A 60560-nucleotide genomic window follows, 5' to 3' on the forward strand; every position below is an offset into this window, starting at 1 on the left:
AGAGTCACAATTGTCACTGAGTCCGGTGTCTCTCAAGTAACGCAGCAGTGCCTTCAGGGCGGCTCGCGCCGTTTTTTGTGTAGGCCAGTTTCCAAGGATGTTCTTTTCTGTTTTTGGGCGTTTGTCCAGTTGATCTATTGTCGCTGAGAGAGCTGCTCTCTGCGGGTTGAAATGAGGGCACTCACAAAGAAGGTGTGCGATTGTTTTATTACACCTGCACAATTCACAAAGTGGGCTATTGGCCAATCCGATAAGAAAGGAGTACGCATTTGAAAATGCTACTCTAAGCCATAGACGGATTAGAAGTGTGCAGTCCCGTCGTGGAAGGTTGAACGGAATACGGAGCTGTAAATTAGGGTCCAGGGCATGAAGGCGTGCACTTGTGAAATCGGATGAATTCCATTGTATCAATGTTAGTTCACGCGCAAGCGCGGAAAGTTTTTTCGTTGCGTCGGCTCTCGAAAGAGGAATGGCAAGGCAGTTGACACCGTCATGGGCAGATCGGGCCGCTGCGTCCGCTCGACCATTGCCATCTATGCCACAGTGACTAGGCAACCACTGATATATTATATCGTGCCCTTCATCAACTATGCGATGGTGTACTTATCTTATCTCTGCGACGAGCTGCTCATGAGATCCATGGCGCAGTACTGAGAGTAAACTCTGGAGGGCTGCCTTGGAGTCACAGAAGATTGACCATGGATGGGGTGTTTCCTCCAGAATGAAATGAAAAGCCGCACGGAGGGCTACCAGTTCAGCAGCTGTTGTTGATGAGACATGTGACGTCTTTAGCTGTAGCTTGACGGATCTTGCTGGAATCACCACTGCGGCAGCTGAACTTGTAGGTGTGACTGAGCCGTCGACATAAACAAGTACGCGGCCACTGTGAACCTCATGTAAAAGTCCTAACGTGGCCTGTTTTAGGACAAAGGACGGCATGTTAGCTTTCTTCGTGATTTATGGGATGGTGAGGCGTATGTCAGGTTTGTGCAGGCACCATAACGGGGAGGATGGTCTTGCTGCAGGCATGTAGTTCGATGGCAACGAGGTACGATTGGCAGCAATTATACGACTGAAAGTTTTGTGTGGCCTTTCTGTGGGTAAAGATGCAAGATGGTGGGAAGGTAGTCGGGCAACGTGCCGAATATGCGCCCGGAGAACGTCGGTGGCTAAGTATGTTGATATTGGGTGATCTCGCGCTATGACAATCGTTACCGCCGTTGACGCGCACTTCGGAAGACCGAGACACGTCCTTAGGGCTTGAGCTTGTAGTCCCTGGAGTACACGCAGGTTTGTTTTGCAAGTGTTTCCTAGCACCGGGAGGCTGTATCTTGCGAAACCGAGGAACAAGGCATTATAAAGCTGCAGCATTGACCGCACCGATGTGCCCCATGATTTTCCACCGAGGAATTTGAGTAGGTGTGTTATGGTCGTTCACCTCTTCTTTAGGTATGAAACGTGCGGGCTCCATGATAGGTCGCGGTCGATAATTACCCCGAAAAAGCTGTTTCCGTGCGTCTGCAATTGTTTGCCCATTGACACTTACAGAGTAAGGCCTCATTGCCTTACGAGTTAATGCAACAAGGCAGCATTTCCCTGAAGACAGCTCTAAGTTCTGTTTTCGTAAGTACAATGACGTTAACGTAGCTGCCTTTTGTAGCCTTGCTCGTACCTGCGGTCGTGTTACAGCAGACGCCCAGATGCACTTATCGTCAGCATAGATTGACACTCCAATGGTGTTGGGCAAGCATCTGACTAGGCCAACGAGCACTAAGTTGAATAGCGTCGGGCTCAACACCCCACCTTGTGGTACTCCACGGAATGTTTGGTGGTGGGTCGTGGCGCCATCCTCGGTCATCACGAAGAAATGTCTGTCGGTGAGATAGCTGCATGGCCACTGAAAAGTGCGGCCACCAATTCCGACTTCAATCAGATCGTCTATAACGGCATAATGTGCTACGTTATCGTAGGCGCCTGTTATGTCAAGGAACAATGCCGCAGTGAGTCGTTTCAGACGTTTTTGATGTTGAACAAATGTGACCAAATCTATGACATTATCTATGGATGAGCGCCCACGTCGGAAGCCAGCCATAGCATCTGGGTACACATTGTAATTCTCCAGGTACCATTCCAGGTGCGTCAAAACCATTCTTTCCATTATTTTTCCGATGCAGCTGGCCAGAGCGATGGGGCGGTACGATGACAAATCTAACGCTGATTTACCTGGTTTGAGTAGTGGTACCAAGCGGCTGCATTTCCATTCACCTGGAACCACACCCTTGTGCCAAGACTCGTTGTAAAGGTTTAGCAGCATGAGTTGTGCCTTCTGGCCAAGATTGCCGAGCGCCGTATAGGTAACGCCGTCTGGTCCAGGTGACGAAGAGCGCCTGCAAGTCGCCAGGGCAGCTTCAAGCTCCTCAATCGAAAACATGACATCCATACGGGAGTCCCGAGACGCAGGAGTGACGCATGGTGTAAGTGCACATTGGGGCTGCAAGCGAGCAAGTCTTGAACAAAATTCTTCAGCAATCTCCATCTCTCTGCAACGTTGGTGCAAAGCGAGAGATTTGAAAGGAACACGCTGTTGCGGGGATAAGCGAAGTCCCCGCACGGTCCTCCATATCTGAGATAAGCGCTGACGTGGATCCAACGACTCACAGAATCGTTTCCATTTTTGAGATTGGAGCGCATCGATGCGCCGCTGAATCTTCTTTTGCATTCGCCTTGCCTTTCTGAGATCGTGGATGGGTTTAGTTCTCCTGTATATTCTTTCAGCCCGCCGGCGAATCGCTCGTATTAGCTGCAATTCGGCTTCAAAGTCTTCATATTTCGGGAAAGGCTGAAAATTGTGCGTAGTATCTTTCGTGGCTTTTTGAATTTCGTGTTACAGACTAGAATGTTTTCCTTCCTGACATACTTCCTCCATGTGGGACCGAAACGCTGACCAGTCAATTCCATGGAAAAAGCTTGGTTACTTTTGGGGGGGTTAGTTTTCAAAAATTCAATTACTTCCTCAGAGTTCCTTATTAGGAAAGGGTCATTAACCGGCAAGCACCTCAGTTTGGCTTGTAAAAGCAGAGCAACTGGCTTCTGCCAAGAATCATTTTCTGAAACGATAACCCTTAAGGGAACGTTAATCTTATACGTTTTCGCACTGAACAGGACCATCAGTTGTTCCCTATTACCGTTCTCTATGTTTTTATTGCGATAGCAATTATATGTACACTTCAACTGGATTTCTGCCGTCGCCGTCGCCGTGAGGTTCCGTATAGATTCCAAGGGCGATAAAACCGTCGCCGCGCGCTGTATGCGCGAGTGAAAGCGCGCGGGGGACGCGCGCTATCACGGAGAGCGAACGCACGGCGGAAAGCAAACGCGACCGTCGCGCGAAAGGCCATTGGGGTATGGGAGGGAGAGAGGGAGAGAGGGAGGCGGGGCGACGCTATGTTGCTTCACCAAATGCTTATCTTGCAACCGGGCGCAAGGGGAACTGGCCCCTCAATCTGCCACGCGAAAGAAAGAAAGCGGGAAGGCAGCGCGGGAGGGACGGGGGGGCAGCTTCTCCTCTGCCAACAACTTCTCCTCTGCACAACTCCTCGGCACTTTGCCCGGCGCTGGCGGTCGCCCGCACCATCTCTTATCTCCACACGGCTCTGACCTTTGTATGCGCTTTGCATTGGCCGCTCAGTTTCCGTTGAAGCGATTGACCGCGCGAACAATTCGTCCGATGCGGCGGCTGCGCTTAGGGCACTGCACGGGCTCGGGCTTACCCGAAAGCAAGGGCCCGGCCCGGCCCGTGGGCCGGGCCGGGCGCGGTAGAGCAGTTTTTTCACGGGCTCGGGCCGGGCTCGGGCACGGCGTGTGCTTTTTGACCCGGGACCGGGCCGGGCTCGGCTTTCTGTGAGTTATTCTCGGGCTTCTCAACTCTGAAAAACATGTATTTTTCGGTCTCGGGCCGGGTTCGGGCCGGTTTCGAGCCGGGCTCGAGCCGGGCGCCGGCCGGGCTCAGGCTTAAGGTAAAGGGGTGGTGGGCCGGGCCGGGCGTGTAACGTAGATTATTTCCCGGGACCGGGTCTCGCCATAAACGTTTTGAACAGGCCCGGGCCGGGCCGCAAAAATCGGCCTGTGCAGTGCTCTAGTTGCGCTTGCTGCCAGTGTTTTGACAGTAGTTGTCTGCGGTCATTCGGTGTGATCTATTCTTGTCTGCTTGTGCATGCTGACACCACGCTTGTTAATTCTGTTGGTCCAAACGTGTCCAAGTTTATGCAGCCGATAAAACTACTATCCCTACTCCGAATAGCTCTCTACTAATTTGCTATCGTAATTGATTCTTCGCCTTTCGGGCGAAACTGCGACATTCTTTCTTAGCTTATCGAGATTGAACTTCTTGCAAAGCTTTATAGCTGACGTTTTTACCTTGCTTAGTGACACTCCGTCGTGGTGCTTGAAGTTAGCGCTCACCCTATCACCTGTTCCTTTTTTCTCTTCATACTCAAACTGAGTTGCGCCAAAGCAAGGCAAGCTTACGATGCACCAACTTGTCCAATCTGCGGTACTTCGGAAGTCATCGGTTTTGATGACCAATTCAGCAAATTTAACTAATCGAAATTCATCATGCTAGGACAGATTCCAGTTGATCAGGCTCACGGATGCTTCTGTGTCAACCTATAGGTTGGCATCTTTATGATTGGTCATCTTTTCTGCGTGGAAAACGTTACAGACTCCAGGAGACGCAGAAAACTTTCATTTCTGCAAGATTTGCCTGTACTTGTTTTTTTTGCACTCTTCTCCACCTGTACTACCACTCACGTGAACAAAATTTTCAGCTGATGTGGCCAGGTTAATTTCGACGATAAACAAACAGAATAGCATCAACGACAACGCTATTGAGCGCTTGCAGGAAATTTCGTTTTGTCTTGGAGGACGTGGCCTAAATCTGTTACTGCTAGTTTTTTGGTTTTTCCAACTTCAGCTGTATAGCTCATTACCAATATGTTCTTCTACATATGTTCTGATACATATGTGCTGTTGGGTGGGAGGGGGAGGGGGTGTTAGACAAACTGAAATAATCCTAATATTGGAAATCGTTACTTGCTCATGCTACTGAAGCACGCCAATACGTAAAGCGTGCCATTGAGTGTCCTGTGCTATTGTGTCGCTAAACAAACACTAAAAATATATTCTCCTTAGCAGTTATTTTACCTGTGTAAATGCACTGGAGGTGTTGGCGTGTGGTTGTTAGGTGTGGTGCTGAAGTAGTGCTCATGCCTGAAATCTGTGAGTATTGCTCGCGGTTCTACTTAAGCAGTGGAATGCATTAAAAATGCCGCCGGTATTGTTGATTTACACCGTAGCATCTTATTTATTTAGCTTAAAGGGGTGTTCGTAGCAGAGTGCAGGTGATTATTCTAGAACATATTTGTTCGTTCACATCTCCGAAACATCGTGGTTTTTGATGTTGCTTAAAGCGGAAAAATTATGGGACTTTATAACATTTAAACTTGCGCCCGGCCAGGAGCGTGGACAAGAGGGATGTTGCTGGGTCAGTAAGCAGCGTCAACGACATATAGTACTAAGGCAGATTTTTTTTTTCTTTTTTTGGAAAGCCCCTCCTTAAATCATACTCGGACTCCTAATGGAAAATCATGGTGTAGTTCTCGCAAAGATGCAGTGCCTTATAACATGCGTTAGTGGCGTTCACACAATAAAAATCGCAGTGTTTGAGCTAGTAGTAGTGAACTACGAAAGCATGCTCAAAGCAGCCACGGACTTTTTGTCCCTGTATATGCGAGTACATTCAATGTGTAGGTGTAAAGCATATTCATAGAAAAAAAAAACATTGTGGAGAAACTATCGACGGTGATACTTAATGCAAGCGAATGACCGAACGCTTTTAAAAATCTGTTACCTTTATTAAAAGAATGATGCTTTTGAAGGCGTGTATGTGTAGCTATGAGGTCATTTAGGCTGATTTTTCATTTCGTTGCATAATGCCATAGAGGTCAGAACCATTAAACAGTAAATCTTTAACGTTGCATATTTAACGGAGCCGGGGCACTCTCCCGAAGCCGCCCACGCGATGACACCGACGGTAGCAGAATAGGGCGATCTTTTCCGAGCACTCCACCGTGGCCTCTACAGATTCCAAACCTTCGGACGTCCCAAAGCGCTCTCTCGTGACCCCACGTGCCGAGAGGCTCGTCCATTCGCTTAACGCACAACGATGTCACGAAGGCATTTCTTGCACGGAGCGAAGTTGTACCTTCGCATTGTTGCCCATTGTCTATATTCACAAGGGTCGGAACAGTGCTGGTTGTTTGATGAAATCAGACGGCACATTCATATTATTGTTGCAGTTACCACATTTAAAACTCTGACGTTTGTGAGAACTACGTTTCGAATAAATGATTTTTAATCTGATGCATTTACATTTGGTGATGATCGTCCGAGCCACTCAATTGCGCAAGAGGGCGTGCCCTTTGTATCAGGGGTGAAATTCCGACTGCCAACTCCCGACCTCGAAAACGGTTGAATAGTCAAATAAATCTGCTCGCTTTAAATTGTATTATAAAGAATCGTTGCGCCTTCATTCGTGAGTTCGCTGCTTTAGGTAGCAACACCCGTTGATAATTACTCTATCATACTTTTTTTTCTTGTTTTGCAATTGTTTTGTAACTCTTGTTTTCAATTTGACAAAATACGCTATGAAAAGGTTCTCTTCGAGACTCGTTACAAAATATTTTATCTTTCAGTGCATCAGTGTCGAGCAGTGAACGGTCATAACGAGTAGTCATTCATCGCACCATACATAAAATTGGTCCTTCAATGGTGGCATTGCCTACAAACAGAACATATGGCCAAGTTATTAACACTAGATTTGCTCACCTGATGACCGCACGTTGGTGTAGTTTCGATCACATTTCTGGAAAAACAAAATTTTAAGTTACGTCCGCGAACGCTTGTATTCACGCCACGCTGTAATAGTAGTAAGCTGTGCCTTGCTACAAGCACTTCTGTAATGGTGATACAAAATATAGAGCGAATTTTCATTCAGTCTCTCACAGGCTATACGCAGAACACCAGTTAGAACTTACAAGCTTTATACAGGAAACTGTTACAGGCTCCTAACAAACAATGAATTCTGCACCATTATAATCTTCATATTGCACTGAAAACGCAAAATAATAATGATGGTACATGGCTGAAAACAACTAATTTTAGAACTATATATATATATATATATATATATTTATTGTAGTGGGGAATATGCTTGTAGGCATATATATATATACAGGGTGTTTCAGCGAGCCCTTTCAAAAATTCTTAAACGTTGCCTGTGGCAGATAGCACAATTCTAGTTCGTAAGCTGGTCTACTCGAAGAGGCGGACATTACTTGCACAAGAAACTGATATGCATAATTTAATAATTCAGCAAAATTTACTAATTAAGTTTTTAACTAATTACCTGATGGCCCATACTGCAATTGGCAAATTGTAGCCGTGGAGTTCGCAAGGCGGAACCACTTGGAACGAATTCTCGCGATGACACCAGTTTCGAGATATTAATTCCCGAACTTTGCGGAGAAATGCATTGGCGTTCCAGTTAGTTTCTTAACAAAACGTCGCTTTATGCATTGAAGCAGAAAATTAACTGGAACGCCAATGCATTTTTTCGCAAAGTTCGGGAATTAATATCTCGAAACTGGTGTCATCGCGACAATTCGTTCCAAGTGGTTCCGCCTTGCGAACTCCACTGCTACAATTTGTCAATTGCAATATGGGCCATCAGGTAATTAGTTAAAAACTTAATTAGTGAATTTCGCTTAATTATTCGATTATGCATATCAGTTTCTTGTGCAAGTAACGTCCGCCTCTTCGAGTAGACCAGCTCATTAAATAGAATCGGGCTATACACCACAGGCAACCTTAAAGAAATTTTGAAAGTGTTCGCTGAAACACCCTGTATATATATATATATATATATGTATATATATATATATATATATATATATATATATAACGCATAGATTGAGCGATGCTACCAGGCAAACAGCACAAGTGTGTAATTTCACGTGTCGACCGGTGGCCCGGTCTTCCTCAGGGTTTACTAAAAAAAATGTCACTTCGGCACTGATAGTGAGGACAGCAGACAGCGCGCCTGCTCGTTCTCACACACATCAAACAGAAAGGAACAGTATTGACAGTGATTGACTCTTTCTAGGCGCTTTGACAGATGTACAGCAGCCTTATTGGCAACGCTGCAGGTATATATATATATATATTGTAAAGGGGTGTACCGAACAAGGCTTAAGCAGTATATTTTGATCGCTTCTACTTTCTGCAGTGTAATAAATTGCAGCCAATCTTACCACGAAAGCTTTAGCTGTATTGGGGAAGAGTGCAGTTCTTGCCCTCGTAGCAGAAGATCATGGCTAAGAAGGCCGCAGGCGGTCACGCTCAGACTCCTGCAAACTAACTCCTACCCAAATCCGGTGTCCCTTAACAGCATGTGTCCTGATATTTATCCGAATTGTTCTTGCACGGCCTGTGGTGAGGCTGGTACTTCGGCTCACATGCTCTGGGAGTGCGAGTCGTTGGGCCCGAAGTTCAGCAAGGAAGAGTGGGACGCGCTCCTGCGATGTCCCCTCTTTGAAGACCAAATCCTGGCCGTCCAGCGCGCCCGTGATCGGGCTGGCAGGCTAGACCTGTCGGTCCCGTCGTGGGATTAGCTGGGTACTCGTTTTATCGCGTTTTGCTGGACCCAGTAAAAGTTTATTCACTCACTCACTCACTTACTCATGGGTCACGCTACTCTTTCCGCTTGGTCACCGGGAGAGCAAGACACCAGTTGCCTTAACCAGGCGCAATCTCACTCGGGGGCAACCAAACTTGCAGGGACAGCGCAATCGAAAAAAAAATTATTGGGATGTTTAGAACTCTCTACGAATGTGAAGGCGTAAGCCTAGTCGGACAGCACTCTGTATAGCACCCTCCGAAGCTCGCTCCGTTCGCTCGGGATTGCCAGGTGCCTCCTGTTCACCCCCGTCGGTACCTTCACCTCTCAAGGGGGCTCGTCTAGCGCCTGCAGCAGCGGCCTCTCTCTCCACCAATGATGCATTCCCGGAACGCCTGCGTCGCATTACGGGTGCATGTGGCTTTCGTGGGGCCGCTGCCACAGCTTGATCCATAGCCGCTTCCTCCCGACGGCGGTTACGAGGAGCGGCATTTTGAGCTAGTCTTGCCTATTCTCCCATGGCCTACTTTCTCGGTCTTCACCGCCCACGCCTAGGGCCTGGTGCGTCGTCACCCATAGCAATGAGAAATGAAGCTCGGAGCCCACGCGGAGACGTATAGAAGGAGCGCGAGCGCGCTGCACGTGTGCTGCTGCCGTTTCCAGAAGATTCAACGGGCGCCACCACTGACATTTCTCTCCTCTTTCCCAGTGCCGCTGTTGCCCTTTCCCTCCACTCTCCTACTGCGCTGCGTCTCCCGTTCTGAGAACCCCCATCTGGCGCTGCCGCTTCCCTTTACCGGGGCGCTCCAGTTTTTCTCTACCTCATAACGCGACCATGAAACAGAGATTCGCCTTATAAAAAACACCGTCTTGGTCATTTTTTCACTACAGAACGCTGTGGCAAACATACCATGCTGACGTCTGCACAACTGATCACGCACATTGGTAGCGGTCGCCTTCTAATGCCGGCGGCTGTGGGCATTTCCTCATTCTACCGATGGAAGGGAGACAATAGTAGAACTTAAACGATAAGCTTTATTTGTTTTCTGCGCCAGAAGGAACAGTGCTTCTATGGCAACTTCGACTGGTCATTTCGAAGCGCTCTCGAGCGCTCTCGCAAGCAGCATCGTCTTTTATTGGTCGAAATATAGCGCGCACCTTGCGTTCAGCTGGTTATTTTCATCGCTGATCTCTTGCGTCGAGTGCTCTCAGGCGCTCTGAACCCTGTTGGCAGAGCAGTCGCCGATTTTAACAGGGTTTCCAGCCACGCCATAAAAACACGGTGTCGCCGCTCCTCGTGACGGCCCGCCGTAACCTAGGCCACAGCTTGCTGGCGTCTCAGTGAAAGTTCGTCCCACCGGCGCGTCCGTTATTTCTGCCGTTCGTGCTGGGAGTGTTAGCTATGCGAAATCGGTCCTTTGCTGTAGTCACGTGGTTTCGCCTCTGTCATTTTCTCCTCTGAGAGCGAGTCACACAATCGCCATGCTTTCTCGTCATCTGCCTCCGAGTTCGATGAATGCCGCATGTGCGAGACCCGGACTCGGAGGATGGAGGCCACCAGTCGCAGGTATCATTGAAAGACGCAAATGGTCAGCTTAGAGTGCTATTTCTTGCTCCATAATCAATAAGGCGCATTTCATTGGCCGAAACATAGCAATCGCTACCATTGGTCAGACAAGTGGGCCGATTTTACAGCGAAGCTGTTAATGCGGCTATAAGAGCCCAAAAACGTTATATGATTGTTTTCGTTGTGTACAAAGTGAACTGTATTACTCAAGAAACTTACATTTATACCAAACGGGGAGCACGCTAGGGATAATTTGCAGGCAAACTCTGAAGTGTGTGGCCTGATCAGGGCATGACAGAATATTGCTTACCGACATTTTTCTACCTATTTGAAGGCGTCATGTGAAACACTCACCAAGTCTTCCAATCGCCCCAGGAAACAGATATGTGATAGAAAACGGATATTTAGAGAAAAGCCACGTAATGTGTGACTTGCGCTGAAGGTTGCAAGTAGCTAGCTGGATTATGCGCTTTGCAAATAATTAATGAATAATCCTTTTGTAGATATTTTCCTACGTCGTATAGTCCGTATATTTGGTATATTTTGCCTTCTTGACGAATTGAATTAAGCACGTTGTTGATATTTCATTATTCTCGGAAGCATTTTATGGGTGACATAGGAAAAAAAAACTGTGTAATTTAAATACAGCAACATTTGAAAATTACTTCTAATATTCTTCCAGAACATAACAAGCTGGTCTTATAAAATTCATAGAATTTCTAACATCTCAAAGACCCACAGAGCAGAAATATGGAGAAAATAAAGGGTACCTAAAGGCGATTTATGAACAACAGAGACACCGAGAAACAGAAATGAGAAGGAAAAAGTTGACTGGAAGAAAGGTGGACTGGAAGAGAGGATTCGAGGGGAGAGAAATAGGGAAACAAAATACAGAAAGAATAGCGAAGAAAGAAATCAAATACGCGACATAAAGTCTACTGTTCTCAAGCAGTCACCTATATTCCTGCTGTTGGAGGCCTACAAGGAGCCTACCCATATTTGTTTCTGTTGATTGATGGGGGAGCGGTATTAGTGGTCATTTTTGCGGTAGCAACCACTGCAAAGTTTGGAAGTTTGAGCTCTTCGTAGCGGACGTCAATAATTTGTGACAAATTGCCTAAAAATAGAGTGCGTCCACTTATTCCTGAGCAGCTATTCAGTGTCTGCTTCGCGGCTTCCCCTATAGACGCAGCAAACAATTAATTTTAAATATATGATAGCTTCTTCTCCATCTCGCCGAGCAAGCACAACACGTTAAGTTTGACACATACCCTACTCAGTACTGCGCGAACAAATCAGCCAACTAACGCACATGATAAAACGCATTACGAACTGCCGCAAAGGACTCCTAGAAAAAGATGTACTCCGAATCGTGCAAGCCCTCATAATTAGCAGATTAACCTACCACTTCCTCTGACATAGCCTGACTCAGGCTGAGACGAACCAGAAGGACACCCTCCTCTGTACGGCAATAAAGGCAGCGCTGGGACTACCCCAACATACGTCGACCCAGCTCCTACTACGAGTCGGGATACACAACACCATCCAAGAACTAGGGGAAGGCCACCTTAATAGCCAGTTACAACGCATACAACGAAGAAGGCAGAGGTGTCTCATTCTATCCCGCCTAGGATATCAAACACCAAGAAAGCCACAACAGGAACACCGCACATTTCTTGCGCTTAGCATTCGAAAGAAATTCACGTGGCCCCAATTTCCCGGAATATGCACCCTGACTGTTACAAAGGCCGCAGACAGGTAAGAGCACAAGCCCTGGTTCGACTCTTTGGCGGTGACACATCGGACAGACCGGACCATTACACTGACGTGGTCTGGTACCCACAAAGACGGAGCCCGTGTTTAGTCGTAGCAGATATCACAGACACTCTGAGAGCTTCGGCCATGCTCAACACTGTAGACAGTGACACAGCGCAAGAGGCTGCTATGGCTCTAGCCATCGTACACACTTCAACCATACCGGCACCAGATGCACCCGTCACAGCGGTCACTGATTTACAAAACGCGTGCAGGACTTTGGCACAAGGGATGGTGACACCCTACACAGACCGCATACTTATATCATTGCACCCCACAGCGTTACACAGGGTGCGTATCGTCGGGACATTTGGACACGCCTCTCTCCATGGTAATGAATGTGCTAATGCGGCAGCCGCAGAGCTCACTAACCGCGTGCCATTGGAATAGCTGTCCAACCCAGACGACGTACCGACACAACCACTGAACTATACTGAAACTCTACAACCCTAAAGAGATAGCAGGAGACACCCCCACCACACCGTTCTCTTAACTGAGAAGATGTCATCGCGTGGCGACAGCTGCCAACCAATTCATTCCCCTGTCTGTTTTACCTTCACCTCTTCCACCCCACATACATCCCTCATACTGCCCCTACTATGGAGCAAAGCCCACAGTATATCATTGCACCTACGAATGCTCACACCCTCCGGCCCACTCCCACTTTCCTTCACCTTCCTCCTAATTTACTGCGCTGACCACCTTCGACCCGCATGAGCAGTGATGGCTGATCCAGCGGGCAGGCGGGGTGGCGCGAGCCAATGGGGCCCCTGAACTAAGGGCTGCACTCTACGAGGAAGTCATCCCACCTCATAAACAATAAATGCTCTCTCTCTCAGCGGCTTCTAAGCAACTGTGGCATTATAGATATGGGGCACGCGGATCAAGCTGCTCTATATGCTTCTGGAGAAGGCCTGCAAGAACCCATCCCGCTATCAAGACCAGATTCAGCTAAATGTTGGTTCGAGCTCATTGGTGATCTATAACTCTTAATTCTTTCGCTCAGAATTTTACGACAGGACTGAAAAACACAATACAACAGGAACATGGGCTAGCTTGCAACTAAAGTTTAATGCCAGACACTTTGAATAAATATACATAGGAATACAGGACAAGAAGAACTCATGGTACGGACATTGCGCTGGGTGACTGAGTTGGGGCAACAGGTTCCGGCAGACATAGATGCCATTCGCAGCCTTCATTTCTATGAAGCAGCCACGTGTTCTTATTATAGGTATCGCCTAAATCTTCTTTTTTAAACATTATTTAGCATTCGAAACATCAGTTGTGTGAACATGACCAGGACCCTTTTTCACGGTGAGAGAACGAAGAAACGCCTAAGCACTCCTTTCTTACGCATTGATGTATTGGAGCGTAATTTGCATATTCGCACTAGGCGTGGGAACCTTTCCTTCCTACTCCGCTGCGGAATTGTGTGCTCCCCAGTCTCCTTTTTCTTATTTGTCTTGTTTACATCTCTCATTCTGAATTGCTACTAATTCAAGAAAACTGCTTATCGACCAACATCAAAGTGCTAGAATTATGGTAAGAATGCTTCCAATCAAAAAGCATGACTAGTAACTAAGAGCGAATGCTGGTACGAGAGGTGAGTGTGTCGGTAATGCTGTTGTACCTGCGGTATATACAGTGTCATTCGTCAACCCCTGAAAACGCTAACGTGCACGTGGCCTTCCGTAGACTATGTGCGGCGCGCTGCGAAAAGGGCGACGGTCTTCGGTGGTACCGTTAAATGTGTGCAGTGTATACGCAATCCCGTGTACAAGCGTGAGGCACATCAGTACCAGCGGGTAACAGAGGAAGACCGGCCTTTGTAGCCCTTGAGTTATGACGGGTTCGACGGCAGTCTTGGTACGTGTTGCTAGGGATATTTTTACAGGGGCTGGTGCGGTGGTGTCACCATTTAGATTCGCATGCTGGCTGCGCTGTTGATACCGTTGTGACCAGCAGGATTGGTGTTTAGAAACGTGCCTAATGTCTTGTGTTATTCGCAGACATATGGGGTGCATATAGGCACAAAAGAAAACCTGATAAATCATATGGGAGGACCTGACCCCACGCGTGCTTCACAGAACCACTCTCGGTGACCAGAACGTAGGTGCGTGGGTGAAAAGTGCAAGGTGCGCCCACCACCGCAGTGCCTGAGGCACTGCGGTGGTGGGCGCAAGCACATCGTCATGGTCTTGATAAAGCTCGACCGCGAGCGCAGAAATCATGGAACTCTACTGAGGGCCCACTAACGTTTCGATGGTGTACCTGGTGTGGCTGTTAGGGGTGACATGTTTTGAGGGTAGTTCCTTGAGGCCAGTGGTAAGAGGCACCATTGGTATACACACACAGGAGGCGGTGGACATCGCGAGATAGGGCAGACTCGCAACCCGGATGGTGATGGAGAGGTCATGGCCTGCCGTAGAAGTTGAATAAGGCTGACTTTCGATTCCCATATGGTATGGAAGAAATGAGCAAGGATAAGAACGTGCGGATAAGAATGTAGATGGCACGATGAGCACCAGAACACCATACTTGAATGCTTGCATCGCGATGAAGTTCTGAGCTATGGTATATTCCAGCTTGCCGAACCAGCCTTGGATGTCTTGATGCTAGAACCGAAGACGCGACGGGCCAACGTGAGGCGTTGGCCTACTTATTATTATCGCGCCGTCAACAGAAAAGTTGCAGCGCGTTGGGCCACCGATATCTGGATGTCGTCGTTGCAGGGGAGAGTGGCGCATTTTTTAAAGGAGTCTGCGTGGTTCGTAACGAGATTCCTAGCCGCTGCGCAAATGGCGTTTCTTCAGCCTGCACACCAATACTCTAAAACATTGCTCTCATTTCTTTGCTTTGGAACAGGTGGGGAGAACCAATCTTTCTTTCATAATACTCGTCGATGATATGAATGGGCGGACGGTCTACCCTTATTTCTCCGGGTAAGAACAGAAGTTTCAAACTGCCCTAGGCGTGACCGATGCGTGGTGTGGCCATATATAGATGTACAAATATGAAAAGACAATTCCGCATACATGGCTGTAGCAAATAAGTATGGGCACCGCCTTCTTTCAAATCGGTACAGCTGCCCATCATTCGGTCGGAAATTTATAGAGAAAGCCTAAACTATTAACACGTAGGGCCTCTAAATTGCCCATAATGTATCGGTTTCCATATGGATCCATAGCAGCAATACCAGCACACATTGTAGGTTTAACTGCTGATAAGTCAGGTGGCGTGCGCACCACCATGACACACCAGCTTGCCAAGCCTGTATTCCAGTCATGCCTCGGCTACAGAACTCGATTCCACCAGCTCACGAAGGCAGAATGGGCAATCGTGCATCCATTAATGGGGAGGCTGCGTTAGCTCTAGGTACATGAGAACACGGCACTTCATTCCGCTACCGCAACAATTAAGCTTACATAGTTCCTACATGACATCGAATGCAACTCATGCACAACAAGACACACTAGGTCGTTTCCATCGCCAGGTATGACCGGCCACGGCAAGGGTGGCCCGCCTCAGTAGTGGTGATGACACTCTAGGCGTACGTGTGGGGTATGCCGATGAAGGTATCTATCCTGGCATAAAGTCCCTATATAAGAAAAGTACCGCCATCTACTCTTTCCTCCGCCTCCTCCTCTCCTAAAGCGCTTGCTTTTTCTTTACTTTTTGCTTGCGAAAGCCAAGTCGACGGTGGCGCACCTAGAAAGTCCACGTTGAAGCTTTCAGGCCGGGCGCGCGCTGTCGCCGCCACCGGAGACTGCGGCTGCGCAGAGGACTTTCAACATGGCTCTGAGGCGGAAAAAAAGAAAATATAAAGAAGTGAAAAGCGCGCGCTACCATCGTCCAATCGGAGATACAGGATAACACAGGAGAGAGCGAAGCGGCATTTGTCAGAGGATGGCGGTACTTTTTTTATATAGGGACTTTATGCTGGCATGGTTTCTACCGCCCTCTTGTGCCCGATACAATATGCAACAAACATCCTGCGCGTATGTAGTCGATAATGCACATATCCCTGAACTCGCCGGCACACGGAGACCAGGTGAATTTTGTGATGCGCTTCATTGAAGTAGCGCAATATTCTCAGCTTGTCATCCAGACAGGCCACGTTAGGAATTCACGCAATCAGTCGCGTAGCTCCATCTACGTCGCTCTCAGATGTCATCTGCCGTCTATAAATAAATGCGCCTATTCCAGGTTACAATCCTTGTCTAGTCGGTCCTACGTGCCGCCCTATCTCACCTGTTAGAGGTAATTCTGCCAGCCCCTCACCAGTTATGCCTCACTTACTACCACATTTTACCGAAGATGCTTGCGCACAAGTGCGCAGCCAAAACAACAGTCGCCGACGCATCACATGGTAAGTATTATCTCAGTGTGGTTCCTATGACCTTGCCAGGCTCACTCACCGAGAGGAGGTCAGCAGACAGAGACATCGAGATGTCTCTGTCTTCAGAGACATCGCGCCGGGCTGCGCATACGCCGCCGCCTACCGTCATCTGGCCCAGGAGCGTCCCACCATTGATGGGTCATCATGGCCAATTTTTGCCATATTTATTAATGCAGGGAACGTGGCACACATGCTGCGGTCGGGCACGGGGCTACATTATGTGTGTCTGCAGCACTTGAGACTAAGCTATCTTTGTCCGGCTCTCCCTCCTTCCTTCCGGTGTTGAATACAAGGGAGGTTTCACAGTTGCCTGATAGAGTTTATGCACAACACAAACCTGTTTGCATGCGTGTGGTGCTCATTTTTATAATCTTGGGTACATTTTGCATCAGGGAAACCTTTCCAATAAAAGCATTCCGGCAGAATCCATCTACGTCGAAGGTTTGAGTCATGCGAAAGTATTCCCCGTACATGCAAATGCACATATTTTATTCAAGCTCTATTACATCTTTGTTCACTTCCTATGCAGGTTGCTTGTTTTGTGTGAAACATTCTTTTAAGCCCAGAAAAATCACTCGCATTATGGCACCATAAGTGCAAAATTATCTCTTCAGGCGGTCATCATTTGCACACAAAACACATAAATTCATTCACTAATTAAACTAGACATATCAATGACTTTTTCATCGTTAACGTTACAACACATGCTCAGAATGGAAAGTTTAAAAGAATCTTCACAAAAGTTTAGTGTCGCGTTTCTACATTATAAAATGGTCATTCACGCCAAGGTAACCGGCCCCAAATAACTCTCAACTCACGGGATAAGGCACGCACCCCAACGAAACGCGGCTTGCAGAGCAACTCCCCCCCCCCCCCCCCCTGGCGTAGAAGGGTAGCTCACAATAAAGCTTTACAATACCACACAATAAAGCAGTCTGTCCCTCCTCCAGCCGCTGAAGTGGCTACGCGTCATAGGGGAGTTGCGTAAGGTAATCAGTTTGTTGGAAAACGAAAGCGTGAGGGAGCTTTATTTTACGCCATGCTAATACGTCACGCATGTGTCGAACAGACAGCCGTGGCTTGCGGTGCAGCGCGCTTTATGAGGTAAATTAAACGGAAAATTTATGCCAGTTAATTAGGTGTACAGGGCCCGTAACTAGACTTTTGTACCAATTTCATTCAAATTTTTATTATAAGCGTGTGTCGTAACTTTTGTAATTAGGAATATAAATAATGTAATTAGTTTAATTTCTCAACATATTCCTTTTGTTTTTTTAGGTGATATCATGCGAGCAACTTAAAACCGGTAGCCGGTGTTGTGCGCTTGAAAGCTTCATAGGATCCTACATAATATACAGTGAGACCATCTTTAAGTTTTATGGAATTTCCAAAATGGTCGGGGATATAATTACCAGGAAGATAAATTGAAACACATAGTCAACTAATTCACAAAACTGCACTAATTATCTTTCTAATGAATTATTTCACGGCACATAAGGCAATATACAAATTACAGCCGATGAGCTTGCAAGACGCACCACCCACTAGAAATGAATTTTCAGGATGACACCCGTCTCGGCATATTATTTCCCCAAGTGTGGAACGAAATACATGGGCATTTCACCTACTTTTGTGCTTCAAGGCATAAAAGAGCGATTTGTTTAAAAAATTAGTGAGCCAGTCCCCCCTGTAAGGGTGGATTACCAGCGAAGCTGTTTAGTGCACGACACAGAGGGGACACAGAATTTTGAACAAAGGTACGAACATAATGTTTATAATGTAGTATATAGGCACGCCATTTATTTATTCCGAATTTAGTTTACAACTACATAAAGTCATTCGCTTACTTACATGAACGTAACGGCAACCACCAGAAAAGCGAAAATTGTTGCTTTGAACGCTGCCATCGTATTGGGAAATTGCACGCCTGCGAATTGCATTCGTTGCAGCGGCACTGGGGTGGGAATATATTCTTCAAGCTTTTATACAGTCACAACACCTACCTTCGTGAATATGTTTGGAACAACACTTTCAAGGGCAGCAGGGACATTCATCAAGTACCTATTTTGCGACATGCGTAAGCAACCTAGCTATCCTACAGTGTAACACAATGATGTGACATCATTGGACAAAAGCAGAGCGGCAAAATAATATTCACAATGCACACGAGCTAAAGGTGCTGTGCGTGGCCATCTATTATGGCTGGTTAAAAATTATAGAATATTTGACTGCTTATCCCTATCAAAGAAAGTCAAGTTTATTATGAATTTATTCTCCTCGACTGCTGAAACCCGCTGCGATCCCGCTCCTATTTACGAAGCAGCTGTCTGTAGAAGGCATCGAGGTTCGCATCGTGGGTAGGCACTGCGAAGGCACAGTGGTCCAATTGAGCCGTCTTCGTGCAGACGTCTACACCTGGTGTCCTTGATGTTTTAAGTTAATTGTCTCTTTTGTTCCAAAAATACCTCGCACTATGTAGCTCTTAAGATACAATTGGTCTTGGGTTCTGCCACCACACAATGTCGAAAAAGCTCTATAGAACACCTAGCGTGCTCCGTGGCACTATCACCTACGCACACTGTGAATACTCGTCCGAGTTGTAAAGTGAGGAAATGAGTGCAACATAAAGTGCTCATGCTCGGCAAGCAGTTGGAAAATAATGAACTATCTCCTCTTCTCCTCACTCTTTCGCCATACCCTGATCCTCCGCTTTCCACCTCATGGTTCCGCTGCACCCTCCACTTCTGTTTTTCTCGCCGCGATCTCTTCGTTATCGCCGTATTTCTTTGCCCGCTGCTTTACCCGTTCGCTCTTTCATTCCTCGCTGTGCTCGTTTGGTCAGTTACGCCGAGCAACAACGAAGAATTTCCATCACCAAATATTCTGAACATTCTTGACGCAACTTCCCGGATTTCACATGTAAGATTTTGCGCGAAGGCCGCATTGTACCTACACAATTTGAAACTACGTATTTTATGCTGTAAAAACTTTTGTTGCCCTTCTTTAATTCTAAAGTTCTATGTTGACTAGGTGTGGGGTTGTAAACAAGACAGACACATCTTGCGAATTTTGTGTTTGTTTTGTCAACGTTGTCTGCAACACCTCCTACGAAAGATTCTACATATGTTGAAATATTAAATAACGTTGCCTCACAAATTTCTTGCAGCAATATTTATTGATACACCCCTTCGAACCCTCTGCTCAAACTTGGCGCGGCGAGTGGCGCTGCGAGCTGCGGCGGTTGCTAGGCAACGACTCAGCTCGCGGTGCAGCCACCGGCCACAGCGAAATGGCGAGAATGCGGCCCGTGTAGCTCTCGCTACAATATATTTCTATCGCGCTTTCCAAGCTACAAATAATATAGATAGTATGGGGACAAGGGCTATCAAAACAGCCACTAGCAAAACGTTCGCGGTAATGAAGCAATGTCTGGGGCCTGCATATTTACAATATTCGTCACGCATAATATACAAGGTACATTGGTACATTGCAAGGTACATTGGCCGAAAGCTGGTATTAATACTGGCACCGATATGGCTCAGCGCAGAAGAAAATGACGCTTTTCTTCTTGAATAAAATCACTACAACTGTAAGCACGGGGTACGGGCACCTGCGGCGCAGCGTTGCCTTACGGTGCCTTGCCTGACGCTTGTGGCGTGGCGGTTCTTTGGGAGCTATGAACCGCAGCTATGATGCGGCGGCCATGTTTTTGTTCTCAGTATGCTGGTGGCAATATTCAATATTTAACTTCCACCAGACCACTTTCAATTTCACATCTAAATGCGTCCAATCCGCATGCAATCCATTTCGCTGTGCGCATTTAAAATAGCAGCTGTGTGAGAACAGGTCCTCGGTTCCGTGATCCGCATTTAGTGAGCATTTGCCCGTAACGCTGCCCGATTAAATGAGATTTAGTCTACCGAGGTGTACTTTCGCCCGAGAACTCTGGAAGCTGCGAACATGAAAAAAAAATGTGACAACCTAGTAAAAGGTGAATCAACTACATCATTATCTTTTGCGCTTATTGCCTGAACAATAACACCTCAACAACTGTGATGATCAAGACAAGCTTACTTTTGATTTTATTCTTATATTGGCAATGGAACAGTGCATGAAGGTTGGAAGGCTGTGATTCTCAACAGTTAGCTGGCAGGCAAACCTTTGTGTGAACTATCATAACTATGCCCCATCGCAGGTATGTCTCCGTGTGTCATCAGAGCAGGGCACTATACTTATTGAGCTTATAGAGCAGCACTTGTATTTGGCTAGAGGTTTCTGGCACCTCTCGCCAAGTACATGTGCTGCTTTAGAGAAATGGTATGAATTCAACTATCTACCCGGATCAAGGCACTAGGTCCGGCCGTGAAAATGGCTCGGCACTGGCGCTTGTATCGGGCACGGCTGTGTTATAACTCTAGGAAAATTTCATCTTAAGAGGGGGCAGAGAAGAGGTGAACACGCTGCTAGAAAATTCACCGGAACGTAAGCTCATGCGGGTCATGCATTTGCAGAAAACACGGTAGGAGGAAAGCGCGACGGACTGGAGGACGTCCGCTCCAAGCCCGAGGAAGGACGGTCCCGCCTCCCCACCAGTAGTATTCCTCGAGGACGATGCCGAGGTGCATAGCATCTTTTCTTCCTGTGTGTCCCGGTTAAGGAGGCAGCTACACTATTTAGTACTGATGAATATTTTACTGCTGTGTGCTTCTGTCTCTTTTCTTGCAATTAAGCACACATGCCAGAGTACAGATAGCAGTACCCTACTCAAATTAAATCCCGCCCACAAGCTCTGAAAACTTTGGTCTCATAAGAGCCCAATGCTCTTAAGAAACGCCATGCAATTGGTCGTATGGCTCGTTGCTCCATGAAGAACAAGTGGTCACTAGAATGTTACGTGATGTAAGCATGTTCAGTAGATATTGAATAAATAATAGTGAAATAGACTTGGCAAAGAGTTGATGAAACTTAGGCAGCAACCAGAGTATTTAAAGCATATTCATTCTGCGTGACGCTCACTCGTTATACCTATCGTGCTTTATGTTGCAACAGGACAGTTCCAGTGGTGAGGAGGCTGCCGCTCATGTAAACCTGCCCGCAGAAGCAACCCATGTGTCTGTGGACACAGAACCGGGCATCACAGGCACTGCGCGTAGTAACTTCAGCCGCTATTGCAATACGAATCCTTTAAAGTAGCAAAGGAATGTCTGTTGTGACCTTTTAAAAAGAAATAATTTAATTCGCTTATTCAACTAGAAATAAAAAGTGTGTGACTAAATATCACTGTGCTCAACGAAGCTATATTCTGCATCTAGTAATAACACTGCTTATAAGGCAGCATCTGCACCATGAACGTTATCACGCCGGACATTTCTATCAGTAGTAGCATTTGCTGCTACTGATAGCTGTTTCCGTAAATACTTTATTCATTGTTTATTTTGTCAATGGACTGTGGCCGGAAGTGTTTTCCTTGGCTGCCACCTATGACACTTATTGAACAAACTTTCTGCACAGGAGAGCCCAAAATTTTATCCTGCTTATTGGTTATATTTTCAAGAATAATCAACTCATGCATCACCAACATCAGCAGGAGGAGGTTTCAGTCTGCAGGGCAGCAGAGGTATATGCACGGCAGGGGAAGCTGGCGGAGCCGACAAACACGGAAGCTGTCAAATTTCGCCAGATGCTGCACGAACAAAATAGGCAGTTGCACACGACTCGGCCAGTTTTGCATTTATAAGCGGGAATTATTCTGCACATAAATTTAAGCTACAGCCTGAGTATTCATGGGAGAACACTCTGAGGTATTTTACTGCTTTCTTAGGCCGTCATTTAGCAATACACAAAACATTTCCGTGGTTTCATGCATCAACGCAACGTGATGATCTTTAGTAGATCAGTTCAACTATTCCCTGACATGAACTAGGCAGCCGCAAAGATTTGGCGTAGAGCTACCGTGCTTAAAATTGATGCATATTTGTAATAAAAACAATATATGTTACATAGTTCAGCATGTGGTCGATCCTAGTGGTCGCAACGTGTGCTTTTGTTTTGTCGACATTGCCCTGTAGCGTAACAACACTGCGTGGACCTTAAATAGAAAAGTATTAATAATCAGTTAAGCTATATCAATAAATCACGCTTCGGCTATTTTTACTGGCAGAGGTGGCTTGGGAGCATGACGTGTTTGCAACATGAGAAATCGTACAGTTTGACTTTTTATTTCTCACGCTATATGTATATAATCTCACCACCCTCTAGAGTAACCTTGCTGAAACTATAACCCTTGTGCACACTGTGAAACAAACTTTTGCATTGAATATCCTGTATTTGCAATAGGTGAACTTGTTTTGCAGCATCATCAGCAGCTGGTGGAGGAGATCAGGGCCTTTCTCGTGGCGCAGCATCCGCTTGTAAAGGAGATGCGGGCTTGCGGGAAGCGAATGCACTCATTGAAAGCACCCAATATGGAAGTGACAGTGTTCTGGTTCAGGTTCACACCACTTTTTTACTTGCAGCATCTGAAAAACTTTTATGTGGCGCTATTACAGGTTGGTGAGCAATCAAAATAGGCGTGACATTTCATAACAGTTCAGGTTGCTTTCTGTAGCGTGATAATATGGAGATACAGTCAGGCAGAAAGCTTTGGCAGCAGACAGTATGCAATTTCTCTATTTGCTGCATATCAGGTGACGAACATGGACTGAAATGTAGCAAATTGTTCGTTGCAATTCTATCAGTTCACTCAATGCCACCTCAATTGACAATAAATTTCTTGTGAAAAAGTTGGCGTAAATAAACAATGTGCCGATGTTAGGAATTATTGTAAAGAATGCGACACTTTTTTAATAGTACTCATGTCAGCACTGCCATATGGGTTGCCAAATAAAATGCCCTGATAAAGAGCGCACCGTGGGCATCTTCTTGTGCACATAAGAAACTGCAGTGCAGATGATGTATATAGGCCAGTTTTAATTCCTGTCTTCACAATACAGCACACAGACTGAAGGCGATAAATATAAAGAGGACCGGTCCACCCCCGGCTTCATGCAGAGTGCTCAGTCATTGAAACGCGACATTCGGAGCGTGTAGTTAGTTGCAAGCGCTATCTTGCGGCCCCGGTGAGATAGAGAATTGAATAGTGAATTTCCCTATATTAGATCAAAATTTGCAGTAATGAAAGGAAAACGGAATAATATTCGTCTTTTTATGGATTCATTTAGATTGAGCGTCACTGTCTTCGTTGAATTTTTCTACGTCATATAGAAGAAGGTACCAGCTCGGTTAAAACAAAATTTTAATTGAGCATTTAAAGCGCTAAGCCTTTGTTCTAGTAGAGTGTACGCAAGGATCAGCCCTTTCTGATTTATCGCGTATACTGTGCCTGGACACAGTCACTAACAGCGCTGAACCGAAAAAGCAAAAACCTTATAAGAGCAGCGTTTAGGTTTATGCGTCATCACAGGTGTCTGGCCCACTTGCCGACTTTATTTGGAGTGGCCAACTTGTAACCAAAAGCGGAGGATTCGGCGTCAATGCTGTGAAAGTGGCTTCTTCAAGGCTCGATCTTTTTAAAATCACAATGGCCATTGTTATATTAAATGTGGTAACCTTTCAACATGAATATTTGCAACCACCACAAGCAAAAAAACTAGCCGATGTCCCATATTTATTCCTTCTTTGGAAGCAGAAACATTTTCTTGAAGCAATGTATGAAATGTACCAATAATTGAAGTGAAAATAAAATGAAATATGTTGCTGATGCCAAAAGCCTTCAAGGAAGGCTGGCGCCAAAACAAGCTCTTTATATTATTCTGAGCGCAATTCCAATAATAGAACCAGATAATTTCATGGGAGAATTTATTGTACGGTCACATATAAACTTATCCTTCATATCATGGCGATAAAAGCTCTCTATTGAACGTAGGGTAGAATAATGTCGAAAACTGAGCCGCGCTTAAGAGCAATGGTGGGTGATGTGAGTTTGAAAAAACTGCCAACATAATTTTAAACCCCGAGAATGGAGAAGTTAACTGTTGAAAATTTCTAGGTATGTTCGAATATTAGGGGTGTTGTAGAAATTGTTCACCAGGGTAATCTCTAATATAACAACGACAATACTTAACATAAACACAGAGAGCCGGCTGCCTTTAGGAAGAGATACATACAATAATGAATGGCATTCATTGGATCATCTTGCTTGTATAGAAGTCTTCGGAATGTGCCCTATTTCTAGATAAGACCTATGTTCACTTTAATAGAGATGGCTCCGGTAATGCTGGCAGTTAAGTAGCCGCTGAACGTAGCTTGAATACCTTGCAAAGTATTAACCTTGCGTGTAGCAGTATTAACCAGTATTCTTAGGCGCACATCATTATTAACATGAAAACGTACAATTCTCAAAAAGCCTAGAAAAAATATCTGCAGCACTGTTGGCGGCGTTCTTCGTACAAATATTCGAGCTTTTAAACTGGGAGAAATTCTGTACAAGAATCAACGAGAAATACCAACGCAACGTGGGTTTTTCAGATGACGTCTTGCAGCTAGGTGCTCAGCAAATATGAAGCTGACTTGCAAGAAATGCTTGATACCTGTAACGTGAAATGTCTGAAGGTGAGCTTCTCGAACAATATGCAAAACTGTAGGGTAAAGTTCATAGGTGTTCCACGCGACGCGGTGAAGAGCTGATGACTGCCACTCAGGATTATTAAGTGCTGTAAGATAAAATTTAAAATTGAAGCAGGGATGGTGCACATAAAAATAGCCTAAAGAGCACATGGAAGGCCAAGGAAAGGCCGGCCGTATATTACTATTTTGGAAGAGGAAATTATGTTCTGTTAATAATTAGTTTACAAGTAATATTGCCACACGTTTGTGCCACTTGCTCCCAGAAGAAGACGAGGACGGTCTAGTTCACGAGCTAGCACCTTGGTCTTTTGTCGGTGCTGCGCTGCCCCTTTGACAACAGGTTCCCGGAGATCGCGTCCGGCAACGGAAGTAGATAGATCAACAATTTCAGACGCCTCGGAATGGCTGCGTTTTTAAACTTCGGAATCGTAAAACAATTTCAGACGCGTCGCGCCACCTTATGGCGTCGTATGAAAACGTCAGGATAGCAGCGTTCTTAAACTTCGGGATCGTAAAAAACGTGTACACCACACCGCGCTTTTCGCAGGAACCTAAGTTTGCTTCTTCATTACGTAACGTAGCTTACCCTGGGGGTCCACGTGCATGCGAACCGTCCATGCGGCCCCGATTCCGCAAACTTGGAACGTTTCACCGGAGCAACTGGTCAATTAGCAAATACACAGCTTCGCTGGTCATCCACCTTAACAGAGTGGAATGGCATTGCATTTTTTCTTTGAGATTTTAAGTGCTTGCATTCTATTAGGGTATGTACTACAGTAATCATTTCCCCAAACCTGCTGCAGGTAGGGGTTCATTTTCGATGTGAAGTTAACAGTGCATCCCAAATGTGTGTCGTATTCTCACTCGGGTGAGTGCCACATTAGCTTGCCTTGCTTTCTTTCCACTGACCCTGTTACCTATTTGAGGCTTTACCATGTACAGTTTGAAGTGTTTTATTCTTTTTTTTTATCCAACTCATGTTACCACTATTCTTTCGGCTTCATATGTAAGAGAGGTATTAAATTGTGGACTGACACTGCTACACTGCAACCCACGGCTCCAGGAGGTACTGATGTAGCATTATGGTAATCGAGAACGTTGCCTTGAATGCATCTATGCCCAGTCCCCAACGTAATGTTATGTGGGGGTTGGATGGATATGCCTTGCGAAGCTCAGAGAAGAGTTGATTCAGTACAGGGTTTACTTCTTCGAGGATTTCACTATTCTTACCATACTTAGCAAGTTTTTGTATAATACAGCTCTCCTAAGAATGTGATTTTTTATGTATTTAACAGTCGACATTATTGCAACAGCCTCGGCAGTGAAAATAGTCGTTCGCGGAATGACAATAACGCCTAATAACTCAAAACGTGACCCAACAGTGGCACAGGACACTTTTCCAGGAGGTTTCTAGAATCAAGGTTAATTAGGAAGGAGTATGACGCAAATTAAGAGGGATGAAAGCGAATTAAGAAGGGTGACAAGTGAATTCAGTGGAATGAAAGCGAATTAAGAGGGATGACAAAGGTGAATAAAGCGGATGACTCAGCGATATAGGGTGCATTACTCAGCGAATAAAGTGGATAAATCAGCGAATTAAAGTGGCTAATTAACGTGGCGAATTAAACTGGCTGATAATTACATCGACAATTGGGCTTTTGTCTTAAGGTCGTCTTGAGGATAACATGAGACCCTATAAATTTTTTCTGTGTCTGCCAAACTGTCTATCTGAGACATTCGGACAGGATTTCAGTACATTCGTGCTACTATGAAGCAGATGACAATTTTTCGTTTGGACAGTTTTTTTTTACTTCGGTGAATATTTCAGCGGAGCGTTTTTGGTCCTTTTTTTTTTACTGCGTGCGTTCTGATCAGAATAGAAATATCCTGAATTATAAATATTGCGTAACGTCACTGGTTCGAGTGTGCGGCTTTTCACCTTCGAATGAATATAAATACTGGTAAAACTATTTCGGTTCCCTCACGCCATGTGCACGGAATGTAAGAAGTATGCAAGCAATGTAAGCTTGATTTATTGCACACCATGAGAACAAGAGAAATGAAAAAAAAATTATGCTAATAACCAGGAAGGGCAAACGTGTTTTTTTCCAGCTTTCCTTATCCAAATTATAGCTCTAATGTTTAATCTGGCATGTTTTTTTTGTATATTTGCCTACCAACTTAAAAGGATACAGAGCATGGATTAAGTAACTTTTTCGTGTGTTGAAAGAGTGAGAGAGAGGGAGAAACGAAGTGAGAAAGAAAGGAAGGTCAATCAAGGACGTTCCCGGTTGGCTGCCCTACACTTGGGGAAGGAAATGGGAAGAATAAATATCAGAGCAAAAATAATAAAGAGTCAGTCATTCGCAGATTCAGTCGCAGAGGCATGTAACAAGCATTCGTACAGTCCAGTAGCCTTCAAAAAGTGCAGAAGGGCTTTTGTGGCCTTTTGCATGCAAGAGTGCATAGGCCAGGTTCCTAGGACCTTTCTTCCGAGAGCGCTTAATTAACTAACAAGGTGAGTCTAGGTTTTAGAGCTTGTCGTTGAGCGTGAAAGGATGGGCAGTGACACAGAAGTTGCTTTAAAGTATCATCGCACCCGCAGAACGAGAAGGCCACACTGTTCCTATTCATTCCTATTAGGAATGAATAGGCATTTGTAAATGCGACGGGCGAACAAATGCGACGCAATTAACTTGTTTCGCAACGGGAGAGTCCAGAGGGCAGACGCTGTCTCAAGTTAGGATTGAGATAGTGCAAGCGTGAGTTAGTGGGCAGGAGGAAACAGAAAGATAGAAGGCCGGGAGGTTAAGTGAGTCAGTCAAACCCGGTGAATACCATCGTGGAAGTGTGATGTGGCGACCAAGTGATTGAAATTGCCGCGCCGCATCCGTTCTTGAGAACATGGTATAGGCACCGGCTAATGTTTTTGATCAGCCGAGCACAGCAGCTTCATCTGCGTAGTCGTTGGCGGCAATTCCGCAGTGGCATGGCAGCCACTGAAATACAATGTCGCGTCCTTTCTCGAGTGCGTACTGAAGACGGCGCATTTCTAAGGACGAAAGCCTTAAATCTCTATGTTTCAAGATCGCTGTGAGGTGCAGAAATAATTCATAGCCCTTCCACTATATGAAGATGGAAGACCAGGGGCGCTATAACGTAAAATGATTCCAAACTGTTTTGATTCCAATTTCTGCAATCAGCCTCCACGATTCGTCAACACATTTTCGGGCCACTCCCAACTTCGCCTGTCTGTCACGCGACGTCACGAAAATCGCGGTAGCTCCCCACCTGATATAACGTGTACTCACTGATTATGTATGATTAAACCGCACAAAAGAAACGAAATTATTCCTGATTCGACGCCTTTTCACCATTAGCCACATTAGCCCTCTGCTATGGGTCCAATGTTTTCTGGCTACGCTCACTTCGCCTGTCTGTCACACGACCTCACAAAATCGCGCAAACTTACCACGTCAAAGTGATGTGTACGCAAATAAAATGCAATATTATGCCGAACAAAACTTAAATTTTTTCTGAATAGCCACAGACTGCTTGTGAGAAAGGAAGAGAAGATGGCTGCCCGCCGAGGGCTCAGGCCCTCGCTACTCGTACCTCCCGGTGAGCATGTGTTTATTTGGGCATGATAAACCTTTTTGCTTGGTAGTAAAACGTTGTCAAGCGGTTTCGGCCTGTATACGACATCGCTCTGCCAACGCTTCCTTGCTGAGGATCCGTTTTAGCGGCATTATTATCTTTCCGTTGCACGCCGCCGCGATTTTCGACCAGCCACCGCAAGCGTAGGCGAAGCGGACCAATCGGAGAAGCCGGCAGCGCCCTCTTCATGCAGGTTATCTATTTTCACTATGCTGGCTCGGCCCCATCGAAACTCTCTCCACTAGAGCGTGCTCCTCGCCTCTTGTCAGCCAATTAAGTAAGAAAAACCGCTGAGTGTGGGCAATGTTATTGGTTTTGAAAGCGAACAAAGGTGACCTCATATAAACGAGGAGAGTGTTTGATTGGGTTGTTCAGACAACGCAGCGGGTCAACGCGCGATGCTTGCGTCGGTGGTTACGTAAACTTGACATCAGGAGTTTGGAATCAAAACTGTTGGGAATCATTTTACGTTATAGCGCACCAGCAGACCTGCTGGTTTTAATTAATTACATTTATTTTCTTTTATATGGTGGTTATGTAAATGGTTGAAAATACAAAAAAAACATATGTATGAACCACACATGGTTTCGTACTTTCTTTCTATCATTCCTTCTTTCTTTCTCTTTTTATTTCTTGTCATGGCTCATACCCGGTTATCCCTGGCTCATACTCGCATATCGAAAGCGGGTATGCGCCACAGGTGATTTTAATAAGGCGATGTTTTATCGTTCAGTCGACTTTCAACGTCCTTGAGCGAAAACCGTTTCGCCGAAGCGAAGTGTTTCGAAAAAGTCTATTTCAACAAAAGACGATACGAACACTGAGTCACAATGACGGCACAATTCCACCAGGGCGATAACATATACAAAGTGCGGAGCACTGTATACACGGCACGTTTTCGTAGAAATATCAGAGTCCACACTCAGTCAACATATAACCACTTAGACCCACGGAAACGTACAGTTATACATAAAATAATTGTCACATTATATAAAATGATGTTGAATATATACAGTGTACACAATGGTTATTTACAATGATGATATGACAGAGGCACTTTACATAAATTTGTAGTGATGCTATGACTTGTATATTTACAAAAAATGATCACGCGTACAAGATCACGCACGCACAAAAATCACGGGCACGTATACGCGCTATGTATAATCAATGAATACTTTTGATGGCCTGGCTACCAGAACCAGGCTGGTCGGAAGTTAAGCCATACGCGTCCATAAGCATCCGACAGGAAACGGCATGACCACTGTCGAAGGAATTCCTCTTCCCCAAGGAAGAACAACTCATCCGATAGAAACGACGGTACAGCCTCTCCAGAAGTGGAAACAGAGCGTGGCGGCGATGTCCCGCGGCAACTGCCTCGCAGCGGTGACGCCATAAACAAAAGCGCCCCCGCAGCAATTAAAGGTCGCCCGAAGCGGCCACCTGAGCAACGACCGGATGTAATAAATCGGTTCACTTCAAGACCATGGCAACCAGCATGCACGACCCTCCAATATACCCTAGCAACGACGCATTGCAGGAGCACGTGCTTGTTGGATTCCTGAAGGGGGCAATTGGGACACAAGGAAGATGGGACCATACATCCACCTCTCTAATCTGTCACGCGTTGGGAGCACTTCCCACCCTAGACGCCACATGAAGTCGCGTAGAGGACCAGGCAGAAAGGACGCCATTATCGCACCCCACGACATATTATTGCAACGTGCGCGGCACGCTGGGGAAACCAGAGGAAGTAGTAAGGCTAAGATTGTATCTACAACACGGTTTTCGAGGACGTCTATATCAGGACATACCTGTTGTACGTGGCGATAAAATGCCACGGCCGTAGAGTAAAATGCAGGTGCGTTTAACTCGTCTTCTTCTTTCTGGGGTTTTACGTGCCAAAACCAGTTCTGATTATGAGGCACGCCGTAGTGGAGGGCTCCGGTTTAATTTTGACCACCTGGGGTTCTTTAACGTGCACTACAACGCAAGCACACGGGCGTTTTTGCATTTCGCCTCCATCGAAATGCGGCCGCCGCGGCCGGGATTCGATCCCGCGTTTAACTCTTGTGACCCGCGATTTAACTGTACGCCCGGTAACATGTAACGAATTTTATTGCTGATAGCAATTATATGGACACTTAAACTGGATTTCTGCCGTCGGCGTCGCCGTCGCCGTGAGGTTCCGTATAGATAAAATCATCGCCGCGCGCCGTATGCTCGATCGGTAGCGTGCGGAGGACGCCGCGCTATCACGGAGAGCGAACGCACGGCGGAAAGCAAACGCGACCGCAGCGCGTGGTGGTATGGGAGGGAGGGAGGGAGGCGGGGCGACGCTGCGCTCCGGCACCAAAGGCCTATCTTGCAACCGGGCGCAAGTGCAACTTCCCACTCAATCTCCCACGCGCAAGCAAGGAAGCGGGTCGGCAGCGCCGGAAGGAGCGGGGGGGGGGGGGGGGCGTCGCACTTCTACTCTGCCACCAACCGCGCTCGTCGCTCGCCGGCCGCACTGTCGCTTATCTCCACACGGCTCTGACCTTTTCTATGCGCTGTGCATTCGCCGCTCAGTTTCCGTTGCAGCGATAGACCGCACGTACCTTCGCCCGCTGCGACGTATATGCGCTTGCTGCCAGCGTTTTGACAGTCGTTGTCTGCGGTCATTCAGTGTGATCTATTTATGTTTGCTTGTGCGCGCTCACACCACGCTTGTTCATTCAGTTAGTAATAGTCGGGCCACGTTTTCCAACGCACGCTACACATGCAATGCTGCCCGGATCGGCAGTGCAGCGCTACAGGTGTGTCCCTTCGCACGCGCTGCCGACGGGAAGCGCTTCTCATCAACACCACCGTTTCAAACGCGCCTTCTCGTGGTCATCGAGTCTCTCTTCATGTCGGTCTACTTACGCCGCAGCACACCTGCTTACTTAATAAGCTCATGTTTGCTACAATTCATATTGCTACCATAGCCGCTCACCTTACTTCGTGTCACATTGCTGTGTTGCTATCGCATTCATTGCTTCGCACTTAGGGTGAAACTGTGACATTTTTGTGCCCAGGAAATAACAGGCGAGTTCACGTGCGGGACACTGATCACCGCGTAATAGGCGAAGCATAAATCGCAGAGCAAGCAACCGGCAGCGGACAGACACGGATGGGAACGCGAACCCACCGCGACAGCTTGGTTGCCCAAGCGCAGCGCGACAGACCAGTTCTGTACTACCCGACCAGAAGAAGGAACCAAGAAGGGACTGCAATAATCTAGTAACTCGTAATGGCGGTTGTACAACGTGATAAATGTACCGCACACGGCCGCAAAATATAGACTGTGCTAAGTGCCTTCTTTCTAATAGGGGTAAATCATACCCTCGAACATCCTGAATATTTCACCTCACATCTTCAAGAATTGAAAGCCACGCAGAGTCAGATATGCCATTACAGGTGTAATCAAGGCCTAAAATACGAATAGAATCGCTCTTTTGAAGACGGGAAAAGGGAGTTAGGCGTGTCTGCGGGGAATCAATGAACAAATCACGACATTTTGAAAAATTTATCGCAGCACCTGAAAATATTTCCGTACTGCAGCTGAAAATTCGAAGGCTACGGGATAAGATACAATGTCATGTCATCGTTCCTGAGATACAATGTGATGTCATCGGTGAAGGTTGTCACAGACAGTGGGAGACCGCACGCGTAAGGGTCTCTCATTACCGATCCCAAAAATGGCTCAAGGCTGAGCACAAAGAGTACTGGGGATAGCGGTAACCCTTGACGAGCACCACGAGTAACGGGAAATGGAGCACTTTCACGACCATCAAGAGACAATGTCCTTCGGTTATTTGTATAGGCGTTCCTAATAAGTTCAACTAAATCTGACGAAAAGCCAAACCAAGTCAGTACACTAAATATGTAGCTGTGTTCAAGGCGATCGAATGCCTTTTCTTGATCTAGTGAAACCAAGAGACCTACGTGCTGACCTGGTCAGTGTCTACGTGATTATGTCACACGTAACGTACAAGAGACTATGTACCTCTCTGCCAGGGACCGAGCAAGCCTGATTGTGTCCTATTAACGGACGGCATCACGCTTCCCAAGCGTCGAGTGACAACAGCTGTGAAGGTGCTCTAGTCAACGTTGAGAAGCGCAATTGGCCTCCATTCCTCTGGACGAACTGATGATGGATCATGCTTAGGTATCAGCACAATGCGACCATCGCGAAAACTAGCCGGGAATTCAAAGTTCTCACAGCAGCGACGGATAACAGACACGAAAGTGGTGCCAATATCTTCCCAGAAGGTCAGATAAAACTCAATGGGCAACTCGTCCGGCCCGGGTGCTGAGCCACGTTTCATGGCAAATAATGCCGCCCTTACCTTATCAGCTGACAGTCTTGCTCAAAGACAGTCAGATACCTCAGGTGGAACCTGAGGCAGCCCTATAAGCGTTGTATAATATCCTGGAGTACCATGATCCATTTGCATAGACGTACGCGCCATGTTTTCAAAATGCGTTACAAAGAGTGAATAATCACGCGCGGGTGGGGACATAGCAGGAAGTGGTCTTGTGCCCGTAGAACTGAATGGATTCGGCTGTCTAAATGGGAAGTTCCTTGCAAAGCGCAGAATTTCAGGGCGTGCACACGTATTACGTCTGAATCGCCAAGCAGCCACGTTGGACTCTTACCAAGCAGCAGTCGAACGCTACAGTCAACTCCGAGCCTGAAGCTGTCTGATGATGATGATGATGATGATGATGATGATGATGATGATGATGATGATGATGTAGGTAGTGGCTGGGCTGCAGGATCGATGTCATCGCTGCCGACAACTTCGGCAGCCGAGGGCTCATTCAGACGCAACGGAGCAATGGCTTTTGAGGAGCCACAAATTGGATGCAGGGTTGAAGAGACGCAGTTGAGGTGGCTGAAGCCGCAGCAGATTTCGAGGGTGTATCGGGCAAAGAACAGAGCCAGGTGTGTTAACGATGTCTAAAACCTAGGTAGCAGCCGAAGTGGAGGCGATATTGGCCACAGCATGCGTCGCCTTGGCTTCTTGGGAGGCCAGCGAACATAGCGTGTCGCGATCGGCCACGTCATCAATAGCATGGCCTTCTTTTTCGGTCGAGGAGGCCCGCGAAAATGGCATGTTGCGATTGCCCGAGCTGCTTGCTTCGCCTTTGTTATTTGCCGACGCTGGTTGATGGGGTGTCGAGGCAATTTCTTTGGTCATGGCGTCACGCGCAGTTGCGACCGCAGCAGACGCCGGCGGTAAGGGGGGGAAAGGCTCCAGGAGCAGCGTCTGAGTATGAGCGCCGCACAGGGCACACGACTGTAGGGTAGGGTGCCTACATGCAACGCCGTTTTAACCAACGTTTATAGATACTTTTTCAAAAAAAGTATCTATAAACGTTGGTTTTAACGGCGTTGCATGTAAGCTCCCTACCGTAGGGTGACCATCCCCGCTACGCCGACAAGGAAGTTCGTATCCTTCGCTTTCATGGCGATGAATGCCACAACGGCCACAGAACGCTGCGGTGCACTGTGCACGGTAGTGGTCGCTGGAGCCGCACCAGCGACAAACGCGCTGCAAATCGTGGTAGTCAAGCGTCACACGGTGACCAGAGACACGCAGATAATTGGGGACAGTGGTTGGGGTGCGCATCTCCACCCGAACGAAACGGGTGCCCGTGAGCACGCCACGTTATCCGTTCATAAGAGCAGCGTTGACAGGCAGTACTTTGCCCTATGCTGATAGTGCCTGTACGATGACTTCGTTCGAAACAGAGCGCGGCACGAAGAAGCAGGTTACGTTGATGACCTGCGGGCCGACAGGAACGACAGGACAATGCTCGCCACCGATGACAAGACAGCCAGCATTACAGTGTATTAGAATATTGGGTAGTGTGCTCTCTGCCCTATGCGGTGCACGCTTCCAGCTGATGCCGCGCATGTCGCCGGAGCCGGAGGCCGCTAGGGGCGCTGGAGCTAGTTCCACCTGAAGACCCGTGCCAGCGTGCGCGCTCCCGTCACTGTCATTCGCTTGCTGCAGTCTGCACACGAGGACGCGAATCGACTTGATTTTGATTGTTTTATTGCGATAGCAATTATATGGACACTCAAAAGCAGATTTCTGCCGTCGGCGTCGCCGTCGCCGTAGCCGTCGCCGTCGCCGTGAGGTTCCGTATGACGTCATTTGGAGATGAAATTGTCGCCGCGCGCCGAACGCTGAATGTGCGAGTGAAAGGGCGTGAGGGGCGCGTCTTTCACGGGGAGTGAACGCACGGCGGAGAACAAACGCGCGTTCTGCGCCGTGCTCGCTTAAGCGCTGCAGAAGTAGGCGTCTCATTTCTCCTTTACAATCACCATATATGTAGGGCAAACGCGCCTTCTTCCGACGCGCGAGAGGCCGTGGGGGAGGGGGAGGAAAGGGAGGCGACGTTTAGCTGCGGCACCAAGTGCCTATTTATATCAGAGGCTCCGGCAACCAACGCCGCACGCATTTTGAGCGAACGCGGGCAAAACGCCGATGGCGTCGACAACAGTTCTGCGTGTTGCCGATGCTGCTGCATGTCCAAGTTTATACAGCTGATAAAGCTAATATCATTACTCCGTATAGCTCTCTACAAGTTTGCTATCGCAATTGATGCTTCGCCTTTCAGGTGAAACTGCGACAACTTTTTTGTAAAGTGCAACGTTCGTCGACTTGCCTCTGCAACGTCCTCGGACTTCCTTTGTGCTCGTTCTACGGTGCGCTAAGAAACTCGGGCGCAATTACTGTTTTTCACCAGCCTGCCGGACAGGCTATAGTCGAGTGAAAGACTCGCCGAAGGCGTCTCTTTTCACCGTACCACAAGACGAAGAAAGGAGACATCAGTGAGAAAGAAACTTACACCGTGAAGACAAGAAGCTTGATCAGACAAGTGCCATGTGCCAATTGCACTTTGAGCCGCGTTACATAATTAGAGACTTCGTTGACGTCGTTAACGGCAAAGAGTTTTTTTTTCGCCGTACTGTATATTCTTAGGCATGCTCTTAAAGTGCTTTGTATCTAGTGTGTGCTCTGTGAGAAAAAAAATGGTTTCTTTTATTTTGTAAACATTGTTATTGTTGTACGTACAAAGAAATATTTTCCACATGCACTAGCAGCTGGAGATTTGTAATATTTTTGGAATCTGTGCAGTACTTGGAGTATTCTTTGGTTGGGCTGATTTTGCTTATTTTTCACTGCTGCAACAATAGTGTACATCGCTTTTGTTTCGATGCTGTTCCTAATAAATTTGCACGAACTTGAAAGTGCATTCGAAAACAAAAGCAATTTTATGCGCTCAAAGAGCAGTGCCGCCTGCTCGCTGAAATCATTGCTCGAATTCAATTACAATTATACAATTAGAAATAAGCTTGTTTGATATTTTAAGGAAAATAATTTTTGCATAAATATATGCGCCGTGTTTTTCTTACCGGCGATGTGTACTCACACGTCGTGTATATGCATTTATGATGCAAGAAAACTTTCCGCAACTTGACCAAGTGCGGTCAGCTTGGGCAGCAGTCCACCGCTAATGAGAGCGGCGCTAGCTCGACATTGGCCTTAGTGGACCGCAGTGGACGACTACACGGTGATAACTAGTACTATATATATATATATATATATATATATATATATATATATATATATAATAAGCAAATCATAAGAAGCCAACAAACAATAACACCAAGGACAGCCTGTTGTCCTTGGTGTTATTGTTTGTTGGCTTCTTATGATATGCTTATTAAAATAATCGGGCCCCTCGGTTCCCTTTCTTCTCGTTCGTTTTATATATATATATATATATATATATATATATATATATATATATATATATATATTGTCACGTAGTAGTGACGCTGAAGTAAACAGTCGTAAAACTGTGTATTACGACACTGATTCTTTATTGGGCGAACCTGTGTCCACAAAAGCAAGCTACACCCGAAGCACAACGAAAGCGGCGAACACAGTCGGCGATCGTCGAAAATCTGCTCAGCGGCGAAACGCGTCGGCTTTTATACATGAGTCATCGAATGTTCCAGATTATACCCTGGTGCCCACGTGTCTTCCAGAAAGTTCTAGACTATTCGCGTCGGTCATACAATCAGATAACATAAGCGTCGGTGAAAACAGGCAACGGAAAGAAGCATTGATAACGTTCTAGAAACTTCCGATACAGGCGCGTCCTGCGCCGAGCAATAACGTTTAACATTTGTTAGCCGATGGAAAGCGGCCACCGGTGAAAGATAAACATGTATACGTGTCAATATATATAACGAATCATCGTGGTCATATATATAAAACGAATTATCGTGCTCACGTTATCGTCACAGTAACTGCTATAAACTGCCGCAAGCTGCCCACTGCGGTGGCGAACCAGCGCCCAAATTCATGCACTCGCGAGGCCATCGATAACGCCGCCCGAGCCGTCGCAATCACAATGGTAAAGTTTATATATAGCACAAAATGGCGAATTTACGCCTTTCCGGTAATACAGATAGCAAGAACTCCTTTAGATTTACGCTATGCAGTGAAATAACCCGCATAGCGTAGGCGCAAGACTGCAAAACGTTTCAGGTGAAAATGTTGGTGGCGCCATCTCTCGGAGGCGACATCAAGGACCTCAAGCGGAGCCGTCATCTGAGCCCACTACCCCTATTCTAGAACACTATAGCCAGCATCGATGATTAGAGTCATGGAAGCCATGCTCTTGACGGTGACTTGGAAGTTGAGGCCTTCCATGGGTTGAACGCAGTATACCTCTGAGAGGCCAACTATTGAAGCCGTCGCGTCGACGACGGTCTCGGGACCATTCCCCGTAGGGACAACAACGTCGAAGACTTGGGCCTTCGAGGGAGTCCACGGCACTGTAGGCGCCCTGGCGTGAGAGGTGGAGCTCTCTGACGTGAAACATACAGGGACATCAACAGAAACGGTCACTTCTTCTTCCGTACACGATGACGACTTGGTGTAGTAATTCACTTACTTACTAACTTACTTCACTACACGGACCCGACATCATGTCTAACCTATATGCAAAGCCTCACGCAACAATTCTGATGGTGTGCAGGTCACTGTCGGCATCGTCTTTATTGAGTAAGCAACGCTCACTCAACAATTCGGATGGTATGCGGGTCAAGCAAGCAACGCAAGCAAGCCAGCTCCGGAGCAAGCAAAGCAGTTTTACAGCGTAAGCTGTTATGGGGTCATTCCAATAACCGTTTCGGGTCGCGATGATGCCGCCGCCGGCGGCGTCCGCCTCGTAACTGTTATCGCCGAAAACGCGAAAAAAGTACCCGATTCCCGCCGGGATCGAGCCCGCGCCCGCTGCGTGGGAGCCGGATACTCTACCACTGAGTCACGCAAGCGCTTGCTATCGGGCCTCGGAAAATACCCTGTAAGGCAAAAGCAGGGCAATACAACTCAAGCCTCCGCCAGTATGGTGGTGCCATCTAGGTAAGATGCCTGCGAATGCAGCGTCCGCAGGCGCAGACGACGACGATATGCGATTCATACGAGGCGCGCAATCAACGCGCTCCCCGAGCTGCCGAGCCTCCGCCAGTATGATGGCGCCATCTAGTTAAAGTGCCTGCAAACGCGGCTTACCCGACATGTAAGTTGCAGTTGTAAGGCTTGATCCGGCTCAGCAGACTGCTGTGCAGAGAGTATTACAAGCCGCAGCTCGCCGTCAACGCCGAGCGGACAGTTCAGATCGTTCTCGTCAAAACGAGGCGAACAGACTGCCGCGAAGACCCTGTTGTGCGTGGAACCCAAATTGGAGCTACTCACCACCTTAAGCCCGTTTCACTTGGTGCGATTTTGCAGTCCGTTTTTCGCAGCTGCGATTTCCGCAGATTCGAAATTCGCAATCCCGTTTCACATGGATCTACGGCAGCTGCGTTTTTCGTATACTCGTTAAACATTCTGACTGGCGGATTGGTCGTCTGTTTCCACCGCTACAGTAGCTACCACCACACCTGCGTTTTTTGCAGAAAACTTCAGCACGCCGAACATCGAAGGGTCCGGCACGAAGGGTCCGGCGGCCTATTTTCCGCAGCTGCGAATTCGCACGTGCCTGCGAATTCGCAGACAAAATCGCAGCATGTGAAGCGGGCTTTACGCTGTGACTGTGCTGCGTGTGCCGCGCAGGCCTGTGACATTTCTTACGATCCCGAAGTTGAAATACGCCCCCATCCAGACGTTTTCATACAACGCCGCGAGGTGGCGTGACGCGTCTGAAATTCTTGATCTACTTACGGTTGTTACCGGACCTGATCTCCTGGAACCTAGCCTATAGCAGCTTTGCTGTAAAAAATGAGCGAGCTCGCCTCGCGCCTCGCGCTTACCTCGCGCTCCTGCCACTACTCGCGCATTCGCCGTCTTCTTCTACAGCTGGCTCTGACGTCGCTCATCAGGCCACAGTTCCCATACTGCCGCCTGCGCTCAATGAAGGGCGTTGAGGGAGCGGCGCTGGGGAGGAGTGGAGAAATGTCAACGGTTGCGCGGGAGTACGTTGACGGAAAGGGCAACGGTGGTGCTGGGGAGGAGGCGCGACATGTCAGCAGCAGCGCAGTAGGGGCGTTGTGGCGGTGCTGGTGAGGAGGAGGTAAATGTCATGGGCGGTGTTCGTAGAACGTTCCCGAAACGGCTACAGCACGCTCGCTGCTTCATTCCACATTGATATGGGTCAAACTAGGCTTTCGCCTTGACATTGTTAGAATTTCTAAGCATCTACCGTAATTTTTTTTCGTACACTAGCTGCTCATGTAGCCAATGACCTACTTGGGCAAACTGCAGAATTTGTAGGGCTGCTTTCGAGCCATAGATAATCCCAGCGCCAAAAAGTGCGCTGAAAAGCGATTTCAAGTAAAAATAAAGACGATCACTCGATGAATGAGAACACATCTCGTAGATAACCGGTTTGATATATTTGATGCATGATACGTAAAGAAAGAATATCTCGAAAGTAGCCACGATTTGTCTTGTTTCGTGTGTTGTTGTTGCTTTGTCAATATCAAAGAAAAAGCCAAAATTTTAGCTACAGGTACGTGAAAGCTACTTCAGCGAGCGTTACCCATATGCGGCCATCGGTGCAGATATTGTTCAGCCTGCAGGAATTTGGTAAATTTAGATGCGAAGATGGTTTAACTTTCACATTTCCACGCAACAGTCATTTTAAAGGCATACACGAGGCTATAACGTGTCAGTGACTGACACCTTCAGTAAATAAGACCATGAAAATGGCATTATTTTCTCGAGAATGGGCGCTAAGATCGATGGCTATACCTCTATATGCCTTCTAAGGGCGTAAAGCAGAGTCAAGTGAGCGCTGGGTGTGCATTTCAGCTTTCTCATCTGGACATACTCATAATCACCACTCGCGCCGTAATAGGGGGGGGGGGGGGGGGGGGTATCGCTCGCTGAAATAAAAGGGAGACCTGCGGCCGACCCGTTCTCTCTCAAGTGGTGGAGGTTGCTCTCCGGTACCCGCAGTCCTCTCCTCTATCGAGCTTCCCCTCGAGTACATCCCTGGAGCTCCGCTCGGGTCGCTGCTTGTATCAACTGCCGTCGGCCTTGACGCAAGATCAGCAGCCCAAACACGGTAATTTCTACTATGCCTCCTCCTACGGGGACAACTTCTTGGACCATTATTAGCACTCAGAATGATCCCCGGATGTTCGCTGGTCTCCACGGCGACGATGTTGAGGACTGGTTGTAAAATTACGACGGCCTGAGGGCATTTAATCATTGGTAGGATTCCGCGAAAGCCACTCATGTAGCCTTCTATCTAACCAACGTCGCGAAGACTTAGTTTCTTAAAAATGAACGTGACTTTATTCGTAGATTGAACCTCTCTTAAACAGCAGCTGCGGCAGATCTGTGCCATCCCCACAGTCCGCTCAGAGGTCACGAAGAAGTAGTTTGCCGAGCGTGTTCAGCACACCGGTGAATCCTACACTTCAGATATAGAAGACGTCCTCGCCCTTTGCCGCCGCGTCAACAGCTCGATGACGGAGAATGACCACGTGCGCAATTTACTCAAGCACATTGGGACCGTTGCGTTTAATGCCCTTGTCGTGAAGTACCCCACTACTGTAGCCGATATCATGGCTACGTGCCAGCGCCACGATGAACTTCATCCCATCCGCTTGAAGCCTGACGCGTCTGATCATGGAGCAACAACGACAACGAGCTGTGCGCACTCATTCGTACCATCATTCATGAGGAATTCGTATAAACTTTACCGTGGGCTTTCAACTTTTATGCAGCTTCGTCTGGGGGCAGCCTCCGTAATATCGTGAGTGAAGAATTACCTTCAGTGGCATGCGCACAAGGCCCAGGCTCTCTCCCCTACCAACGCCCGCTTACGCTCAGATTGCTGCGGTGGCATCACCCTTCCCGCATCCACCGCCTCCTGCGGCTGCACCACATGGGTCTCTCATTCCCTCTCAGCAAATGTATCGGGTCAGCCTTATGACAGCACATGATGCCCACTCCGACTGGTCTGCTATTACTGCGGCATCCGTGGCCATATTTCAAAGGTTTTGCCGACGCCATCAACAGCGACGTGGCTTGCAGGACAAGTCAATGTTAAAGTCCCCTACAACCCCAATATGATTGCAGTGCAGGCAGGAAACTCTCATAAGCGCAGACTCAAATTCCTTCAGAAATGTTTTGATAGAAAGACCGGGCGAGCAGTACACAACACAAATGGCTGGCCTTCTTTCAATCTTGATAAATAGCGTTTCTATAGTTCCATTAGTAACAGATGCATAAATGATGACATTTCGCACAATATTCTACCGTGCAATCAAGGCAACTCCACCCCTCCCGCAAGCGAGTTCCGTGGTTGCGATAACAGCCTGGATCCCTGCATACGTACTATTTCATCAGCCTTCAACCATGATTCACTCACAGCAATAATGTCGAAAACAGCATCTAGCCGCGCTATATAAGTGACCAGAGTGTTTAAATTCCTACGCAGACATCGCACATTGTAATACAAAACTAAAAATAATTCTTACATTTCTGTATTTTTAAAGAACTGAGAGATTAAGCATATGGATAAATACAGAGCTCAACTAAACACAAGCACATAGATTTTTTTGTCCCATTTGTGACGCACCACTTTTTTCGTAGAGGATACGAACAGTGAGAGATGTAACCCTAATAATCGTGTCATTGCGGGACGGAGGCAGCGATCTCCATTTACCCTTGTCTTGCGCCAGCTGACAACATGTTACGGCTGCAAATTTATTAATTTTATCAAAACAAATAATTTTATGACGTCCACAACTACGCTTAACACCACACTGGATTTCGCCTCCATTGCTTGCTATATATGAAACTGAGCATCAATGTAGTAAGTATGGTGGAAAAGAGACTAAATATGCTTTGCACTTTGGTATTGCAGTCACGACAGTATAGCACGAGGACATGCAAATTTTTTCCTCTCGCCCAGCAGCTACATGGCACTTGGTAATTACTGCTTTTTGAAGGATATCCAAAGCCCGTGGACAAACATCAGCCATGAGTTGTCCCAATGAGCTGCGATACCAGCCGTTTATTCTCCAGATCGTTTTTTTTCTACAGCCTTTCGCGGTATTTTTTTTTTCTACAGCCTTTCAGTGGTGACCGCCATGTCCATATTTCTTATTCACCTATGCAATAATGTCCGGCATCACCAAAGCAAGCTTTGTAGTTTACCGCTTTTATACTTACATAATCGAACTGACCAGATTCAGCTGAGAAACAAGTGGTAAATGTGAGAACATTTGTGAACAGAACCTAAGGATTGCCGTCAGGGGCCCACGCGCATTCCTTGCAACGAAGTAAGATAAAACTGAGAGGACAAACCATGCCTGAGACGAGCGTTATACAGCCCCACTACAGTGCAAAAAAGTTAATATAGAAATCACCATCATCAACAACATCATCATCAAGCTATTTCCGTCTACTGCAGCACGAATGCAGTCATCTCCATTTACCCCTGTCTTGCGCCAGCTGACAACATGGTACGGCTGCAAATTTCCTAATTTCATCAAAGCACCTAGGCCGGCCACCAACGTTGATGACATCGCCTTAATGTACTGGGAGCTTCTGCAACACCACCGACTCAGCAGAAGAACGTATCCATCACCACACAAGCTGAGCAAAGAGGAAGAAGTCATCCTCCACCGCCTACAGACAAACACCTATGTACACGGAATAATCATGCACAGACTCTATCCTACGCAGTACTCATACACATGCACCCACTGTGACGTCCCAGACACCCTGCAACACATGGTCCAGGATTGCCCACTGCGTGACACATCCCCAGACCCCAGCTCACAAGCTCAACAAGACGACACAAGACAAGAAGAGCACCCCAACTCAGCGCACTTCAATATCACCACTGAAACGTGGGAGGCGAAGCTTTCCTCTGACGACCTGGACGACCAACGCAGTCTTGTCGCCCGGGCCAAGGAGGCAGCCCAAGCCAGAGGGTTCCTGGAATAAGGAATCCTCCCACCTAGGGTGAACCGGGTCCTGACTCGGATTACCGTTTCAGAAAATAAAAGTTTATTTCTCTCTCTCTCTCATCAAAGCACCTAATTTTCTGACGTCCTCGACTACGCTTCAACACCACAGTGTGGATTATTATTACATCTCCATAGAAGAAGATGCAGCGCAATACTTTTTGCGCTTGCACGGCTCTTCTGCACACTCATTTATGAGTCACCTCTCCTAGTCATCCTTAATTGCACACCTCATGTTGATTGGAAGTCGTAGTTGCCTTTGCGTCACTTTGCGGAGCCAGTTGCATCGAAAATTCTAGTTAGCTGCAGTGAAGGTATCAAAGAACAGCCTTCCACATAGCTCGTGTTATTCCGACATAACGCTAGCAGACGAAGAAACCATGCCTGAATGCATAGTATTGCTGTTCATGCACTGTTGAAATTGAATTTCACAGCTGTCTCGGCTGCAGTTTTAATCGTTCAACGGTCCTTCTACTCAGATCCTACGTGCAAAACTATTGTGTGCAGCCGAGAGAAAAACTGCGCGTCTGACAGATTGTTCTGGCTGTCTTTAGGAATATCACTTTGTGAAGTAGATGACGAGGCTGACATAAAGGCTAGGTTATAAGAAACACTAAAATTTGGCCGGAAACATTTGTTCAACTGGGGAAGCGTGCGCATCAACAATGTCCGTATCTAGGACTATTATCTTTGTGGTTTCTATTGTCGCTTTCATGCTAGTGTAAGTATAATCATGCGTATTACTCTGTATGTTTAGTAATGGGGAATGAGCTGGCCTTCTAATTCTGATTCTTTGCAGATATTTCCATTATATTTTGCATTGGATAGCTTTACGTATTTTGTACTGAGAAGGAGTTGCATTCTGTTCATCAGCGTATCTGTAGAGGGTTCCAGGAGATGGTTCTGAGTTAATTTAGCTCTATATATGTGTTACTGTAGGAATAAGTTTTTTCAGATGAAAGAATAAACTTTTATGTACGCTAAAAAATACGAGAATCATGGTAGCGTAAATGCAGCGTCAGGTCTGGCAAAAGTGCAATTACTCCCTTAGAAATTTTTTTAGTGGTGGAGTAGAGGGAGTACAGAGTATTTACAGCCCATACTCTGTTGAGCGCGCAAATGGTCTCTGCATAGACGGCGAGAACTCGGCGATGGCGTCTGGGAGTAAACTAGTTTCACGGCAACGAAGCCATACACCGATACTGTGACACAAAATGTAGGCTAAAATGTCACGGGTATTCGAATGACGAAAGCTACCAAAATTTTATACGAAGAAGGTAGTGTTCCTGGAACCTTATATAGACTCTCGAAGAAAAGTGAATTTTTCGTGAGCTGCACATTGGAGGTTTTAAGACAGCCTTACCAGACAGCGATGTTTTGAAGAAACCGAGCAGCGATGGTGTTTTCGTTCAGGTAATAGTTTTCAATGTGTCATTTGACTTGCAGCTTACCATTAAGCACATCATGACCGGCTGGCCGTAGAGTAACACATGCCAGATGTTTGTGTTTATTACATGCCTGTCTTTTGTTGTGCCACTTACCATGCTCGTCCGACATAGCTACATGGACGCGTCTTCGTGAGCCTCAACGCCACTGATCACTCGCTAGGTTTTTGATTCTGCTTCGATTTATTAGGTGGCGGTGCTTCAGAACGAAGCGCTGATTCTGACAAGCTGTCAAAGTTTTGTTGCCGATGTGGCCCCTTTACGCTTTCCTAACAATACTTCCGCACAAAGAAGAAAGTACGCTGACATTCATGTTGCTGTAGGCTGTGATGCCGCCGAGCATGACTTTACCGGTTGAATGAGTTACTCTGCGCTTACGTGGCCCAGCCAGTTCCCAGCCATCAGGAGCCGTGCACTGCCACTGAACTTGTATCGCAGCTTCTGTTCGCAATAAATGTTTGACAATTGATATAATTTTCACAGATCTATAATTGAGGCACCGCTTTATTTTAGTGAAGCATACATTTTTTTCTAAAATGACGCTGTAGCTGATACTTGTATCGCCGGCGGTGGCGACGCACTAGAGCTGACCAGCCCTGCGCCAGCACGTCCCGAGTGACAACCTTCTACGGCCTGCAGGCAACTGTGACGCCACGGCAAGTTTCCGTCTAGCGTGGATGTACAGCCTACATAAGTTACTTGGAGAACACCACTTACGTGATTTGGGCGTTTCTCTTGTGGCATGTTTAAGTATTTCTATTTGCAGGAGAACTTGATACCGCTTTAGTAGCGCCTCCAAAGTCCACGCTGCACTATTGTAGCTACTCTGATGCATACATAGCAGGGAAACTTTGATCACTGCATGCGTTATTTGCAATCCATTGATTATTTTTGCGAGGCAAGGGTTGTTTATACACTCACTGTGCTTTATCTAAGACGTTCACTGTTTTTGCTATTTGTTATTGAACAAACAGAAATGTTATTCATTATTATATTTGAGGGATCAATTCCCTGAAATGTATCTGGTTTATTTTTTTTTTCTGAAATGAACATTTTATAGGAACTGCTGTTTCGATCTTTAAATGTGGGATGGGGGGGTAACGAACATTTTGCCCTGCAAACTTGGTCCGTTTTGACATTGTTCATGGTTCCTGGCGAGTAATTGACACATCCAACCGCTGCCTTCTTGTAAGAAACACAAGGAAATTGAATCAACCTTTAACTCCCTGCAAGCCTCTGTAATTGCTCGTGGTTGGATATGTTGCTCAGCTGGTATTGGGCAGTCGTTATTCAGTATATCTGTCACTAAAATATGGCCCGAGCTCACTAAAATCTGCCAGTTTTTCAATATGTACGTTTCTTCGTATTCATGTTACATTTTAATGAATTTTGAGTAATCCTTGTGCATTTCTTTGTTTTTTCGCCACCGGCAATGCTTTTTGCAGGATTTTTTAGCTTCGCGCAGCTTCGTCTCTGTATGCAGCTTCGGTCTCTGTCTGTGGTGCAACGTAAGTCAATTTAGTCCCTGCATTAAAAGAATAGTCGCTAAACGCTCCTTTAGAATCAGAGCTGGTTTAGGCACGCATAATACCAGAAAGAAGAAGAAAAATTTTGTAAAGAACTTTTGAGAAGATGACTCAGTTTCATGCTGTCTACCGGGGAGCAAGGACGTCATCCACGGTCAACAAAAGTAACAGCTTTTGCTAAATTTCCAAGAACTTTAGCAGGAATGCAAAAGAAAGCTGCAGTACTAAATGCTGATTCTCCTATTGTCAGCTCTGCGCCCACCACGCTGCACTTCGGTCGAAGTAAATGGCACCCACACAGTTTGTGTGTGCATGGCGCACCAGAACTTCAAACTCATGCTTAATGCCGCAGGCTTCGCGCAAACTACAGAAGAATTGTTATCCGCAATTTTATGCCAGGTCGAAAATGAAGGCTGCATGCGCGGCATCCGTTGTTTGTGTCCAAGCAGCGATGCCCTTCCGTGAATGCTGTAGAGCACTCAATCACTAGATACCGATAATGTTGACAGCGCTACTAGCCAGAACAATGTTTATTCTCAAAACCAGAGCGCTTATATACCACAAGCACCATAGCAGACATAGATCACATGGAAGCACTGAGAAACATGCCCGAATGAATTCTCACTATCGAACCACATTTTTGCCCCCGGGATAACCTAACATAACAACTTGTCACAACTTACGCAGGAAATCTAACTCCTTAGGACGCAATGCTATCGACGGCTTGCTAATGCACAATTCACCAAGTCCGTTGATAAGATCTCTCCAACAATCAACTGGCTGATCTCTTCTTTATATCGACCAACATTGGCGGTCATATGAAAGAAAGCACGGCAACCATATGCATAGGTATGGAGGGCGAGAAACCCATCAGGCGGCATCTTTTTTGTTTTGTATTTGCGGTCTCCCAACCGCTCATTTACGCAGATACTGCTTTGGCCGAAGCATTGTTTCCCACAAGAAAAGGAAATACGATACACCACCAATGCCTGATGCGTAAGTGATCGGTTGAGAGAGCAGAAAAACAAAGCAAAAAAGCTGCTGCCTGATGGGTTCCTCGCCCTCCGTATAAAGGTATGTGGTGGCCGTCCTATTTAATTTGGCAATTTCTGTAAAAAAATATTTCACGTAAATAATCAAACTTAAGCTTTCTTAAGATATGAGGCCAAGTGCTGGGAAAATTTAAAAAAAACAATAAACAATACAAATTATTGGTCTACACATAAAGCGCACATTTTAATCCCATGTGTGGTTTTTAAAGTGTGTATTATTTTTTCAATATTTTTTTATTTGAAAAACTTCATCAAATGTGGGTCTCACGCCAACAGTCATAACTGTAATTTAACTTGATAAAAACACAATGTTTGGTAGCGGTATAGGGGAGGCTTTGGTCTGTGCAATGAACCGAAATTAGTGAGGTCAGATGGATCCTCGAAGCATAGTCATGAACGGAGTGATGAACCATAGTGATGAACCAAAAAATTGTATGCTTCCATTGGGTGTGCCTTGGTGTAAAACGCAGCCATATGAAAACTTGTGGCACGATTTTACTTGTTGAGGTTCATTGCACACCCAATAATGTGAGAAAAGCTTGTGCCAAGTTTCACTAAAAATCTTTGTTATGAAAAACGTTATGAATATGTTTGCGTTTGAAGAAATCGCAAAAAATAGGTTCTGAGAAAATCAACAAATAGATTTCAAAGTGCAGCACTTACATAAGATGATTAGGAGAGTTTAAATCCCCTATATTTGTAGCAAGTTCCGTCTTTGGTCTTGCTCTTGTCTGATTTTGCTCGTGTGGCACTTCGACTTTTTTTTTCTAGCTTGCTTTGCAGAATTGAGGGTATGGTATTACAGGTATTTGCAGTAAGTCTCCAGATCCGTCGCGCACTCCAAGTTCCTTGTTATGATTGCCAGAACACTTTCATTTTGTGCGTCTTTGCGCCCTACTTCCCCATTCTGTGGCTGCCAGTAAGAAAAAGCAAGCGACAGACAGTAAACACATCCACCAAACAATCCGCTGCTCCTCTAGCGCGCCCGAAGCCTTGAGAACGCAAACAACGCGTGCAAAACATTGCACGTCCACCTAGTGAGGCGTTTATTGTTTTTATTGATGAATAAAGCGTCGAAAATGCTCTTATGGCATTATTATATTTTTGTACGTGATACGATTGTTCAATATCCAGCAAAGAACAGCAAACCAGGGCATTTTTTTCTCTTGCACTGAAAACTGGCACTTTCAATTTCGGTTTCGTTGACGCCGATTGGGTTTACATTTTTTTATGTATCTTTTGAAAGAAACTGGGTAGGAAGAAACTCCTTTCAGCAAAATTATGGCGAAAAGATTCATCATCTAACAAGGTGGAAAACAAGAATTTGACATTTTGAAAAAAAATTGCAGCTTTGACTTGGCCTCACACCTTAAGCGGCTATAATTCAACTTGTTATCTTAAATGACAACATTCATTTAGGTCTGTTTTAGGGTGGTCTCATAAAAGCATTTCTGCGTTTTACAAGCATTTCGACAGGGAAATATTAGTTAGTCGCGAGCTAAAGGTTCCTCTTAAGGCCCCTTGTCAGCCCTAATCGAAATTTTTATTTACACACTGTAAGTTGTATGGAGCCATCTAGGGAGCTTCTTATCACAAGAATATTTAAAATATGTTCATTTTAAATGAGATGGAAGGAATTTAAATGCCACGTTTCCATGCTGCTAGGAGGCGCGCTTCGCTGCCAACTTACACACTCTCGCTTTTTTCCTCGACTACCATTTGCCAAGTGCCTTTTCTCACATGCATTCTCCTATAGCGTATGCAAGAGACTGCGTACACACGAGCCCCGCCTCCTTTTTCATGTTACTGTTGCACGGCGTACTTCTAGTGGCGCTACTCAACCTTCTGCATTGAATTATTCCCCGTCGTTACATGTCACAACACAGCCATTTGTACGTGTAACAATAACTCCCTGTGGCTGGCCGCGCAGCTGCCTCGAGAGGAAGGCCTCGCGGAATTCTGTTTGAAATGTCAGCTTTTCGGTGCAGCCGTTTGATCATTTGCGGACATGACTAGCATCTGTACCCGCCTCTACGCTGGGCACCTGTACGTGTCGCGTTTGTCTGTTTGCAATGCCGCACCTGCTAAGAGGCCCACGCGCCTTCCGCTCCGTGGTTTAACGCTGTTCTTAAGATTCAAGGTTGAATTTAATTTGTGCAATGGAAAACGAAAGAGAGCAAAATTCAGGGCGTGAAGGATATAACGGCATAATTCATGAATAAATAGATATTGAAATCATAAAGCAATAATATATAGTCGAACAAATCGCCGCTATCGAAATGCGTTAACACCCGTGTACTTAGATTTTAGTATATTTTAAAGAACTCCAGGTTGTCAAAATTATACCTGAGTCCCTTACTAAGGCGTCACTCATAAGCAGATCGTGGTTTTCTAACGTAAAACCGCATGATAAATATTTTTTTCAAACGTCAGATCTCTGGAAAATTGTCGCAACACTTTATCATCATCATTATGAGCCTGTTTTTATGTCCACTGCAGGACGAAGGCCTCTCCCTCCGATCTCGAATTATCCCTGTCTTGCGCTAGCTGATTCTAACTTGCGCCGTCACAGTACTTCACCATGAACTTCTGATCTCTTTTGACACTTAGTCACAACACTTCGATAGTATCAAAAAAGAACAGACGTTCATGGAGAAAATTTGCGCCACCTTTTAGAAATGCTTTATTGTCTTTTAAAATGTCGTTCACAGGCAGGAGACAAAAGAAAGAATTGTGATTTCGAGTCACAGCAGTACAGCCTGGGATAGGAAACTGCATGGTCCACACGGGAATTCTGAGATTGAAACCCGTCGACGAAGCACCATACCAGCTCCTTATGGACTGCTAGTCAATTATTTTGGACCTTGAGAGTAAGTGATCCCAGCTGTTGATATGTTCTCTGCCGAAATCATACTTCATTCCATTTCATATATTAACTAAATTTCCTCTTGCAGGAACCCTACCGTGGTGGCGCATTTAACACCGAGGGGACGTTTGTGGCGCATTCTGTACTGCCTGTATTTATGCTTCCCTCCGGTTTATTAGGTTTCTTTCTGCAGGGCTCTTATTCTGCTGGCTCCCACCTCGGATGGGACTTTGTGGTTTGCTACAACGTGAAAATGCACATATTGAGTACGCGGCATGCATTAAACCTCTGTGACGCGTAACACTACTGCTGCTGTGTCGAAGTTAAATAAATCTACTTACATGAGTTCTTTCTAAAAGCTGTGTGTGTAACTTTATCCCGGCAGCAAATGTTCCCATCACTGCAATCTACGTCGCACTGTTTCAATAGGATTCGAGACGTACTTTTCACTTCGTTGTTTTTCGTTTTCTGTTCAACATGCCTTTATTTGAAAGTGTGCTTTTGTGTATTACAAATATGTAACAAGACAAACCGAAACAGCATACCGCAGCTGTTTATAGGTTATACTCGTATAAGTAGTCGATACATATATACTGAAATTTATTTAGAGGCGCCGATTTGAAAACTCAAAATTTATTTTGAGCAGATGTCTTTAGTTTAGTCATAGATGTTGAAATTTGCTGGATGAAACACATCGTTTCTTCATAAAATGAAGCATGCCTCTAATTCACACCTCTCCTTTAATTATCACAAGTTTACGTAACACTCTCCTTGGAAGAAAATTCTGCTAGGATGATGAAGGGAAATTATCATTAGAGCAAAATAAGTACTTCGCGCTACCAGCCTTCAACTGCCGCCGTCTCCTTGAGCGTTTGCGCTCCGTTTTCTGAGAAACCCGATAATAAAGTGTGCTATTTGATACAAATACCTCTCTACCCTAGATTTATGAGAGCGAAGGGGCTGTTTCAAAAAAGATTCTTACTAACAATTATTGTTTATGTCAACCGTTGCCTTGGCCATACTATACTATCGAGCACGACTCTCATTATTGTCATCGAAACCGTTATAATGCTACAGGAAAGTGAGGCTATTGTGATATTTTCCACCATTATCTTCAAGCAAGCAGATGGTCCTGTCATTACAAGGCGCAGCTGCTCAACAGTGAAGAAAGTATATCCATTTAAGAATTCCCAGAAAGCGCACCGCGTCCGAATATTCCTTGTATAGGCGCAACTTGCGGCATATTGTCGGGCCGTGGAGGAATGGCACGCGGAGGACAAAGCAAGAAGATCGTCGCATGCGTCTAACTGCGCAGCTGTTGCCTGGCGCAAAGTGTTTGGGAGGTCTTCTAATTTTGCAGCACAGGTGTTCAGTGCATGACGTCTTTTCTCCAGGAGCATATTGTAGGCGCCGCAAACACTGCACAAATGCCTAGTGAAGCATACTGGATAGCAGAGAGTTTTAAAAATAGAAAACTCAAGTGACTTCGCGTACTGAAAGCCGCATGCCTTGGTTTCGTTTTTTTTGTTAACTCCTGAATTGTTTTCTAGATGTTTTTAAGCGAAGCTTTATAGGCTCAGAAGTGTCGCGGTGGTGGTGGAGGTGGTGTCACGCAGAAAAGTGGGCCGATCCTGGTGGTAGTGCAGATAGGGTCCAGGCTCAATGGCATTGACCAGGGACAAAAAAGAAAAAAAGAGAGAGCGGGGAAAAAGAGGAAGAAATACAAAGAGAGAGAGAGAAAGAAAAAAAGAGAGGGAAAGAGAGAGAAATAAGGAAAGAGAGGGAGAAAGAGAGATAAAGATAGCTAGAAAGAAAGAGAGAAAAAAAAAAGAAAATCACCACGAAGATCAGATACACGCACGACGAGCTTCGCTTACCCCCATTGTCTAGACAGGGGAAGGGCTGGTAATTTTTTTGCCTTATTTTGTGGGTCCACTGGATTACGCACAATAAATATGGGTACTGCAAACGAAAACTTTGCTAGAAGTGCGTTCACAGAAGACCTAGAGGCTGATATGGAAATCTAATCGAGAATACAGCCTAATGCAGCGGTCTTTGGTTAGGAAAAAATAGGGGCTCGAGAAGATTTCCGTATTTAAACAGGGCAAATCGCTGCAGGCTGTGTATTTACGTTCCATATTGTCCATAATTACGCTCCATATTGATTTAATTCAAGCACATGTTTAGCGCACGGGATTGACATATGAAACGCACGTTTACAAAATGAACTACTTATTTTGCAAGTCATTATGTTACAATTTCCACATGATAAGGAAGATGCGGGTTACTTTTGTAGATATCGGTCAAATAGTTAGTGAAAGCAATCGCGCTGGTTGCAATTTTGTAGACTGATCGGCAATACACCTACAGAAGACGAAGAAGAAGATGAAATAGATAGGACAAGCGCTAACGCCAGCGGGCTTTTGTTATAAGTGCTGCCACACACTTTATAAACTGCCCAAGTTTATAGATGCCAGGCAGGTGGCTCCTATTTCTTGATCATTGCATTAGCCTGAAACATGTGTTTCCTATCCGGGAAATACAAACTTATCAAAGACAAAATAAAACCACGATCAATTAGAATTCTCCTAATAATTCCTTGTGTAGACAGGTATCTCAAATGCTTTAGAGCCACCCACGAAAACTGATGTGTGCATTTTCCTCACTCTAGTGTGCAACAAGTGATGAACCAGTTAGAAGAGCCAGCGCCTTTAAATTCGACTAGTTCTTTTCGATCAATCGCCTTCCGAGTTCAGCGCTCTCAGGCACTCCAAGCCCTGTCATAGGAGCAGCCTTTGAGAGTCATTGCATTTTTCATTCTGTCAACACAGCCAGGCGTCGCAGCTGTTGGCGACAGTATAACTGCACGCTGCGTCTCAACGACCGCTTTTCCCAGCGACGCGTCCGCCGTTTTTTTTTTTTTTGCCGGCAGCGCAGCGAGCGCAGTGGACTATATAGCGAAATCGGAAGTTTGCTCTCGGGTTTCGCCTCTACCATTTTCCCCTCCGAGTGTTTGTCACACATTCGACTCGCGCGCTTGTCCTATGCCTCTGAGTTCAAAGAGCGCCGGATCTGCCCTACCCTGATTCGGAGGCCAGAGGCGACCAGTCAAAAATACCATAAGTGCAAATATTTTAACGATGAGTGGACACAGGTGTAGTGCTCATGTTTTTCAAGCCGTGTTAGAGTGTCACGCATGTGCCCTTTTGGTAAATGATACAAAAATACTTCGAGTTACCGACGAGACGAAACACGCCATGTGTTTTGCCGAGTGCAAGTGCTCATTGATTTATATGGTTTCGCTATCTTGTGTCAAATGCTTCATCGACTGGACTGGCCATTCGCCAGAATGATCGATCAAGATCAGACCAGGCAGCAGGCGCTCGCAGCCAGTGGTCATATATGGAAAAATTGTCATAGGGGCCAATTGATTGCAGCGTTTGACCGCATAAGCATTGTCAAAGAGTGCTACTAGAATATTGTAACGAAAATAGATATTCGAAACTATTTCTCATCCTAAAAGCAGTGCGTAAGTGCGTAATCAAATTCCCTTCCATGACACTCATCCACTAAGAGAGTAGCTGTCCCAAATATTAAGTGAGGCTACCTTATCCTTTAGTTGGTACGTCAGCTTGAAGATGTCTCTCCGCGAAATGCGTTCTCCGTGAAAACGGAAGATCAAAGAGTTCAGCATTTATTATGTGTTTAGCGGTGTGATCAGTGAAAAATTTTATATTTCTTTGCATATTTTCCTGTTGAACTTGTTCATGGATCAGCCTTGGTAGCTGTCAATCCATGGCGTGTGCTTCTTTCCCATTTAGGACAGTGACCTCTTAAAGCGCGTCGGCTGAGTAGAGGCAAGAACGCTCTGGTGAAAGTTTTTCTTCTGCTAGTATAAAAGCTATTTAAGCAGAAAAATATGTGAACTTGCATTTTAATGCACTCGTAAGTGCGAAATATAAGTTGTTCATCGGGCGAAAATCGTGAAGCACTAGCAAAAACACACTAAAACGTCAATGGCCGTAGCGTGTTCTGGCATCCAGTACTATTCAACGCTATTTTTGTCGACACGATATCATTGTATGCCTTATTCAAGGCCGTCCAGCGTTAAGGGTTACCATAGAAAACAGCTAGTGAAGAGGATACGGTGTGTGGAGGAGAAGAAGAATAGGTCAAGGCTTCAAGTGGAGAGCAGCGCTGTAGAGCATGTGGCGGACGTCGCCGATTGCAACGACGTAAAGTGACATCGCAGCAGGAATGGTTGTAAAGGAGGAGGGACCCTTAGAGAATTGCGCAGTTGCGGCGGCCCTTCGCGCAGTGTGCACGGGAATGGCCTCACTGCTTTGGCTTTCTTAATGGAGCAACGGTTTACCACGGTTCTCATGGTTCCGGTGAAAAGTGGGGACGAAATTTAGCTCCCTTGATACTTACTATAGGAACTGATTATGGTATGGGGATCTCACGGTATACTGCCCGCTTATATCGAAACAGCAATATTTTAGTGGACATCAAGTCTCTGGAATGTGACACTTGATAATTATTGTGGCATAATAAATGTTTTTTTTTTTCATTTCTCTTTCGGAATGATAACGCACCACTGATAGCGCATGTAGGCGCATCTGCGTGTATTAATGGAACGATACATGGTCGCCCATAACTATTTTTATTCTGCCTTCTCCTTATAACTGATAGCTGTTATCGACCCAGCAGCCTGTAGCCAAGCATGGCAACGCTTATATGCATGCAATCCCGTTGATGATTGTGTTTCAAAGCCGATTCATTTTAGAATAGACAAGATCATAGCTAAGGCCCTGAAGGAAGCATTAGGTCAGAGACATAGGCACTGGAATTGTGTCTATTTAATTAAACTACTCCTATGTCAATGGATTGGACGCCAGTTATTCATTAGGGTAAAACGTTAAACACGAAAATAAATCTTGCGCGTATTGCTTCGGTGAAAGTGCATTTGCTTCAGGACTTTTGTTTTTGCAATATTGTATAAAAAATATTCATTAGTTAGGACGGGTTATTTGAGTGTAGTATAAAATACGCTGAAACATATGAAGAAATCATTTTTGACGAAGCAGCTGGCAACTACATTATTTCAAAGTATACAGGTGCATTTTGTAAACAATGCGCATGAGCCTTTTATGTATGCGCTGTCCAGAAATGACTACTTTGAGGTTTTAGAACTGAGAGCGCGTCTGCTAGCCGTACTGTACACCCTTGATATTAATTATTAATATCGTGCGAGCGTCAACCCCACGGCGTGTCAGCGATCTTGTAGCGGCGAGGGGAGGTGGGATCGGCGAGAGTGTGTACGAGGGTGCAAAGCGATTTCCATTTCAAATGTATTTGGCTGAGCTGCTCGCTCCAGGAGCGCCCTTCGCCTCTACGAAGCCACTGGCATGCTGTGCCGCCGACGTTCCTGCGACATTATTAAAGATCGCCAGGATGTGCATGCTGAAGCCATGATTTGGCCATTTTCATCGGTCCGCAGTAAACTTTCCAAATGCGCAATAGCCCCCATGTGTCTTGAGGGGGCGTTAAAGAAGTCTTGTTCTCAGGTGATGCAAAGACGTTTTAATCATCACGTGGCACAGCTACGTTCCGCCAGATATTCCTATTCTGTCCTAGTTGAAGTGACCGAAATCACCCTGCGAAAACATACAGGAAATGAAGATAGGTAATCTCCTAGTGAAAAAAAAAAAGAAAAAAGTCTCAAGTTGTCCCTTACGTGCACAAAGTTACTCACTGCCTCAAGAATGTGGTAAACCGTTACAAGGTAAATATGTTGCCCCCGGTACCACAGAAGCTGGCTTCTTTGCGCCTTCGCATTGTAGTGCAACAAAAGGTGTTCTTGCGTGAGAACAAGCGGCAATACGGGTAGTTGCCTCCGTGGTTGGCGTGGTGTACCATATCCCGCTCCCATTATATTGCTCTGATTGTGTTGAAAGAGGAACAGGTCACGAACTTTCTACCAAGAATATGGCTGCTGCACTTTTGCCTATGCACTTCAGTTCCTACACATGTAAGACACTTTATTTTAAAGCAAAGCTTTCTTTGCCTCTTCTTTCGGATTTTCCACTGCTCCTGCTGCCTTGCATGCCACGTCGAGGGGTGGTTGAGAGCTCACAGTAGAAGTCAGTTTTAGTTGGAGGTTTCAGTTGGAAATCAGCGCTTGTCTTTCGTCACTCTTGCTGTGCCTTTGTCTATGTATGCGCTGTAAGTCAAGTTTGCAACGGAACACGAGATAGACGACGTCAACGACGTTTAGGTTGAGCGGGGCCACAATGCCCTCTGACGCGCCCTGGGGGACGAAACATTGCCCTCTGGACGCCGTAAAAAGGTGTGAATCCCCGTTAAAGCATTGCAGGAGCTGCAGAGCTTGCCTCCGTGCTCAAGCGCAATAGCAACCACAGCCCAGGGAGGAGGTAGAGAGAATGTTAGAGAGGAAGTAGAGAGAGGAGGTGGGTACTGACTATAACTGGGTCCCGTACCGACGCTGTCAGGAAATGAGCGATTAACCTTACCCCTCTGCGCTCGTGGCAGTTCACCTAACATGACATGCGTGAAAGAAAATGCATCGCCAAAACGCAATGATAATTTCGGCTTTCTTTCGTACAGAAATGAGTGAATTATTGACACGTCTCTCTGTGTTCGGTGTGCTACGTGGACAAACACAAGTGGTGCAGGCGATGTAACATTTAACACCACATCACGACTGTTGTATGCCGTTAACATGACCGCCAAATACCGTCAATGAATGCAAACAGCATAATAAGCTTCGCTTACATCGATTCTGCAGCGAGTGGAATTTGCGGATTTTTTGTAATCTACACTTGTAAAATGCCGTGATGCTTTAGAACGTGAGTAAGGCAGGCATATTCCAGTCGCAAAGAAAAAATACATTTCATTACAAATATTGGACCCCTCCTTTCTTTTTCTCGTTCTTTCCTGTTCAGCTGTTTCCTTATATCGTTTTTCATTTTTTACACATGAACGAGACTTTTGGGGTTTATTCTAAGTATAGTTGGCACTGACTAAAAACATGATGCGCACATGCTATCTGTGAAAAGCTATATAACCTTGTTAATTACTCTAGAGTGAGTGCAATTATTTCAGTAATATTACGCTAAGGTCCTAAAACACCTCTAAGGGTAATGCTCTGATACAGCAATACAAAATGAATTTTTTGTTAAGAACCAATATGGCAATGAAACTTTACGCATGCGTACGCAAGGCCAGCCTAATGGTCGTAACGAACATTAGTTACGGCTGGCAATGCGTCCATTTTAGAGTTAGAAATTAAATTCTTCAGAACTGGGTTGTTAGTTTAGATATATTAATTTGTATTTTCAAATTGCTGTTCATTACGAACTGAATTACCGCCAAAGCTGGGGTAGTGGAAGACATCAGCTAATTTTCTGCCAATGTTCGTCGGACCCTGGAGCACGCTATTTCTAAGAGTATAGTTTCTCCTGTGTAACACAATACTCTCAGAGAACCAGGCACACTATCGTCACCAATTACGAAATTGTTATCAAAGCTAGACCGTTTTGTCTTCTGGTTAATAAGACAATCCTGTGTACGTCAGAAGGCAAGCAAAGGCGGTGGACACGGTGGCGCCTTGTATTTCGCACTCCGGAAGCTAGTAGCTCCAAACGGCCTCTGCGGCGGGGATTGTGTCAAGGCCTCTAACATGCTTCACAAGAACGTAGCCAAATAAAAAGATGCGGGGTCTCTTTGTATGCCGCGCCAATATCGTACTGTGACGGCAAGACCAGGCCGAACAAGCGCTGAAATTTTAAGGAAAACATCGAACCGACAAGCGATTCGCTTGGAAGCCTATTGTGCATGGAAAATGGATCACATCGAAGAGTCCACAATAGAAAGTAGAAACAAATGAAATAAATAAATAAAATAATAAAACGCTTAACTTTGAACTCGGCCGCGCAACGCTTGAAACAGCGAAGCTGGGCGATCGTGGCACAGCATTTTTCGGAAGTGCGCGCGAACTTTTCATCTTATTACTCATGATGATGATAATTTCTTTTCGCGCCTCTTGGAATTACAGCCGTCACTGCGCGTTGCATAGCGCAGCTTGCAACACCGACAACGTGTTCCAATGCCGACGCCGCGTTCAGACTGCTTCGTGAATGCGTCTCTCTTTCTCGCTCTCATAGCGCGCAAAACTTCTTCACCTCGCAGAGCTCGAGCGTACGAATGCGCCAGCTGTGGAAGAAGACGACGACGCTCGAGCGCAGTCATATGGTCCGCATAAATGCAAGTTCTGCAAGAGTGGCTGTATAGCCTAGTGGTTACGACGCTCGCTTTAGGACCCGGGGCACGTGGACTCGAATCCCGGCTAGAAAGTGTATCTTATTTTCTTTCTTGGTAGTTTCTTGATACGCACCAGAAATTACGGCTGGCTTAAGGAGCTTCGCTGTTAAAATAAGAGAGGGCTGTAGAACCCTTTCAGTTGCACAAACATTCAATTTGCTGTCACCTAGTGGTGTCACAATATGCACAAAACAACGTTGACAGCACAGTGCGGCAGCAAATCTGATGAGAGTGATGCAAAGAAGAGTAGGTCTGCCAGGGACGAGACAGTTTCAGTATAGCGTAAGTGGCACCACGCCAAACGATAAAATATAACGGCGCCACACTGCGCACACGCAGAACGTTATAATAGCAGCTGCGCGCATAGCGTGCCTCCGATATTTTCGGAATTTAGCGGGAGGCGCTAACGTTCGCAAAGTACAGACGCTAAGAGAGAGAGAGTGCGGCTATGAAGAGGAAGAGGTGCCATTTGCTGCAGCCGTTTAGGACGATAAAAAATAGCTTTATCGAATACGGCGGCACCAATGGGTCCCATTTCAGCGTGAACACTTGTGATGGGTTCTCACTCTTGTTGATCGCCAATAACAATTGAAATAAGCTTTAGCTTCCTCTATACTCATCTAAAACGATAGTTATGAGTGCATAGCGCTTCCAATTTCTGAGATTGTTCGGCGATTCGGGCGACCGTAGGCCTGACGAGACGCGTCCTCATAGCAACAACAGAATGGTTGCAAATTGATTGTTTTGGTTCAGTATGTCTTCCTTACGGTTTGCGTTCTCGTACGTTAAACTAAAAGTCTTGAAAGGACACATGGTTTAACGTCCAGAAAATGTACTTTTATTTAACTTACGTAAGTCTACAAACTCTTTCTGAAACTGTCTACTGTCTAAAAAGGCGAGCAAATCAGCTTTGGAGATTTGATAACTCGCGCCTAAATGACGCGGTGAAGTTTTGCGCTTTGCGGCGCATCGTTGTCTTACGCTATACTAAAGCTCGATTGAATAGCTTCCGGCAACGGTTAAGTGTGCGGAACGCGATAATTGTAGGGCAAGCATTTTACGCTCTACTAAAACTGTCTATTATTTCTGATGCGTATTATGCATGTGGTTAGCACAGATTTTCTCTTCAACTTAGCTGACGTTCCGATGAATAGTATTTATCAACAAATTCACTCCAGTTCCGGAAATAGGAAATAAAGGCAAATAGCTCACAAAAACAGCTAAGAAACGCTGAAAAAAGAAAAGTTCGATTTTCCCTCTCATGTTGCCCCACGCTTGCTCTCTTGAGTCTTACTTTGATACCATTGGACAACTTTTGAACGGATGCTACGTGTCAGCCTCATGCTTTACCTGGTACCAAACTTAGCCACCTTCGCGGGATGCCTTCCGCTTCAAATTCCATGCTTCGCCAATCAAGAACATGCTCTGGCAGGCTCCTGGTTTCATCTAAAGCCACCTACACCAGTCTACCCAACAGCTTAGCACATGAATGTCGTAGATGGAGGTGGTTCGGAGGTACATTACAAGGTTGTGGCCTTGTTCGAATTCGCTGATGCTTCCTTTGTCATTTCTGGCTGAATACACAAACCATTCTTTGCTTACTGCTAACTTAATTTTATTGCTTACCTGAAAGTGGTCTCTATTTGAAGTAGTCCGCACGCGCTGAGGCTACTTATCTCTCCACGCCAGGTCATCAGCCTATTCTTGTGCACTAAAGCACCGCTGTCCTGCACTACCTGACACCATTCTAGGTCTGCAATTTACCAAATTTGACCACACCCCTATTTTGCCACCATCTGCAGCTGTGCTTGCCTTTCATTGCGTCCCACTCTGTAGCTATAATGGCGCTCCGGTTATCTCTGTTACGCATTACAAGTCCTGTCTAAGTTAATTTGTTCCTCTTATTCTCCGTTCTAATCAAGAATAAGAGGAACAAATTAAGTTAGAGCCATAGTTAGCTCTCCATTCCACGCCACTGTATTC

General features: G+C 46.0%; 2 long non-coding RNA genes across 2 annotated transcripts; one reads left to right on the forward strand and one right to left on the reverse strand.

Moving 5' to 3' along the window:
- Nucleotides 1-22110: 22110 nt before the first annotated feature.
- On the reverse strand, nucleotides 22111-49336 carry LOC125944060 (uncharacterized). Its single transcript, XR_007466091.1, has 3 exons — nucleotides 49059-49336; nucleotides 45169-45231; nucleotides 22111-22201 (listed from the first exon to the last, which is right to left on the reverse strand). It is a non-coding gene; the product is annotated as an uncharacterized LOC125944060 (long non-coding RNA).
- Nucleotides 43780-50650, forward strand: LOC125944058 (uncharacterized). Its single transcript, XR_007466089.1, has 3 exons — nucleotides 43780-44066; nucleotides 50080-50238; nucleotides 50323-50650. It is a non-coding gene; the product is annotated as an uncharacterized LOC125944058 (long non-coding RNA).
- The last annotated feature ends 9910 nt before the right edge of the window (nucleotides 50651-60560 follow it).

Source organism: Dermacentor silvarum, chromosome 3, assembly GCF_013339745.2.
Source record: "Dermacentor silvarum isolate Dsil-2018 chromosome 3, BIME_Dsil_1.4, whole genome shotgun sequence".
NCBI lineage: Eukaryota > Metazoa > Arthropoda > Arachnida > Ixodida > Ixodidae > Dermacentor > Dermacentor silvarum.